This window comes from Euleptes europaea, chromosome 10 (genome assembly GCF_029931775.1).
Source record: "Euleptes europaea isolate rEulEur1 chromosome 10, rEulEur1.hap1, whole genome shotgun sequence".
Lineage (NCBI taxonomy): Eukaryota > Metazoa > Chordata > Lepidosauria > Squamata > Sphaerodactylidae > Euleptes > Euleptes europaea.
The window spans coordinates 19,741,835-19,813,923 of record NC_079321.1 but is presented as its reverse complement, the minus strand read 5'-3'; the positions used below and the strand labels follow the sequence as shown (position 1 = coordinate 19,813,923).

Here is a 72,089-nt window from a genome sequence, read left to right as displayed (position 1 = left end):
ATAGCAGGAGATCTCCAGCTACTACCTGGAGGCTGGCAACCCTAGGTTCTTCTGATATGGAATATAAGGATAAATGGCAACCCTTGCTATAAGGATCACCTATAGTGTCAGAAATATAACAAGCATTTCTCATAGCATGCTAGTTTTACTGTTGCCTCTACTGGTTTATTTATTTCATTTATAGGCCTCTTTTCTTCCCAATGAGGACCCAAAGTGGCTTGACGTTCTACCTTCTCCATTTTATCCACACAACCACCCTGTGAGGTAGGATAGGTTGATGCTGTGACGGGTCCAAATTCCCCAGCAAGCTTTCATGGCAGAGTGGGGATTCGAACCTGGGTCTCCCAGATCCTGGTCTGACCCTCGGACTACTATAATTCACTGGTTCTCAAGATCAAAGCTAACAGTCTTGTTTTATTTCAGTTTAAGTGTCAGAATTATCAAAAGAAAGGAGAAAGCAAACCTTCTTGGGAAATGTTAACATATTATATTTGAGAAAAATGTGATGTCAGTGTGTTAGGTATTGGATGTAAGAATCAGTGTGATAATGTGTATGCTATGGTATTTGATTTGTTGTATTTGTAATTTGTGAAGGGTTTTTTATTAGAATTGTAACTACGGCCAAGGAGCCCCGTGGCGCAGAGTGGTAAGCTGCAGTATTGCAGTCCAAGCTCTGCTCACGATCTGGGTTCAATCCCGACAGAAGTCGGTTTCAGGTAGCCGGCTCGAGGATGACTCAGCCTTCCATCCTTCCGAGGTCAGTGAAACGAGTACCCAGCTTGCTGGGGGTAAAGGGAAGATGACTGGGGAAGGCAATGGCAAACCACCCCGTAAACAAAGTCTGCCTAGTAAACGTTGGGATGTGACGTTACCCCATGGGACAGGAATGACCCGGTGCTTGCACAGGGAACTACCTTTACCTTTAACTATTGCCGGTGGAGTTCCACTCATGGAGCCAAACTTTTCTTTTCCCCCTTTCAGTCTCCAGTTTCCCTTCACTGTCTTGCCAACCGTCTGGAAGAAATCAATGACCTGTCCATTTAGGGCTGCCAACCTCCAAGAGGGGGATAGAGATCTCCTGGAATTTCAACTGTTCTCTAGAATACATAAATCACTTATTTATTTATTATTTATTGAAAACATTTATTCCACCTCACCTAGAGAAAATGGCTGGAAGGTGGCCTGCAGGGCATTATACCCTACCAAGGTCCCTCCCCTCCGTAATCCCCACAGTCCCAGACTCCACCCTCAAATCTCCAGGCATTTCTGAACCCCGGGGTTGGCAAGCCTACGTCCATTTAATAGAGGCCTAATTTATTAGGTGATGTTATTTATCTTCCTACATGAAAAAGCTTTGGCTGTCCCTTTCCACACACTGAACTTCTACTAAAGGGACAGGAGAGATCCAGCACTGTGTAGGGATTAAGAGCCGTGGGCTCTAATCTGGAGAACCGGGTTTGATTTCCTACTCCTCCACGTGAAGCCTGCAGGGTGACCTTGGGCCAGTCACAGTTCTCTCAGAACTCCCTCAGGCCACGCAGAGGCAGGCAATGGCAAACGAAAACCCCACAGGATCGCCATAAATCAGCTGTGACTTGACAGCACACACACACACACACACAAAAAAGGACAGGATATGTTTTCCCCCCCTCTAGGCTGGTTGGCAACCCTAGCCATGATCTTTGCATGCAAATTAGATCAATGGGGTCAGCATCAGCAAGATCAGTAGTGGAGCTGGTTGTAATTCTTTATACTGTTCCTCCTTTAAGATGGACACCGGGTATCTGACTTTGTTTCAGCTTCTCTCTGCACAGGATTTGCATCTCTCAAAGCATCATGCATTCCGTACAGTACTATTTAAGAGGCTACAATCCATTCTGGTTCTTCTGATGCCAGTAATTTACACATGTGAACACACCCTTTACTGATTATTACTTTGCTATAGACTGGAGGAGCCCCGTGGTGCAGAGTGTTAAGCTGCAGTACTGCAGTCCAAAGCTCTGCTCACGACCTGAGTTCGATCCCGACGGAAGTTGGTTTCAGGTAGCCGGCTCAAGATCGACTCAGCCTTCCATCCTTCCGAGGTCGATGAAATGAGTACCCAGCTTGCTGGGGGTAAAGGGAAGACGACTGGGGAAGGCACTGGCAAACCACCCCGCAAACAAAGTCTGCCTTGGAAACGTCGGGATGTGACGTCACCCCATGGGTCAGGAATGACCCAGTGCTTGCACAGGGGACCTTTACCTTACCTTTATAGACTGGTGCTACAGATTTGCTTAAAAAAAAAATTCTGTTAACCTACACGCTGCTCGTTATAAAGCCAGCAACTTCTGAAATTAGTCAGGTTTGCTCTTTTTTAACTGCTAGTTTCTGTTTGCATTTGCATGTTGGAAAGGAAGTCAGGCCGGTAATTGCTTAGGGCGCAATTTTATCAAACCAGACGTTTAAATAGTGGTTCAGAATTTCAGGGAAGGACAGGCTACGTTTACTGCTGAGCTCTGACGATGTGGTTAGAAAAAACTTGCAGATATAGCAAATGTTTGTGATGTCTCCTTTTTGTACCGACTGAATTAAACAAAGTCAGGAGAAAATTAGGCCGCACCAGTGGGCAGGAAAAGACAAAGGAGAGCAAGGTAAAAGGTTGAGTGTTTATTTGGCTCTTTTAGATCCCTACACGTTTTGCAATTTGCTTCATCAGGGGATCTTCTATAGAAATTTCTCCTCTCCCACCTTAGGGTTGCCAACCTCCAGGTTCTAGCTGGAGCGCTCCTGCTATTACAACTGATCTCCAGCCGATATAAATCAGTTCACCTGGAGAAAATGACTGCTTTGGCAATTGGACTCTATGGCATAGAAGTCCCTCCTCTCCCCAAACCCTGCCCTCCTCAGGTGCTGCCCCAAAAACCTCCCACCTGTGATGAAGAGGGACCTGGAAACCCTATCCCACCTGGATCCCCTGACAAAGCACACCGCAAAATGTGTAGGGATCTAGAAGGGCCAAATAAACTTTCAACCTTGCTCTCCACTGTATTTTCCTGAATTAAATAGAAAGCATGCATCAGGTAAGGACTGCTGCATAAAAATATATTCTATCAACATATGAAAATTGGTTTGACTACTGAAATTGAACCTTTATGAGAAAGGTTTTTATGTTACCCTAAAGGAAGATTTGAGAGCCCTGTGGCACAGAGTGGTAAGCTGCAGTACTGCAGTTAAAAGCTCTGCTCACGACCTGAGTTCAATCCCGACGGGAGTCAGTTTCAGGTAGCCGTCTCAAGGATGACTCAGCCTTCCATCCTTCCAAGATTGGTAAAATGAGTACCCAGCTTGCTGGGGGTAAAGTGTAGATGACTGGGGAAGGCACTGGCAAACCACCCCGTAAACATAGTCTGCCTAGTAAACGTCGGGATGTGACGTCACCCCATGACCCGGTGCTTGCACAGGGGAATACCTTTAGAGGAAGATTTGAAATGAGATTCCAGCTCTCACTGGTGCTGGCAAAAGAAAAAGTTTACTGCAAACTGAAATAATTTATATTTTTTACAATGGTCACTTGCTGTCTTACAACCATCCAAGGTACAGAGCAGTGCTTTCCCAGTTATGCTAGTCACAGCCCCTAGGGTTTCACCAGCATATCGCAGGTATACTGTTTTTTGGGTGTGTGGGGGTGTTACATAAGGACCCTGTGCACATGAGTTGATTCTGCAACATGATTCTGCTAATATTATAGCAAGGATACTAGAGGCATGGAGGGGACAGAAGTAGGAAAACTGAAATACCAATTTCAAGCCTTTGGAGAATCTTATTAGTACCAATTGGCTACACGTCAGGTTGGAATGGAGCAAATCCAATGGATTTGTCATGCCAATCTGATTACAATTTGTAAGGTTTTTGTTAAGGAAGAACATGTACACAGACCAAATAGGTTTTTCTCATCGGCACATTTTCAACCTGTCATTAATACAATTTAATTGTATGGTATTACATGTCTAAATTACAATGGATTGTCTCCTCCTGCGGCTCAGCTGAGCAAAGCGTCAGGATTAGGGTTGCCAACCTCCAGGTACTAGCTGGAGATCTCCCACTATTACAACTGATCTCCAGCCAATAGCGATCAGTTCACCTGGAGAAAATGGCCACTTTGGCAATTGGACTCTATGGCACTGAAGTCCCTCCCCTCCCCAAACCCCGCCCTCCTCAGGCTCCACCCCAAAAACCTCTGCCGGTGGCCAAGAGGGACCTGGCAACCCTACCTGTCATCATCCAAACCATCATGAATGAGACCAATATATAAATACAAGCTTCTCTCAGTATGGTTCAGTGGACAGGATGGGACTTACACAAGGTTTCAAATTGCCTTTTTGGGCATGTCGGTCTTTCTTGGCCTCAACTCTCCCTCGGTTAACTGATTTCAAGAGGTTTAGGCATGCCTAACTGTATAATTGGCTGTGAAATTAGGTAACGTTATTTGAGGACTGGATTTAAGAGAGGCCATAACTCTCAATAAATATGAAGTTGCTGTGATTTAAGGTTAGCCAAGTGTGCCTCTCTTCCAATATGATCCAGGTGCTTTCAAAAAACAAAGTTTGGTTGGTAGCAAGCCTGTACCTATTGTCATCTTCCCTGTGGCCCAGGGCCCTGCTGAGTTGCCAGCATGGCAGGGCTGCTTGGCGTAGCTTGCTCCAGGGCTATGTGAAGTGCAAATCCAAGCAGAATTAGAAGGGCAAACGTCCACTGAAATCAGGGGGGCTTAGAAGGCTGTAATTTGTTTTAGGATCATACTGCTGGAGAGCAATCCTAAGCAGGTCTGGTGGTGGTTGAAAGTGCTATCAAGTCGCAGCTGACTTATGGCGACCCTGTAGGGTTTTCAAGGCAAGAGATGATGAACAGGTATGGGTTAGCCGTTGCCTACATCTGTGTAGCAACCTCGGACTTCTTTGGTGGTCTCCCATCCAAATACTAAAGAGGGCTGACCCTGCTTAGCTTCTGAGATCTGATGAGCCTGATCAGGTTTAAGAAGGTCTACTCGGAAAGAAGCTGTATTTTATTCAATCGGCCTTACTTCCAGGAAAGAGTTCTTAGGAGTGTAGCCTTAAATTTTCCAATCCACATCTGGTAAGTACAGATGTTTCCTGTGGTGGTTCTATTTGTTCAGAACAAACTTCAACCATTGTACTTTATTTACTTCATTTATATCCCACTTTTCTCCCCAACGGGGACTAAGGTTGCCAGGTCCCTCTTCGCCACCAGTGGGAGGTTTTTGGGGCAGAGCCTGAGGAGGGGAAGGACTTCAATGCCATAGAGTCCAATTGCCAAAGAGGCCATTTTCTCCAGGTGAACTGATCTCTATTGGCTAGAGATCAGTTGTAATAGCAGGAGAGCTCCAGCTAGTACCTGGAGGTTGGCAACCCTAACGGGGACCCAAAGCGGCTTACAACAATCTCCCTTTTTCCATTCTATCATCACAACAGCCCTGCCAAGTAGCTTAGGCTGAGAGTGTATGAGTGGCCCAAGGTCATCCAACAAGCTTCTATGACAAAGTAGGGATTCAGACTAGAGTGAAACCCACGACACAACACTACTGCTAAAGTATGAAGCCAATCATCTTCTGGAAGTAACATAAAACTTACTTTGTGTGGGTTTTGATATTTTTGATTAAGCCACTGGGAGGTTATTATAATTACCACATATTTACATTATACATCTTTATTTTTAACTGTTTTAAACTAAGTTGCTATTGATTTTGATCCTTTTGAAAAAGAGTGGGATATATATTTAATTACAATATACGATGACTTTATATACCGGCTTTTCCACATGTTGTTGAAAATAGGAAGAAAACATTAATGGAGATTTTTTTAAAGCTTTGTAAGGCCTCGTATTGAATTATGGCTGCAAATCCCCTTTGTGAAATGGACAGAAATGATTGGGGTTCTTCAAACAGAAGGACTTAATGGCATATAATGTAACTGTTTGCCCTGTGTGGTTCAAATATTACTTTTCAAAAATTTACCAAAGCTACTACACACGGCGAGGCTCTTTCGCCTTCCAGCGTGACCCAACAGAAAAACAAATAGTGGGATGATGCTGTAGTGGCTCACCTGAACAACAGAACAGCAACACGACACCTTGGAAAATGCATATGCTATTCATGTGGTGTTTATTCTCAGGCACACTGGCCTTTGCAAAAGGGTGAACCGCCTGATGCGACCAAATCTGAAACCCGATAAACTCTTTACCTCATGTGACTATGCGAGGCACCTCTGAAGCGGATGAACCAGGACTTCTAAATAAGTTCTATTTTATTCACAGATAAAATGTCACACCGCTTTTTGGTCAAAAGACAGCCCAAGCATAAATCAGTTACTTGTTGGACGACGATTTTAAGAAAAAGTCCCCGAACGGTATTTTAGCAGCATTTTTAGAAAGGTGTCTTTGGGTGTTTTGACACTGTGTCCAGATGGCAACGGCTTATAGCGTAGTTGACTTGATAGGGGGGGAAGGAGGGGGACAAAAACGCCTGTGACGAATCGAGATGTGCTATGAATCTCTGCAACAAGGTTGCGAACCTCTTCGATGTTTTTTTTAATTTAAAGCTGTTAATGAATGAGGCATTTGGTATTCAAATGCATTATTCAATGTGGTCGATGTTGTATGCCAGTTTGACACTGGGGAGAGATAATTACTATATGCAGAGGGTCAAAGAAGTCATGTTAGCGATACTTCTTTCTGATTTTGGTTAACTGCTCGAGCAGTTCTGTGCCACGCTTGTGTGTTCAAATGTAAAAGCCACCCGAGGTGCCAGTAATGCCAACTTTGTAACATAAGACGAGAGTGGTTGACAGTCTCTGTACCATATCATTAAGGCCAGATACTGATGGACTATGAAGCAGACCTTGATTAGAAAGGGATGCCATGAACACATAAAGCTGAATCAGACCCTCGGTCCATCGAAGTCAGTCTTGTCTACTCAGACCGGCAGTGGCTCTCCAGGGTCTCAGGCAGAGGTCTTTCACATCACCTACTTGCCTAGTCCCTTTAACTGGAGAAGCCGGGGATTGAACCTGGGACCTTCTGCATGCCAAGCAGATGCTCTACCACTGAGCCACTGCCCCTCCCATATAGCTCAACAGACTGAAATCTTTTAAGTACGCAGGCTTAACTGCATTTAGAAAATAGCTTTCAATTAAAGAAGAAAATAGCTATAAGATGGCTCAAGTTTGCAAAAGGTTTTTAACGTCATGCTCAGTGAGTGCTGGCCTTCTGTTGTGGTAGGGTTGCCAACCTCCAGGTACTAACTGGAGATCTGCTGTTACAACTGATCTCCAGCCGATAGAGATCAGTTCACCTGAAGAAAATGGACTCTATGGCAATGAAGTCCCTCCCCTCCCCAAACCTCGCTTTCCTCAAGCTCCGCCCCAAAAACCTCACGCCGGTGGCAAAGAGGGACCTGGCAACCCTATCTTGTGGATAAACTCTGAAGGCCTGTTGTGCACCCAGAGAGAGGCAAAATGTTTCAGGGCCAAAGTACTGTATGCAATGTGGAAAACCGACGATTGGCAGTGCAATCCTAAACGGAGTCACACCCTTCTGAAGTCAGTGGGCTCAGAAGGGTGTAACTCTGCTTACCGTTAAAATCTCTCAACGCTTTTTGGAACTTTCAAAAAGGCCCAGTCTGGATTTCCCTTGATAAGCAGCCCTGGGGAAGGAACTGTTCTCCCCAGCCACATTTTCCCTATATAAATCACTCCCCCTGAAGCTGATATTCATTCCCCGGCGTGGGAGGGGAGGATACATGTACAGTTGTTCCCTGATCCCTTGCACTCCATCTGCTATTGTTTGCCCTTTATGTTTGGTCAACGTCTAAAATAGGGGTGGTCAAACATTCAGCTAGGGTTGCCAGGTCCCTCTTCGCCACCGGCGGGAGGTTCTTGGGGTGGAGCCTGAGGAAGGTGGGGTTTGGGGAGGAACTTCAATGCCATAGAGTCCAATTGCCAAAGCGGCCACTTTCTCCAGGGGAACAGATCTCTCTCAGCTGGAGATCAGTTTGTAACAGGAGATCTCCAGCTAGTACCTAAAGGTTGGCAACCCTACATACGGCCCGCTGGCCAGATCTGACCCCTTGAGAGCTCTTATCCGGCCTGTGAGCCAGCCAAGGCAACCCCACCCCCCTGGCTCCGGACTGATGAGGCATGGTCCGGGCCGTCCAAGTGACACTTATGTCATATCTGGCCCTTGTAACAAATGAGTTCGACACTCCTGGTCTAAAAGATCCTCTTGTAGGTATTCATCAGCTCTACTTCCCCCCATGCCCTTCTTGCATATTGCTGTCTTCTTTTCAGCATGAGTTGCTTCTGCTTACAGTGAGAGCCAGGCAGTCTCCTAGCCTGTTCAACGCTCCTATCCTTCTCCCTGTGAATGCCACCCAGTCTTAGGTGCCGACCCTAAATATTTCTTTTTACCCAGGCTTTTAATTACGAGTTTTTCCTGAAGCTGTTTTATGGTCTGCTTCTGACCTGAGGTCTGTTTTACTGATTTTTTTTTTAAAGGTGCTCATTGGTTATTTTATGCTGTTTTTATGTCCTTGGCTTGTCTTTAACCGCTTGTTTGGTTTTTCTGTGTCGGCCATCTATAATGTTTCATAGTATTGTTTTTACTCACAAGCTCCCTCAAAGAGTATAAATACAACAAATCAATCTCTGCACCCTTTCTGTTCTGAATTTTGCCTCATACACCTCCCCTCCCCTCCCTCAGTGTCCCATTTCTCAGTAGGGTGCCTCCATATCGCAACCATCCAGCCTGTAGGTTAGGGATGGGGAACCTCAGGCCCGGGGGCCGTATGCGGCCCCTGAGGACATTTTTTGTGGCCCTCGGGAGGTCCGGGGCCCCGCCGTAGAGGCGCAGCACAGGGCGGCCCTCCCTGAGGGTGTTCCTGGGGCCACGGCTTGCAGGGGCGCTGCTGCGCCCTTTGGACCTCCTCTCGCCGCCTGACGGCTGTTGGTCAGCAAGAGGAGGAGGAGGGACGCTTCCCCCAAGACTGCCCCCTATCGCCGCAGAGTGCAGGAACGCTGGGGCAAACTGTAAGCCCCTCTTGCTGCCTGTCGGCTGTTGAGCAGCGAGAGGAAGGGGGGAAAGAGGCCCATGGCTCCTGGCGGAAGAGCATGTGCGCAGGAGCCAATTGGGCTTCGGGGGGCCTTTTGTGGACTCTGGGGGTGGGAAGGCAAGAAGCCTGGGGCCAGGTCGCGTGGGGCCAGCAGGTGTGTGTGTGAGTGTGTGTGTGGGGGGGAAAGGCTTTTCTCTCTCTCTCTTTCTGTCTCTTTCTTTGTCTGTCTCCCTCCGTCCTTTTCTTTCTCCCCCTCTTTCCATTTCTTTCTCCCTCTCTCCCTTTTCCTCTTTCTCTGTTTTCCTTCCTTCCTCCCTTGCTGATCAACTGGGGGCTGCACCCCCCTGGTGCCTCGTATGCTCGGGCTTCCCGCTGGCTGCCCTCCCGCCTGGAGGGGAGTGGGGGCGCCCTCCAGGCCTTCTCTGCGTGGCCTCCCCTGGGGTTGCCAACCTCCAGGTGGTGGCCGGAGACCTGGCAACCCTAGCCTCTCCCCCCCGCCACCGGGAGATCTACACCTGGTATGGCCCCCGAATGATGTTATAAATGTGCAAATGGCCCTTGGCAGGAAAAAGGTTCCCCACCCCTGCTCTAGGTTCTTCCCCCGTAGTTTCTCTACCTCCTGGGACCTCCTCCCACGGAGATTTCCAGTCATCGCTTTCCCTGTTTTGCCCATGTAACTCCCTCCTGTCCTTAAGCCTGCGTATTTCCCCCCTCAAACACCGACCATTCGCTTCAGTGCACAAATACCACAAACCTTCTAAGCCTGACAAGTATTCTCAGTAGATAGAACATGAATGCAGGTTTCATATCAGTCAAAAGGAGACATCTGCTTCATCACCAGAACAACGGCCACAGCCGTTGCTTTGGCAATATCTGCCACAAAATCACCTTTCACCTTTAGTTGTTTATTGACTTCATTTCTACTCCGTCTCTTTCCACGGTGGGGACCCAAAAAGGCGTACATCCTTCTTCCTTCCTCCATTTTATCCTCACAACAACCCTGCGGTGTAGGTTAGTCTGAGGGTGCGTGACTGGCCCACAGTCATCCTGCAAGCTTCCATGGCAGAGGGGGGGATTTGAACCTGGGCCTATCGGATCCTAGTCTGACGCTTTAACCGCTACCCCACGCTGGCTCTCACATTGCAATATAACCAGTAAGAATGATCAGAACCAGACACTAACCAATTAACCGCGGACATACATAAACATGGAAACTGTCTCTAATATAAACGACAAGCATCAAAAACAGCACTGACCACAGAAACAGCATTGCAGATTTAGGGTGGCTTCCGAAATTCACATAACCATGACCCAAGTCTGATGTTTTTCACATGCACAGTCTCTCCACCAAACAAACAAATTCAAACCCTAAGAGCTCACTTCCAGTAACAAGTCCTCACTAAGGCCTTTTACGCAGGGGCGTTTCCCCGCGATCACCCCCGCCGACTGCGTTGGGGCTTCCTTTTGATTATGCATGCCTTTTCCGCCAGTCAAAGGTCGCCTCACTCTCCCCACACATTTTGCCCACTTTTTCCAGAGTCTGGCTAAAGCATCATCTGGAAAAATGGGCAAAACACCCAGAGACAGCGAGGCGACCTCTGACAGGCAGAAAAGGCATACATAATCAAAAGGAAGCCCCAAAGCAGTCAGCTGGAGGAGACCGCGGGGAAACGTCCCTGCATAAAAGGCCCCAGTCTTGAAAGAGCAGCATTGACTTCTGGTTTGTTCACAAGACAATTCAAAGTGCTGCTGCTTATTTTAAATGCCTTTAACAGACAGGGACTTGGTCTGGGTAAGGACTTTCTTCTTCTTTCTGGAAAAGCTCTTCAACCAAGATCTGCTTTGGGGGCCCTATTGTGTTTTCTGTTTAGAAGAAGAGTTGGTTTTTATATGCCGACTTTCTCTACCACTTAAGGGAGACTCAAACCGGCTTACAATCACCTTCCCTTCCCCTCCCCACAACAGACAGGTAGGTGTGAGGTAGGTGGGGCTGAGAGAGCTGTGACTAGCCCAAGGTCACCCAGCTGGCTTCATGTGGAGGATTGGGGAAACAAATCCAGTTCACCAGATCAGAGTCCACCGCTCCAAACCACTGCTCTTAACCACTACACCACGCTGGCATGAAAGGTGGTGGATACGAAGGACAGGTCTTAAACTGTGCTGACAACTCATCTATAAACTAATGGAGTATGTTCTTTGCTAAGTTTTAGGCACCAGGTCAAAATGCTCTTATTCTCTCAGCTTTGGAATATTAGTGGGTTGATTTTTTTTAATGTACCCATGGCTGGATACACCAGGATAGCCAGAACTTGGAAGCTAAGCAGGGTCAGCCCTGGTTAGTATTTGGATGGGAGCATCAAGGAATACCAAGGTCGCTAAGCAGAGCCAGGTAGTGGCAAACCACAACTGAACATCTCTTGCCTTGAAAACCCTACAGGTTTTCATAAGTTGGTTGCAATTTGACGACAAAAAGCTAAAAAGGAAAAATGGCTGGCTAAAGTAAATCATGTGCTTTTGATCTGGTTAGTTTTATGTGCTAAGAAATCAAACTTCTAAATATTTGAATTGCTCTTTTGGTATGGTTAGAATATATAGTTGTTTGATGTGTGTATATGTGTGTGGATAGATAGATAGATTTTTGATGTGTATATATATATATGTGTGTGTTTATTGTTTTTGTCTTTGTGCATTGCCTCAAGTGTCTGATGGCTTTTAAATGTCAGCAATCTCCCTCAAAAATAAGAGTGAACAGTTTCTGACTCCAATACATGTGCTAACCTAGATAACTCATAAAAATAAAATTTAAGGCAAAAAACAAATAAGTATCGGGCAAAATTATACAAAATTTTCGGAAGATTTCTTAAATGTTGGAATTAGAGGAATTTATGGAAAAGACTAAATAAAAATAAGCACAAGCTGGCAAAAGATCAGGGATAGAATTAAACAACATTTTATTTAGGCGTGAATATCTTGAATTTGCATTGTTTAAATATCAAGACTATATGAATGACAGGTTGGACCTTCCCTTCCCCTATGTTATCAACTATTGTATGTATTGTGTATGTTTACCCCATTTTTTCTGTTCTAAATATGAATAAAAAGAACTTAAAAAAAAAGTGTCTGACGGTTTTGAGAAGGTACATAACAGCCCAATACTAAGAATACTTTTCTAGGAGTAATCCTCACTGAAAAGACCTGAGCAGGATTCTAAGTAGACCTGCTTAGAATTGCTTCCTTAAGAACTTTAATAAACGGTCCTTCTGGTTTCTTGCACTCCATTCTGGGCTAAGAAGTCAATTCCAGATGAAGCACAAGATACCACAAGTGCCATGGTCTTCATATAGGCCATCCTGAGAACTAAATCTAGTTTTTCATAGATCTTTGCCTCAAGTCCAGCACCACTATATTTAATTACCAACTGATCTCTGACTTCAGTGGGGCTGAATTGCCTCCCTCTTTGTTCTCGTGATCCGCGGACTTATCTATTTTTCTGGAGAATGGAGAGTTTGCCCTATTATGTTTTAATTCACTTCTGACTATGGGTTGCATCAACCGTACCTTTATAGGTCACAGCTCTAGCAGGGTTCTGAAAAAAAAAACTTTGAGAGCTGGGCTTTGAGAAGCTGGAGGCCTCCACACCAGTCATATAAGTCAAGTTTCCTGTCTTGTACCAGCCACTTCAGTGGGAACAATTGCATCTAAGATGAATACCGCGTAGGTGGTGTAAAGGTCTGTTGCAGTACATCACAGCACACTCACCTAACTCTGACTTTTCTCCGAATGAAAGAACTTTGGAAGAAATTAGGGATCTCATTACAAAGGATGTTATCCTTCCTTCATCTGTGATCAAGAGTTATTCCAGCAGCATTTTTAATATCTGTTCATTTACAGGAGGCCCAAGAACCACTAGAATTCTGCTTACAAGCAGGTGACATGGAGGTCTACACAAAGAATGTTATGATGTCAGAATTCTTTTAAATGTTGAAATGGGGGGAAGGTTTATTTTAGAAACATCGCTTGTGAATTTCATCTACATCTTGAATAACTTGTAATAACAATTACTATAAAATATGGGGAAACCATTCGTTTTCTCAAAATACTTCTGCAAAGGACCAGTATCGTCCCACTAGCCACCCACAAGATACTCACCAGTCGTGCCGAGGCCCCTGGTGATTGCTGCTAGTCCAAACTATTAATAAGGTTGACACAAGGAGAGCAGCAAATATCAAGCACAACCCGTAACAACTGTTCCAAATCCCCCATGATAAAAGGCACTACTTTTGTGGAGTATTTCCTGTTTTTATTTGGGTTTGAGACTCCCAACTCTAGGGAAATCGACATCTTGAAGCATTCCAAGCAGGCAATATCAGAATGAAACTCATCTGCATCTGTGGCTTCCAGACACAATACCAAATTACATTTAGACTTGCACAGCTAGATGAACACAGTTCTAAAGCAAAAGACTTCAAACAATTCTGCTCCCATTTCCCATTCGCTTTCCCTCTAAAACAAAAACAAAACACAGGAGACCAGAGCTCGAAAAGGCCGTGGGGGCTGATTTTCTCTTTCCCCCCAGACTTTGTCCTTGTAGATACTGGATTTCACCAGACTCCCAGCAGCCACCTCAACCTCTTCCTTTCTCTTGCAGAAGATATCTATCCTAGCTAGCTTGTTTTTATTCTGGCCTCCCTCCAAGGAGCTCAGAGCTGCATACAAGCTTCCCTCTCTTGCAATTTATCTTCATGACAATCCTGTGAGATGGGTCAGCCTGAGAGAGTGTGACTGGCTTAGCAATCTTCTTGGCAGACAGGGATGTGAACCCATCTCTAGATCCTAGAGCAGCACTCTAACCACTATATACACTGGCTCTCACGGAGAAGAACAGATAGAGGTGAAGCAGGAGGGTTGCAAGTAAACAAATTACTCGATTTGACTAAGTGTTCAGAATTCCAAGAAGAGAAATTGTAGCGTGTGGTGTAGTGGTTAAGAGAGGCTGACTCTAACCTGGAGAACCAGATTTGATTCCCTGCTCCTCCACAAAAAAGGACAACACTCATTGTTGACCTAAGAGTGGTAATCCTCAAACAGAAGCTTCAAGAGGGGATCAGAACAAGTGACTGCTGAATCTGAGTTCACTTACAGATTCAGAACATATAGACACCCCCCAGGGCTGAATAGGGAAACAGGACTGTTATCTCACTAGGATTGCTAATGTTCTGCTCCTATGCATTTCTCCCCTGCTCCCATCAATCTTATTGCATTTTGCAGTTTACCTCTACATTCTGACTCCTATCTTTGCAACACCCCTCCCACCTTCTGACTGGGATATAAGGAGGGATCTCCATTCCTACTTTTATCTGACAAAGGGCACTTTGGCTCTCAAAAGCTCATACCCCCAAAATCTTGTTGGTCTCTAAGGTGCTATGGGTCTCAAATCTAGCTCTTGGAATGCCTATGCCTTTTTCTCTAGGTGAAATTTCAGAAGGAACCACCTTTTGATGCCGCAGCAGTAGCGCAATTATGCAGGGTGATAACTGTACTTGCATTAACTCTGTGTGTGTGCGTGAATGCTGTCAAGTCACAGCTGACTTATGGCGACCCCATAGGGTTTTCAAGGCAAGAGACATTTGGAGTTGGTATGCCATTGCCTGCCTCTGTGTGGGCTGAGAGAGTTTGGAGAGAACTCCCAGCAGGCTTCACATGGAGGAGTGGGGAATCGAACCTGGTTCTCCAGACTAGAGTCCACGACTCTTAACCACTGCACCACACTTGGCTCCCTTGCATTAACTCTATCCAATTATATTTAAAATTATGTTTTTTTCCACTCTTTCAATATAATGTGATTAACAGGACTAATGATGGGAACCAAGAAAGTGTTCTGGATTAACAAAGCATTCTACTCAGGATACTGATGAACAGACTTTAAGATCATAGTTTTGTCAGTGTGGAGTTGCTCCATTTTAAGTCCACTGACATCTATGTTCTTAGACTGGCTAACACTGCATAGGATTGCACTGTTGAATGCTCATTTCTTCTCCCTGGTTCTTTTGTTTAAATTCCAGCCTGATGAAGAGCCCTAGAGAACTTGAAAGCTTGCACACTGTGTTATTACATTTTGGTTGGACTTAATAAGAGGAACTGCATACTGTTTGTTTTTGGATTTTGCTAAGGACCAACAGGGTCCCCTAATTTTCGTTGTTTGGATTCGCTGGTATGGTTCCCATCCCAACAGTTTAGAGTTTATGCCAGTACAACCTGCTGCATATGTAGCCCTCCCCCAGCCCCCGTTCAATAGGTAGGGTTTCCAGCTCCAGGTTGGGAAATTCCTGGAGATTTTCAGGGTGGAGCTTGAACAGGGTGGGGTTTAGGGAGGTACCTCAGTGGGGTACAGTGCCATAGAATCTACCTTCCAAAACAGCCATTTTCTCCAGGTGAACTAATCCCTATCGGCTGGAGATCAGTTGTAACAGCGGGAGATCTCCAGGTGGTACCTGGAGGTTGGAAACCCTATCAATGGGATTTACACCAAGTATGCATCCAGTAGCCTTACATGTCTAAGGCTGAATTTAATAGTGAAGCTCTCTCTCACACACACCTGCCTAAGTAGAAAAGAGCAAGAGTCCAGTAGCACCTTAAAGACTAACAAAAATATTTTCTGGCAGGGTAGGAGCTTTCTCTGAAGAAGTGAGCTGTGGCTCACGAAAGCTCATACCCTGCCAGAAAATATTTTTGTCAGTCTTTAAGGTGCTACTGGACTCTTGCTCTTTTCTACTACTGCAGACAGACTAACACGGCTACCCACTGTGAATTAACACCTGCCTAAGAAAGCACATAATAACAAATTTAAAATATGTTCATCTAAACTAGAAAAAAAAAAGTATAATTTAACAGAATAAAAACCAGTCTTTGCGGTCTGGCCAAACCAGTGAGGCGCAAGCACGCTTTCAACACGGATGCCTCTCTCAAAATGACATTCCCCTCCACCAGCGCAGCCCTAGAGAGTTACGCTCTCCTAAAGCCGTTGAAGTCAACAGGCTGAAGCAAGGCATGAGTCCGCTCAGGGCTGCACCGTCAGCCTCGCTCCCGTCCACGCTTTCCGCTCCACCTGCACATCCTGCCTGCCGAAGCCGCCACGCCCGGAACCTGACTTCCGCGCGCCTCTTTCCACGCACGCTCGCCTTTCTCCTCGCGCGAACCAGAAGCGTGGCCTATGTCGCCGTTTATGCAGGGGAGGTTTTGCCTTGGATTCGCCGCTCTTTAGATGCACCTTTTCTCCCCATCCAGATTCTCAAAACTCAACAATAAGCCTCCCCAGGCAGAGTTTTGAGAATTCGGATGGGGAGAAAAGGTGCATCTCCTGAACGGGTATGATCCAGAAACTACAGAAATAGTAGCCATGTTTTTGAAGCAAGCTCTAATGATAAAAATCAAACAAAAAATATAATAGCTGCTGTTCCTTTTCACTTGTTTTCTGTATATACCTTCTATTCACTGTACTCCGGCATACCTCATTTTATTCATATCTATTGCTACAGATTTCGATATTGATGTTTTTTACCATTTGTCAAATTCTGGAATACCTTGTACGATTTGTTATGCCAATAAAGGTTTTTGAATTGAATTTGGATTGCATCCAGAGAGCTGCAAATCCAAGGCAAAACCTCCCGTGCATCAATGGCCGAGGAGTAAGATTGCCAGGCCCTCTTCACCAGCGGCGGGAGGTTTTTGGGATGGAGCCTGAGGAGGGCCCTGACCTGGATGGCCCAGGCTAGCCTGATCTCGTCAGATCTCAGAAGCTAAGCGGGGTCGGCCCTGGTTAGTATTTGGATGGGAGACCACCAAGGAAGTCCAGGGTTGCTGTGCAGAGGAAGGCACTGGCAAACCACCTCTGTTTGTCTCTTGCCATGAAAACCCCAAAAGGGGTCACCATAGGTCGGCTGCGTCTTGACGGCACTTTACACACACGTGCACACACACTGAGGAGGTTGGGGGTGGGAAGAGGGACTTCAATGCCATAGAGTCCAATTGCCACAGAGGCCCTTTTCTCCTGGTGGACTGATCTCTATCGGCCGCAGATCAGTTGTAATGGCAGGAGGTCTCCAGCTAGCACCTGGCGGTTATAATAAATGGCAGCACGTGGCTTCAAAGACAATACAACGTGAAATAGACCAACTGGAAAAGAAAACAATATTATAGAATATAATAATTCCATTTTTTGGAAAATCCAAAACACAACAAGAAAGAGAATTATAGAATATAATAATTCCGTTGTTTTGGAAAATCCGAAACACAACAAAAAAGAGAATTATAGAATATAATAATTCTGTTTTTTTGGAAAATCCAAAACACAACAAGAAAGAGAATTATAGAATATAACAATTCTATTTTTTGGGAAAATCCAAAACACAACAAGAAAGAGAATTATACAATATAATAATTCTATTTTTTTAAAAAAATCCAAAACACAACAAGAAAGAGAATTACAGAATATAATAATTCTATTTAAAAAAAAAAATCCAAAACACAACAAAAAGAATTATAGAATATAATAATTCTATTTTTTTTTTGGAAAATCCAAAACACAACAAAAAAGTGAATTATAGAATATAATTCTTTTTTTTTTTTTGAAAATCCGAAGCAACAAAAAAGAGAATTGTTATATTCTATAATATTGTTTTCTTTTCCAGCTGGTCTATTTCCCGTTGTATTGTCTTTGAAGCCACGTGCTGCCATTTATTATAGTTTCTACTGTTTCCAGCACAGGGCTTCTCTTCTTCCAGCACCTGGCCGGTTGGCAACCCTCCCGAGGAGGCCCAGCGGCAGAAGCGCGGCGCCTTCTTGTCCCCTCCGGCGGGTCTGGGGCCCAGGAGCGGGGCCCGAGGGCGCGTTCCTCTCCCTGGCCGCTAGGGGAGCCGGAGAGGCGGCCGCCTCGAGTCGAGGCCGCCCCCAGGGGGCGTTCCCGGGGACGACCGTTGGGCGGCCGTTGGCCGCCCAACGCCCGTCCCCAGGAACGCCCCCTGGGGGCGGCCTCGACTCGAGGCGGCCGCCTCTCCGGCTCCCTCAGCGGCCGCTCCGGCGCAGGGAGACCTGTTGTGTCAGCGCCTCTGCCCGGCAGTCAGGCGGGCCGTCGGTGAAGGAAGGAGAGCGGCCGGCCGGCGGGCGGAGCCACTCGACTTTTCGCCTCGCTCAGCAGGAGGCTGAGGCCGCTGCCCGGACAGAGAGAGAGAGACGCTTCTTCTCCCCCCCCCTCCCTCCCTCCGCCCGCCATGGCCGAGGCGCCTCCGCCCGTCGAGACCGACCCCGACTTCCAGCCGCTGGCCCGGCCCCGCTCCTGCACTTGGCCGCTGCCCCGGCCGGAGCTGGCCCCGTCCAGCCCGGGCCAGACGCCCACCCCCACCCCGGCCAGGGCCGCCTCGCCGTCCCGCGGCGGGCGGGTCGCGGCCCTGTGCGCCGCCTCGCCCGGCGGGGACCTCCTCAGCTTGCTGGAGGGCGGAGGCGAGGGCTTCGAGGGCGGCGAGCTCGGGACCCCGGGCGGTTGCCCCTGCGGGGACTTCCCTTGCCTCCAGCACCCTCCGCAGCAGCCGCCGCCGCCGGCGTCGTCGTCGGGGGCCTTGGCCTCGTCGGGGGCCGGGCCCCGCAAGAGCACCTCGTCCCGCCGCAACGCCTGGGGGAACTTGTCCTACGCCGACCTCATCACCAAGGCCATCGAGAGCGCCCCGGACAAGCGGCTCACCCTCTCCCAGATCTACGAGTGGATGGTCAAGAACGTGCCTTACTTCAAGGACAAGGGGGACAGCAACAGCTCCGCCGGGTGGAAGGTCAGCAAGGGGGACTTTGGGGGGGGGGTAGGGGGAGGAAAGGGGAAAAAAAGCTTTTGCGTCCCCAACACTTTGCAGAAGTCTACTTCAAACGCTTAGGGAAGCCGCCTTTCCCCCCGGAAACGGGGACCCGAGGCCGGTAACAACAAAATCAATGCATTGTAAAGAGGGAATAAAACGACCATTAAAATAAGACTGCAACAGCGCGCTTAAAGTTTAGATAACAAAGTTTTGCTTTGGCGTGGCACGCAAAAAAGGACCCGGAAAACGGGGGCTCAGGTTCGGTAGACACAACCGGACCTGTGCATCAGTTAATATGAAATAAAACCGTCTGCAAGAGCACACTTAAAAGTTTAGATAACAAAGTTTTGCTTTAGCGTGGCACAAAAAAATGGACCCGGAAAACTGGGACTCAAGTTGGGTAGACACAACCGGACCAATGCATCGTTTAAAATGAAATAAAGTAGCCTGCAATAACACACTTAAAGTTTAGATGACAAAGTTTGCTTTAGCATGGCACGCACGCACAAAAGGGACCCGGAAAACTGGGACTCAAGTTGGGTAGACACAACTGAACCAATGCAGCATTTAAAAAAATAAATGTAGCTGACAATAACACATTTAAACAGGGTTTAAATGGCAAACTTTGCTTTGGCATGCAGCAAAAAGTTGGAATGGCACAATTGTGCTCCACGATCTGTGTTGGTAAAATAAGGCCAGTGCAGAGGGGAGGGGGAGGTGAAAATGGAGGAATACTGGTAAATCAACATATATAGGGTAAAAAGGGCAGGGGTAATTGTTTTCTCTGTCTGGCCACATTGCATTAATTTTCCTCTTGCTTTGCGCCACTTGCATGCTGACCCTGGGGCACGCGGAGGGGGGGGAGGGTTATTTGAGGCTTGTTCTCTTGTGTTTGCATTTTTGGCCTGTGGTGTTCGGAACCGAGGTTCAGTGTCACAGGTGAAGGTTTAGGAGTTCAAGCCGGGGAAATTAGTCCCCGGAGAGTTTTGGGTGTCTTCCTGTCTTTGTTGAAGTTGCTGAGGCTGGACGAATAACTCGGTAGGCAGCTGGCTGCAAGTAGGAGTTGTGTCACTTCCTCTGGCAGGTCTGAGAGGCCTTTCAAGAGTGTAGGAGAATCAGCCCCTGCTTAAGGCACTGAGATGGGAAAGCCTCTTGCAGAGTTTGAGACCAGGTGGTTGCTTCCTTTGTGAGGCTTGTGGTGGTGATGGCGCACTGAGTCTGCCACAGGTTGTCTCTGAAGCTGGCGTGTACTGTGTTGCTCTCACGCGATCTGGTTCCAGAGTGGATCCCCTGTGCTCTTTGCCAGTAAGTCAGGAGGTAAATGCACAATATTTTCCAACAGCATTCTGCTGTAGGCTGTTGCCACTATGCAAATTAAGGGACAACCTGTTTATTTTCATTGAATTATAAGGATTTCATTTCTCAAAAAATATGACCTTTCTGCTTGACTGGATAGAGTTGTCACTCACCCGTTTTCCGATAATGTAACTACATACAAATGCTCCTTTTCTCTTGCAGGGGTGTTGTTGTGAATATAAAGTGGAGGAGGAGAGAATGGGTTAATTGAGCTTCGTTTTTCTTTAGGGTGGGTGTGAAATGCAGAAATGTGCATGGTACCAGTTTTAGGGCTCAGTGGCTTTTGATGGATTGTAAGCTACCCTTAGGCTTCATAGAAAGCACAGGATTCAGTGTACAATGGGAAAAATGGTTTTTCCCGGGGAACAGGTAATTACCAATCTTTCTGATATTTACTGGCAAATAGGAAAGATTAAATGACAAATTTCACAAGGAAATCTGTGCCATTTGGCAACAGCATTCCAGTGATAATATGCAATAGTTCTTCACTTGTTAACCTGTGTTCTAAGGCCTGATTAAATCCTGCCCTGTGGATTATGCCCTGAGATCCTCTTGCTTTTCCTCCAGATGGGCAAGAGAGGTGTGAGTGAGTTGCATCCTCAACAGTGGGATTTGGCAACAGGCCATTTTGGGAGAGGAAGGCAGGGCTTTGACCCTACTACCCACTGACCCCCTTATCAAAGCAATCATCCCGAAAAAAAACTAGTTGCTGACCAGGGTGCTGTTTATCTGGGTATCACTAACGGAACTCATATGAGGGCCAAAATACACATGATAATGGAGTTCTGTGGCTGGAACTCCGGATGTGTGTTTTGACCCTACGATGTGACTTCTGCACCGATGATATTGACTGGATCCGCTGTGGTTTCTTATCTTTGTTATCCTCCCCCACCCCCCAATACTATGGGAATCCACAGGGCATTTTCAGTTGAGGAAATGGTACCAGGAGAAGAGTAAATCCCAAATCTTTCCTTTCCACAGTGTCATGGTCCTAGTTTATTTCTGAAACTGCTTTTAGGACCAAACAACGTCATGAAAAATCCAGTGTCATGTGTGGTTTGGCCTTGTTCATGTATTTAGCAATGTGTTCGCTAAGCAAACAAAGAAGGGAAATTTCCAGATTCAGAAATTTAAGATGTGTTTCCATTCAGTATAAAATAAACAATCTGATTGCAGTTTATGTAGTTCTTTGATTCTTGGCCTGTCTGGTTGGCCTGCAACCTCAGCAGCTAAACATAACAAATATGTTAAAGATTTTTCACTTTCATGGGGCTGTATTCTACCCTTTCCTGAATCTGTACAATTGTAACTAGAACGTGTAACTAAAACGGGACTAACCCACATCAATGTTCTGTGTACTGATGGAGTATTAAAATAGGTAGTGCTAACTGGTGCTCATAAGCTTTCACAAGTGCAAAAAAACTGGTTTATCCTGGTGATTTTCACTCTCAGATGTGAAGCATGTCTTGGACAAATCATAGTAGCATACCTACTTAGAAATAATAAACTGTGAATTGTAACTTTCTCTGTCAAACATTTTTTTCAGCTTTTGAGGGCTTGAAATAATTTATTTTGATGAAAGCTGAAAGTTTTAGGAAAATGATAGGACCATCCAGTGCGGATACTCTGCACAGGATCATACTGAAACTTCAGAGGTGTGATAAACCAGTACTTCAAATATTGTTCATTCTTTTAATTTCTTCAGTAGCCCACTGCAGTGAAATACTACGGGAAGAGTTAGCCCTGCGCAGATGTATGCTAACAGTTCTTGATACTTGTAACTAAACTGGGTGCATATGAGTTCTGCTCTGAGATACACAACTAACTTGTTGAGATACACAACTAACTTGTTGAGATACACAACTAACTACAGAGTACGAATTTCTTTTTTTAAAAAATCTGATTTCTTTGCAGCCTCAACAACCTGAAGTTTGATTGCATGTGTTAAAATCCAGTGCAAATTGTGTGGAATTGCCTTAGAAGCCGTTCTAACCACTTCATCTGTAGCTAGCAGAGCATATTCAGTTGTTCTCCTGATTCTGCTCCGATATTTTCTGTAATAGTGTTTGTTCTAATGCAGGTGCTTTATAACCATCTTTACAGTATTTGCCTTACATCTTCACTATGTGAAATTGTTTAAAATGTTCATATCTTAAGTTTGCATTTGCTTGTACATTGGTTACCCAGGATTCCTGTACTTCTTTTGGTCAGCTTTTCAATCTGTTGTTTAAACTGAGAGAGAGGAGGTGGCAAGAAGGTCCCTGTGTTAACAGGGAACATCTATATGACACTGGCTCCTTTTTGAGCAAGATACTTTCAGTTCTGATGGCATTTACTTTTAAGGTGGACATGTTTTTCTTCAGATCATAGGGGAATCTACGGAGTGGCTGCAGAGGAGTTACCATGTGGGCACTCCCTCTGTCACTATGGGGATGGGGTGGAGCTAAGGTGTCCTTTCAAAATGGCGTGTGGTAGTTCATCACCCCCCCAAGCCCTTTAAAGGTTCACCCCCCCTTTCCATGTCCAGCATCATTGTAGTGATGGGAAGGGGCTGTGGCTCAGTGGTAGAGCATCTGTTTGGCATGCAGAAGGTCCCAGGTTCAATCCCTGGCATCTCCAGTTAAAGGGACTAGGCAAGTAGGTGATGTGAAAGACCTCTGCCTGAGACCCTGGAAAGCCACTGCCGGTCTGAGTAGACAATATTGACTTTGATGGACCAAGGGTCTGATTCAGTATAAGGCAGTTTCATGTGTCCATACAGCACAGCTCAGTTAGGGGCATGGGGCGGTTCCCCCGCACAATCACCAACCTGCCTTCTCTTTTGTGCATACATAACAGTGAAGAATGAGAGGGTGGGTGGGAACAGCTGTGAATAGCACTGGAATATGTGTGCGTGTAGACAGCATCTCTGTGCTGTTTTCTACTGATGAGGTGTCTCTTCAAACCCTATCTGGAAGCAGCGATGCATATGTATCCAAGAAATGTCCAATGAAAAAGTCAATTGGAATTAGACTGTGGTTTAGAATGCCAGTTACTGGAAAAGAACAGACCTAAATTAGTTTGCAGCACTGAACTGTAGGTACTGTGACAAGCTGGGAGTTCGGTCGAAGGGTTCTTAAACAGTGGAGTCTTTGATTGTGCCTTTGCACACAAGAGGGGAGTTGGGAGGGAGTCCTTGAGCCAGAGTCTTGTTCACATTATGGACAAACTGTGGTTTAAATAACCAGGAGCCTAATGGAACTTTGAAGATGCACAAGATTGTATTCCAGCATAAATGTTTGTGGGCTAGAGCCCTCTGCAGGTACTGAATTCATTTAATGCAGGCATAAAAAAAACAGTAATATTTGTTGCGGGGGAAAAACAGGGTCAAGGGGGCATGAAGAACATCATGGTTTGTTCATGGTACCTGAATGCAACCATTGAGTCCTGTGGTACCTTAAATGCTAACCGATTTATTGTGGACAAGGTTTTTTTCAAACAGAACTCTTCATGATGTGGCTCCGGCCCATGAAAACTGGTGCGGGAATAAATTTGTTGCTGTCTGAGTTGCCGCAATTTTCCTTGTCTGCATTCAGATATCTCGGCAAACTGGGGGTTGTGCAGGAACATAGCCTGCTGTTCGTGGAGCTAAACAAATTCCGGTGTACCTGGACGGCTGCATCTATAAGTCCTGGGGAAGTTTGTTTCAAACTCAGACTTTTAAATCACATTCCACACAAGAAAGGAGGGAGGAGTGAAATGCAAGCTTGTGATCATTGACAATCTTTGCTTAATTGATGTCTTAATGTAACTTTTCTTCCCTCCCCCCCCCCATATTTTTGCTGCAACAGGCTAACTGTTACTGCTATGGAATTTGTCCCTATAAGAACTGTTCACTTCTGCTTGCTCATAAAGTATCAGCATCAATCTTGTAATATTAAGAAAAAATGATCAGTTTGTTTAATGTGAGCAAACTGTGTGAAATCTGCTTGTATATTTAAATTTCCATACCAGTCTTGAGTAATCTTACAAAATGTAGTCCTAGGGGCAATCTGACATTTACTGTACATTTTTGGGAAGACTTTGGCCTTGGTGTGCCGCACAGCCAATATGTATTGTCTTCCGTGAGACCTCTAATGCTGGTTTATCCAGCCAAACCTCTGATAGTAGTTACCTCCATCAAACACAGTTTTAGTAGGGAAAAGCTGGTTTGCCGTGGTAGTGCCCAGTGAAGAGTCTCTGGTGATGGGATCTGGATCAGTATTTTGGCTGCATGGTGGTCATTGTGATCACACGAAGTACAGATTCTAAGATAAATTTAAGCGGAACCTGGGTATACAATTTTTCAAAAATGCCTCTTGATTCCTAGAGGTATTTATATGAATTCTGGTTAAGGAAATCCTGATCACCTAGCTTTACTTACTTTGTGGACTGAAATAATGAGGCAGGATTTACAACTGGTTGCCAGAACAAAGTATTGGCATATGAATGTGAATCTGAGCTATCTTAAGATTTGGAATGGGTCGAGGAGAAGTTGTACAATTAAAGCACAATTGTTAATGTTTTGTTCTGTGGGACCCTGGCATTTTGCCTTAAGGAAGCAATTCTGCTGCTCAGGTATTGCCATTATAGCACTTTTTTTAAAAAAGAAAAGAAAATATTATTCTTATGTGGGGAAAATGGGAGGCAGCATGGTGTAGTGGTTAAGAGAGGTGGATTCTAATCTGGAGAACCGGGTTTGATTCCTCACTCCTCCACATGAAGCCTGCTGGGTGACCTTGGGCCAGTCACAGTTCTCTAAGTAAGAACTCTCTCAGCCCATGTGGAGGCAGTCAGTGGTGAACCACCTATGAACGTCTCTTGCCTTGAAAACCCTACGGGGTTGCCATAAGTCAGCTGTGACTTGATGGCACTTTCCTCCACCACATGTGGGGAAAATATGTTTTTTCTTACTATTATTTTTAATTTTTAGATACTCCTCAGTTCACACTCCTTTTGTCAAGATAAGATAAACTGTCCAATATTACTATTTCCATATTGCTGGGGAGGAGTGGAGGAGAGATTATGCTCATTTGGCAGGTTAGGCCTAGGGCTAACCTATCATATTGCAGGGGGTTGGAACTGGGACTGCAAGAGGGTGATTTATAGCAACCCTGTAATGACCCTCAAATTGCAGCCTGGGGTTGATACAATCCCAGAGGAGAGCTAAGGTTAATAATGGCGTGTAACACCCTTTTTTCTTCTAATAATGCCTTGTTACCTGCTCAGTCTTTATTGGTGAAAGACATAAAAAATATAAGTGGTCTCTGCAGTAACAGGCACATGTCATCAGGTTGCAGCTAGAAAGCAGAAACATTACAGAATATAATATTTCAGGGGAAACTCATTTCGCTCTGAATCCAGTTTTAAGTGGAGTTAACACCCTTCTAATCCCATGGAAGTCAATGGGTTTAGAAGGGTGTAACTCTGCTTATTAATCAGCAGAAGTGATTTGAGTTCCTGGTGTGGGAGACAGGCAGTGTTAAAATATTCAAGTAAATCTTAACAAGCTGCACAGCCAAAGAGATCATACACAAAAAAACCCCAAATCATATTGCAGCAAAGATAATATAGTCATCTCCGTTACAATTCCCCCCCCTGGCTCAACTTATTGCATTTGTTTGTGGCTCTTACTCAAATCAAATTGCGAACATGTTACTCTAGTCTTTCTAGCTAAAGAGCCTGGTGGAAGGTGTGAGGCTGGTGACCCTCATCAGGGCGGGGTTTCCATGCTTCAAAGTCGAGCGTGAGGATAGCGCTTCAGAGAAAATTCCGGTTTTGTTTTGGGGGTTTTGTGCCCTAAGACCAGAAGCTCAGTGAACTAAAGTCTCTTAAAAACGTTGGCGGTGAATTGCTGAGCTCTGAATAAGCTGCTGTGCAGAGGAAATTCTAGGGTGTGGTCTACTGATTCAAAGCCCACAGATGTGCGGTGTCAAACATACCGAGGCTTTTGCAAGTAAAGTACTTGATACATTCAGAGTCTCTTGTTCATGCTTGCAAGTAAACAAGTGGATTCTTATATCCCTTAAGCAGGTGGAATATCTGAGGCTTTATCCAAAGGATTAGGACGAATAAGTGATGCTTCAGTAGATATCCAGGTTCTTTCTACATGTGCAAAGGCAAAAGCATCAAAAAGTTAACTTGCGGAGTTTCATTGTACACCTCTGGGATGTACCAAGAGCACAGGATATAGACTGCTAGCTTTTCCTCTTTTGTGATGTTTATTTCTTATTTCATTCGTATGTTCTTTTTCTTCCTTTTAATCATGTGTGTTTATTCCTCTTCAGTTCAGTTGCCAAGCCAAAGAGCCCTTGAATTTTTTTTGATCGATCGATTGATAGATAGATAATCTTTATTACAGTCAATGACCAGCACAGTTTCCCCCCCTTATACACATTGTAGTTTTGCTGTGGAAGAAGAAGTCTCATAAGGAGACTTTGTTCAGGATAATATCATATCCCTTTTATCTAGAAATCATGTGTGAGGGTGCTAATTAGGATGTGATTCAGGCCCCTGTCTGTGCACAGTTTGAATGGCTGCAATGCCAATAGTTTTCAGTCCATGTCATACTGGGCAGAATTGAAGTCTACAACACAGACTAGCCCTAAATTAGGGATATTTTAGGGTTGTTCTTTTTTAAAGCAGGCATTCTGACAGGGAATGCATCTCTACTACCTTCTTTCCATGTTTATTTCCCAAATTCTTTTCCAAATTGTGGGGAAAATCTTGAATCAAGCCATGGTGCTTTTTCCTTCTCTTGATGGCCCTGAATATTATTCCTGCATCTCTGATGATATGTTGTTATATATTCCCCATGCTACAGAAGTGGGTGGCCTTCAGCAACTCATTGTCTGCACTTTTATCCTGCCCTTTTATCCTCTGGGTGGTATGCAGAATTCTCTCCCTTCCTCAGTTTTATGCTCACAACAGCCCTGTGTGGCAGGTGAGCCTGAGAGAGTGAGTGTCATTGGCTAAGTTCATCCAGTGAGTTTCATGGCAAACAACGGGATTTTGAACCCGGATCTCCCAGGTCCTACTTCAGCACCCTTACTACCACGCCACATAAATGCAGGCAGGGATTGAGAGTATTTTAGTATTTATGAAAAAAAGTGCCCATGTTCGACTTAAATGTATATTAGCACTTCTATTTCATGTGCACAATGTGCCCCTATGAGAAAAAAATACTGACACCTGTTGATAAATAAAAAACAAAAGTTGCTAGAGTGGTGGACTGAACTGTCTTCTACTCAGTGATCTAAAGCAGGGGCCCCCAACCTTTTTGAGCCTTTGGGCACCTTTGGAATTCTGAAAAAGGGTGGTGGGAGCAACCCCAAAATGGCTGCTGTGGGAGGTGGAACCATACACACACCCAGAGGATATCCAGGAAAGACAGGTGATTTTAAGATTGCACTGGGAAAGTAAATCCAAAGTATGGCCATTCAGCTTTCCTGGTATGAATGATTGAATTTAGAGCATGGGTGCCAAAAATATAGAGTCTCAGTTCAGTCTCTTCTATCTTTCCATGTGTGGATGGATGCGCCTCTGGAAGCACGGGTTCTGATTTTCCTTAGGGTTAGGATTTTACATGCAGATCTTCTATTAACCTTTTTTTAGTGGGGAGATGGATGGAAATAGAAATCTTTTCACACCTTATTTCTGGCAGGTTGAATTTGTTGATGCTTAAGTTTTCAAGTAATTAGGAGGTTGGTTCTTGTGGGTTATCCGGGCTGTGTAACCGTGGTCTTGGTATCCCAAGACCACGGTTACACAGCCCGGATAACCCACAAGAACCAATGAACTCTGACCGTGAAAGCCTTCGACAATAATTAGGACGTTATTTATGTTCTGAGTGAATTTTGTGCATGGGGGTATTGATTATGTTCTTTCCCTTCTGGATTAGCCTTGGTGTATGGCATGGCCTGTGCTATTTTCTTTGGCCATGCTCTTGAGGCTTCTCATTGGTTTGGGCATATGTAGCTTTTCATAGGGTGGCTAAGACAAATACTGTGCATGTTGGTCTGCACTGTAAACTGAAAACTTTTTTTGTGCATGAGAGTTAATGGAGGAATCCCCCCTCACCCATATTTTGTTCATGCGTCTATAACTTATCTGCACTAATGTAGCATGAGTTTAATGTTGCTGTACCTTGTATGCACTGAACTCCCATGTAACCATTCACAGGATCTGAAAATCAACAGTATGCTCTGTTATGCTGATAAAAACCTTGCAGATAATTTTTGAAGGAGTGCTTGCCCGCCCCTGTCCCATTGGTCAATTCTCCCCAGTCCACCAGCTTCTGTAGTTATGCTACTTTATGTTCCTATTCCAGCACCCTAAATAGGCCTCAAGGTCATATCACCATGCTTTTGGTGAGCAGCAACTTGCACAGCTGCTAAAATTAGTGTTCTCGTTGAAGAAGGGCAAATTTTCTTCCTTCAGGGTACACCATCAAGGAAATCCTGTCAGTCAGGGCCAAATCAGAGCCAGTGTGGTACAGTAGTTAGAGTGTCAGACTAGGATCTGAGAGACCCAGGTTGGGATCCTGGAAGCTTACTGGGTGACTTCGGGCCAGTTACTCTCACCCTAACCTACCTTACAGGGTTGTTGTAAGGATAAAATGGAAGAGAGGAGAACAAGGTAAGCCGTTTTGGTTTCCCATTGGGGAGAAAGGCAGGGTATAAATGAAGCAAATAAGTAAAAAGTAAATTTAAAAAACAAACTAAATGAGACATGGGAGAGCTGTTGCTGTGGGACCAATTCATATTAAGGAAAGAGTTAATCCCCTTCTCCCTGCATCAAGGCCCTGATCCTGATTGTGCACCTGCAGCTATTACGGGAACTCCAGAGAGATGGAAGATCTGATCCTGGGTCACCAACATCTCATCTAGCTTGGCCCTTGGATAGCATAACTGTTTCTGCACAGAACCTGCTTTTCTTGCCCTTTTGTTTCCTTGACCTCACTTCCTGCTTCCAGAGATATGTGTTTTTATGTGGTTTCCGCATTCACTAGATGAACCTCAGTAGCCTGGGTAATGATAAGTGATATAACTAATACAAAATATTATTAATTTGCAAGCCATGTGAAATTATTATTTGTAAGTGTGCTATTCTCTACTGAGAATATTAAAAATATTACTAAGAGGATGAAACAGACCAAATCATGCTAACAAGTCCATACAGGCCACCCAGTTGTCTCGGGAGAGCTCAGGATGAGTAAACACAGGGTTCACTTCTGATACAGGAACTCCAGAAGGAGTAGACAACCAAATATAATAAATGCAGACAAAATAAAATTAAGTTAATATGCTGTGAAGATACCATTTAATGAAGCTTCAGTTAAAGATTGTACACGGTGGTGTTATGAACTGGAGTTATGAACTCCACGGTCTTGACTACTGTGAATGGAACTGTCACATGGCATATAATAGGTGGTAAGGATCTTAACAGGAATATGATATTAATTACAGTTTGGAGAATAAGCAAAAAAGCAATTAGAAGCTGTATTGATTTTTGGAGTCTGAGCTGGGACCAGGAGTTATGACATCATTTTATTTATTTATTTGAATTTATAACCCACCCTCTGTCCCGGCCGAAGCTGGCTCAGGGCGGCTAATATAAAATAAAAACATAATACAATAAAATATACAGGAAAGATTAAATCCTGGTTAAAACCACAGGCATCGAAATTAAAACAAGTAGGCGCTCATTATCTGCACACAGGGCCGCAACTGGCCTGGGAGAAGCAGTCGGGGTCCCCTGTAAAAAATTGGCTGGAACGAAGCCAGCTGGGTGACTTTGGGCAAGTTACAGCTCTGTTAGAGCTCTCTCAGCCTCACCTACCTCACAGGGTGTCTGTTGTGGGGAGGGGAAGGGGATTGTAAGCCGGTTTGAGTCTCCCTTAAGTGGTAGAGAAAGTCTGCATATAAAAACCAACTCTTCTTCTTCTTCAAAAAGGATGGAGAGGAAGAGAGGCCAGCTATGATGGAAACCATCCCTGCCCTCAACCATAGGCCTGGCAGAACATTTCGGTCTTACAGGCCCTGCTGAACTGAGTTAAATTTTGCAGGGCCCTGATCTCATTAGAGAGGTAGTTCCACCAGGCCAGGGCCCTGGTTGAGGACAGCCGGACACTTCTCAGGCCAGGGACAACCAGTAAGTTGGTGTTTGCCAAACACAACACTCTGGGGAGCGTACAGTCCTGCAGATACAATGGCCATTTAGAGCATCCCCTTATCGCCATAATACTTATTCATTCTTAAAGGTAAATGTAGTCCCCTGTGCCAAGCACCGGGTCATTACTGACCCATGCAGTGACGGCACATCATGACGTTTACTAGGCAGACTTTGTTTACAGGGTGGTTTGCCATTGCCTTCCTCAGTCGTCTGCACTTTACCCCCAGCAAGCTGGGTACTCATTTAACCCACCTTGGAAGGATGGAAGGCTGAGTCAACTTTGAGCCGGCTACCTGAAACCGACTTTCATCAGGATCAAACTCATGTCGTGAGCAGAGCTTCGACTGCAGCACTGCAGTTTAATGCTCCGCGCCACGGGGCCCTGTTATTCGTTCTTACACAAATGTAAAATTTCAGTTCAGGTGACAAATTGAAGTACATACTGTTCTGTGCATGTTCGTTCCAAACAACAATCCACTTGCAAAATGTTACTCATGCTTTCCTGTTGAGGAAGTAGGAAAAATGGGGAGTATAGATTAAGGCGATGAATGTACTTGCCTGCCCACCTGTTCCTGCCATAAGTGGTCTTCCTCTTAGACTACTGTAACTTAGCGAAGATAGAATGATTCATATAAAAATCTTGGCTTGACTTTGCTTTGGGGGAGGAGTTATAGGCTGTAGAAGCTTGCTTCTACATTCGAAGTGAGTGTGTGTTTTCTTCTGAAGTATTCCCAAGATTCGCTATAGATAATAGAATATATGCAAACGTAAAGTTCCAAAAACCTCCTAATCTGAAGAAACATCTCCTTAGGACTGTTTTTCATAGTGCAGGTGTATTCTTTCAGGGCACACAATATCTGTAAACGATGGAGCGCCTCTGCTGGCTCCTACCTGTTGCAGTGTGAAGGTGTTCTAAAACACTTGTGTATGGAGGAAGGAGTTGCAATCTCAGTATGGATTTTTTTTCTGAGCAAGCCACATAATTCCTGCCTTTTTTCCATGCTCCAACTCTTATACACAAACCTCACAGGTTTTTCCTCCCTCACTGTACACTACTTCCATAATTCAGTCTGACTGCTGTATTTCAAAACTTGGAGCATTTTTGCCAATGCTTTGGATGATAGAGGGCAGAAAGAAGGAAAGTACTAAGAGGAGGAGTAAGAAGCTATGCTTGGTTCAGATGTCCCATCTCTTCTTCAGGCTTCATTTTGCTTTCTGGGTCTTCAGCAGCCATTGCTTACACAATGTCTTAAAATTAGAAACAAAATCCAAAGCTGTTTATGATTTGGGCACATCCCCACCAAGATTTCTTTTCCTTTGTTTGGTGGAGGGAAGTAGGAGGGTGTAGGGTGATTGCTGCTGATTTTGCACTGGAGGGATTTCAAGATTCTTCCCCTGCTCTTTCTCTCGTTCTTTTCCCCCTGACAAAGTTAAGGACATCTGTGTGAGTATGTAAATTAACTCAATAACAGGAATCATCCACAGTCCTGTGAGAGAATTTATGTACATGCAACATATTAAAAACCAGTACTGAGACATGAAAAGACAAGAAAATGTGGTTCTTATCTCTTAGTTTATGTCAAGATATGTCGGTACAGCTATACTGTTTGGCAGGAGAGACACTTGCCTACTGTAGAAAAGCAACCAGTATTACTTTCTCCTCTCTGGCAGGGGTGGTTTGGGAAGATAAACACCCCTGGGGGAAAGTAGCATCAGAGTGTGCCCATCTGCCACACAGAAATCAGGTTAGAATCATAGAGTTGGAAGGGACCAGCAGGGTCATCTAGTCCAACCCCCTGCACAATGCAGGAAGTTCCAAACTACACCCCCATGCCCAGAAGATGGCCAAGGTGCCTTCCCTGACATGATCTGCCTAAGTTCATAGAATTAGCATTGCTGACAGATGACCATCTAGCCTCTTCTTAAAAACCTCCAGGGAAGGAGAGCTTACCATCTCCTGAGGAAGCCTGCTCCACTGAGGAACCGCTCTAACTGTTAGAAAATTCTTCCTAATGTCTAGATGGAAACACTTTTGATTTAATTTCAACCCCTTGCTTCTGGTCCGACCTTCTGGAGCAACAGAAAACAACTCGGCACCCTCCTCCATATGACAGCCCTTCAAGTACTTGAAGATGGTTATCATATCCCCTCTTAGTCTTCTCCTCTTCAGGCTAAACATATCCAGCTCCTTCAACCTTTCCTCATAGGACTTGGTCTCCAGACCCCTCACCATCTTTGTTGCCCTCCTCTGGACATGTTCCAGCTTGTCTACATCTTTCTTAAATTGTGGTGCCCAAGACTGAACACAGGTGAGATGTAACCAGAGCAAAGTAAAGCGATACCATCACTTTGTGTGATCTGGTTGAAGGGCAGAGTGTAGCTGACCAAAATCACAGAATTGTGCAAGGTGCCAGTGCCGGATCCTGGCCCCCTGGCAGAAGAAATTTTTGGAATGACTTTATTTGAAAACCCTTAAGCAAAAGGTGGTTTGAAATTTAAAGCCCCCCTTGTTTTAGATATTAACATGTTGGTCACAGTATTGAACAACCAAGATACAGATAAGGAAAATGACAGCCCCTGAAAAAACTGGCACAAAATTTGATGTTATTCAGTACCCACAGAACAAGAATGATGGGCAGTTTGTAGAACTGAGGTGGAACCAAGAACTGGCTGGGCTGAACGTCACTAGCTTGAACTTCTGGAATATTTGGGCTCCAGACACGGATGCACAACCTTTTTACCTTGTAAAGGTAATGGTACCCTGTGCAAGCACCGGGTCATTCTTGACCCATGGGGTGACGTCCCATCCCTACGTTTACTAGGCAGACTTTGTTTACGGGGTGGTTTCCCATTGCCTTCCCCAGTCATCTTCCCTTTACCCCCAGCAAGCTGGGTACTCATTTTACCGACCTCAGAAGGATGGAAGGCTGAGCCAACCTTGAGCCAGCTACCTGAAACCGACTTCTGTTGGGATCGAACTCAGGTCGTGAGCAGAGTTTTGACTGCAGTACTGCAGCTTACCACTCTGCGCCACGGGGCTCCTACTTGACTCTTTGATAAAAGCTGCAAAAAAGCATCAGATGAAATACTTAGGAGCAATACATATCTTTCAGACACATTCAGTGTCCACTTCCAGCATCTGATTAAATATAGTCCATGAAAATAATCACAATAAATCTGATAGACTTTAAGGTGCCACAGAATATTCTTTTTTGTTGCAAGAAATGTGTAGTGGCAATTTTGCAGCTCCATCACTTAGCATTCAGTCATGGCCTGTAATTAAAGTATAAATTATGATTTGTTAGCCAGGTATTTAACTAGAGTTGCCAACCTCCAGGTGATCCCCAAGAGAAAATAGGTGCTTTGGAAGGTAGACTCTATGGTATTATACCCCGTCGTGGTTCCTCCCATTCCCAAACACCCCCTTCCCCAGGCAGCACCCCTAAAATTCCAAGAATTTCCCAACCCAGAGTTGGCCACTCTAGGTCAAGATTCTAGGTTTGACATAGTAGTTGCTATGTTTTACCAGGTTAAAAACCGGGTTTTATTATTCCGGGGGAAATAGTTTTGTCTCAGGCATTTAATATTGTATGTTATCATATCATAAGGCTGCAAATGGATTAGTTTCCGTTTTATTTTCAGATTACTTGAGAGTACTATATTGCCACATTCTTTTCAATGCCCAAATACTTTCAGTATTTTCTGATATTGTAAAGAACATCTTACAAGATGGTCCAGTTTTTACTAGAAAAGTCAGCATAATAGTCTTAACTTGTATGAAGAGAAGATCTGATCAGAACTCAAAGGCATGCAAAACATTCTGTAACCGGAGAGGAATTTTGATGTAGAGGCTAGGGCTGCAATTGTATTCACTGCAGAGTAAAATCCCATTGAGTTCAGTAGTACTTACTTCAGAGTAAACATGCTTAGAAAAGCATTGGATGATCCTTCCCAGATTTGACTGCGCAGTCCAATTGTGCTACAGGAGTTCAAACACCTTTCCTTTGAAGATAATTTCACGTGGGTAGTGGTGTTGGTCTGTAGTGGTAGAACAAAATTTGAGCCCTGTAGCACCTTAAAGAAAGCAAAATTTTCCAGAATATAAGCTTTCATGAGTCAAAGCTCACTTCATCAAATACAGGTAGAATGAAGCTCCATCAGTCCTTACGTCCAGGACAGAAGGTGGGAGGGGTGTTACAAAGAATTGCTGGTTGATGTCAGGATACAGATGTAGCAATGCAAAATGTAGTCAGCTTGATTAGACTAGGAGATATGCGCTTCCTATCTCCAGGTATATCTCTTATCTCTAATCAAGCTGATTATATTTTGCATTGTAACTCTGCATCTTGACTCCAGCTGGCCCTTCTTTGTAATGCCCCTCCCACCTTCCAACCTGGATGTAAGGGGCTGATGGAGCTTCATACTATTTCTGTCTGTGACTCATGACACCTAGAGACATCTGGTGGTCTTTCAAGGCGCTATTGAAGTTGAATTTGGTTCTACATTTCATTTGTGCCGGACCCTACAGCCTTCTAACAGCTGATATGTCCAGTTCCCTCGCATTCACTTTTTTCTTAGAGTTGCCAACCTCCAGGTACTAGCTGGAGATCTCCTGCTATTACAACTGATCTCCAGATGATAGAGATCGGCTCACCTGGAGAAAATGGCCGCTTTGGCAATTGCAGTCTATGGCATTGAAGTCCCTCCCCAGACCTCGCCCTCCTCAGGCTCCACCCCCAAAACCTCCTGCCAGTGGTGAAGAGGGACCTGGCAACCCTGCTAGTCTTGTGGATAGGGTGCTGGAGTATAATCACCATACTTCCAGGAGCCCTTAGACTTTCGCAGGGGTGCTTCTCCGTTCAGCAGCATCAATAGCTCCCTCATGGTCAGGTCCTCCCCTGCTCCATTGTCATTCCAGTGTTCATCACCCACCGACCCACCCCCAATTTCCAGTATTCAGGATAGGGTGTAGTTGAAAGTATGGAAGAAGGAGGAGGGTTGGTTTTTATGTGCCGACTTTCTCTGCCACTTAAGGGAGACTCAAGCCGGCTTACCTTCCCTTCCCCTCCCCACTACAGACACCCTGTGAGGTAAGTGGGGCCGAGAGAGTGTGACTCACCCAAGGTCACCCAGCTGGCTTCATGTGTGGGAGCTGGGAAACAAACCCAGTTCACCAGATTAGTGTCCACCGCTCATGTGGAGAAGTGGGGAATCGAACCCAGTTCTCCAGATCAGACTCTACCGCTCCAAACCACTGCTCTTAACCACTACACCACACTGGCTCTAGGGAGCTGCAGCTGCACAGAGTAAGAACCTTTGCGAAGACAGAAACATCTGATGAAGCGGGCTCTAACACACACACACACACACAAGCTTACGCTGGAATAAATTTTGTCAGTCTTTATTCCACTAGAAGGCAAGAGTTTGGGTGCAGGGAGAGTAGTCCAGCAATTTCAAATGGTGATATATCATTTTAGAGAATCAAATGCTTTGAAAGCTTTGGGACTTGTATTTCTGCCTAAGTTCCAACCTTATTTCTCAGATGTTCATGCCCGATCCAGTATGAGAAATAAGAGTTAATATTCTCGTCAGAAAATCTGCAGATAAACTGTGAAGCAGATAGAATGACTATTAATGCATTACCTTTGCACCCCCTAGTTTTATGAGAAATCATGTCATTATTATTGCTGCACATGAATTCTTGATAGGAAGCTAACATTTTCCTGGCTAGGCAACGTTTGCTGAAGCCTTTTTTACTATTCTTCAGTGGGACTTTAACCATTTAGTCTTCAATAATCTCACTGTAGTTGGTAGGATCAGTAATGGTGGTTTCCCGCATATGAACCTCATAAGGGAGGTTTTTCAGTGGAGTATGCAAACAGGATGTCAAACAAACACATTAATGTGTTGGTTGATGTAGTATTTGTATTATTAGAATTGTTCTAATGTTAAGAAGCATTGGCTTATAGTAGCTGATTTATCCAGCCTTAGTAAACTAAGGTTTTGCCAGAGTTTCTTCCTTTTAAAAAAAATACTTGGCGTGTCTGTTTTCCCCCTTTTAAACTATTGCTTCCCTTTAAATTCATTGACCGTGTTGAAAACATGCTTTTTCTTTCCCTGATCTCGATTGTAGTAAGGGGCTTTCTTTGAGTAAATGGAACGAGGCAAACTGATTTGGTTATTTTTACACTTTCCTGTAAAAACAAGCATCTGTGAGCGACCCACAATGGGTTGTGATGTATTTCCTCTACCAGGATGGAAAATAAGCCATTTATTATTTCAGCTCTGAGTTGCTATGAACCTTCTGACCCTTGGGTCTTTTAAATCAAATTCATAAGGGACAGTGAAACAGCAACTTGGGTGTAAAGCCAAGGGTTACCTGCTTGTTACAGGGATCTACAAACAGGATGCTTCTGATTTTCTAAAAGACCGTTCTGAGTGCTGTACAAAACACCTCTTTTTGCAGGTTTATTTTTAAGTAGTGGCAATTCATACATTCATTAAAATAGCTGCAGAAAAAAGTTTTCAGGGTGTTATGCCAAAAATAGTAAAGAGAAAGTGGTCAGGCTGGGGTTGGGTTGTTGGTGATGGAACTAATTACTTTTGAGGAGGAAGAGAAGGATCCCAGCAGTAGCAGCTCTGCTGGTTTAAACAAGTAGTGGGTAAGGGAGGAGCTGTGGCTCAGTGGTAGAGCATCTGCTTGGCATGCAGAAGATCCCAGGTTCAATCCCTGGCATCTCCAGTTAAGGGACTAGGCAAGTAGGTGATATAAAAGACCTCTGCTTGAGATCCTGGAGAGCCACTGCCGGTCTGAGTAGGCAATACTGACTTTGATGGACCAAGGGTCTGATTCAGTAGAAGGCAGCTTCATGTGTGAAATGGGATTCATTCTTAATTAGTAATCTTAATAGAACAAAAAAGAGGCAGTGAGTCACCGTGGCAGCCGTGACTGCCATGTTCCCAAGAAACCAGCCGCAGGGTCACTGCAGAGCACGTGTGGAAGGGAAAAGACAGGAAGGTGCACAGAAAACCTCCATATGTAGATGTGAGCCTCAGTATTCCCAGCGGTGATTAAAGCAATGCAGAAAGTCATCACCAAGTGGAAGCAGCCTGCATCTGAGGAAATGGAGCAGGATGCCTTAATTCAGACGGAAAGCTAGTCCAGTGGTCATCATAAAAATATACCCCTCTGTACGCATTACATCATTAGAGGTATGCTTTCAGTTTTTGGATTATTCCTGCTTATCCCACTGAAGCTTTGGTTCAGGTCCTAGGTTAACAGACTGATTTCTTCCTGGCATGTTAAGTGACCCTATGTGACTGTCTGGGGAACAAATTATAGTAAAAACAAGAGTATAATGAATATTTTTGTAGATGTTTTGTCTTGCCTTGTATTTGGGGAAACTCCACGAGAAGGCATATTGATAATTCTTCAGCAACAGAAATGGGGAAAGTGGCCTAGAACATTTCCTTTTGCAAACTCCTGTCCTGCACGCACAGCTGTAAGAACAAAGTCCACTTAGTAACTGCAAACTGGTCTGCAAGGACATCCTGTGTAAAGTACACATGCTTTCTGCTGTTTAAGCAAAGCTCTGCATGTGGGATTATAATGAACATGATGGGTAAAAAGCAGTGCATTTGGCCTTATTGCAAAGTAGTTCCTGAGAGCCAGCATGGTGTGTAGTGGTTAAGAGCAGTGGTTTGGAGCGGTGTACCGGGTTTGATTTCCCACTCCTCCACATGAGCGGCAGACACTAATCTGGTGAACTGGATTTGTTTCCCCACTCCTACACACGAAGCCAGCTGGGTGACCTTGGGCTAGTCACACTATCTCAGCCCCACCTACCTCACAGTATGTTGTGGGGGGGAGGGAGGGAAGGTGATTGTAACCCGGTATGATTCTTCCTTAAGTGGTAGAGAAAGTCAGCATATAAAAACCAACTCTTCTTCTTCATCCTGCAGTAATAAATGGGATGGAAGCATTGCTGCACATGCTGTTTCTGCTCAGGAATAGCATTTGCTGGAAAGCCTCATGCTGTAGGAGGGGCTTAGCCAACAAGGAAGAACCACATCTGACAATAAGGGGGAGCATATGGGGACTTCGGTGGCCTTCTGGGTGTGGGCGTGTCACAGAGTTGCACAAAGGAGATGTATTAAGCCAGGAAGGCCCAGCAGCCCATGGGAATAAAATCTTAGAGAGATCTCGTTGCTTTTCAAGTCACAGGGCCCAAGAAGGAGGGACAAACATAATGCAATACAGATGGGGATGCCCAGTGTCTGACTGATGCCTGGGATTTGGTGTGGTCATCCTCTCTGTGGATGTAGTCAACTATAATACTTTCTTGATGATATTTTGAATATTATCGTTACAGAGCTAGAGGAACATTTTGTTCCATCCTTTCAATTTGTTCTCCATGCATTCTTAAAAAGAAAGAGCTGTGATAGTGTTGGTATTTCAGAAGAATATTAGAAAGAACAAGAGCTGGTGGGAGCGGCTTGGGTGGATAGAGCTGGGGGTGGGAATTTAATTACTTCCACTCTTGGTGGGCACCAGCTCCAGCAGATGCGACTCTTAGAGGATGTGCAAACTCTTGCCCAGTGGTAAAATAAGCCACAAATACAAGCATTTATTGATAAATTCTGTTGATTATTGATTTAATAAGAATAGCAGGGAGAAGAGTTGCTATTCAGCAGGAAGAATAGCCAGTCATTTACCACATCCACCCTGTAAGGATTTGGGGGGCGGGATATGCACATGAGCCGCATCTGTAGGGTTGCCAGCTCCAGACTGGGAAATACCTGGAGATTTTGGGGGTGGAGCCTGAGGAGGGCCAGGTCTGGGGAGGGACTTCAATGCCACAGAGTTCAGTTGCCAAAGCAGCCATTTTCTCCAGGGAAACTGATGTCTATCGCCTGGAGATCAGTTATAATAGCAGGAGATCTCCAGCCACTACCTGAAGGTTGGCAACCCTGCGTATGTGATGCACATCTAGATGCCTTAATATGCATGGCTGGGTGTTTAGTGTGCCACTGGAGAACACACAAGAAACCGCTTTTTCGATTGCACATTGTTGACACGGTACATATTGGGGGGGGTGTTGATGTGTGCATGTAGTCATAGGTGCATCTACTACATCTAAGCTGTGAGTTTTTATATCTAAATTTACTCTTATTTTCTGATGGAGAACTTCTGGTGATGGTGCCTTTTTTAAAAAAATCATGCTTTATCACCTTTCCAAAAAAATGTGTGCGTCCTTATCAAAATATTACCATATGCCTAGTATTTAATGCCTAGCATTTGTGTTTGAACAACTGTTAAAGCGTGAATGAACAGCCAGATGACCATATTTGCTAAAGCAGTGTGTTGTCACTGTCTGGTTACTTTTCTGACCCCTCCCCCTCACCTAGGTTTGGAGGAAAACTTGAAAAAGGCTAAAGACGATGATAAATTGACATCTGCCTCAGGCTTTCAGGAAAAAAGCATGCGGTAAGTCCTACAGTTGACATGATTTCAGAATTCTGCTGGCAGAATCCCATGGTTGAAAGCTTTCCCTGTATAAAAAAAATCACTGCATGTGAGAAACTAGGAATGGCAGGAGTGAAGACCTGTTTCCTAACCATGCAGAGTTAGGGGCAGGAACACATACCTCCTGCCCTATAGCACGCTCCTCCCCCCCAGTGTTTCTGCTTTTTCACTGCCCAGTTAAGATTCATGCCTAACCTTTCCTGCTGGCCATATTTAATTATAGACTTAGGAGGAAGTAAGAAGCCGCTGTATACAGTTGTCACAGAGGTGTGGCACAAGGGGCAGTCAGCTAGTTGGAATTCTGCATGGGGGGCATGATGGCTACCTCTGCGCATTGCTAAGGCTTTGTGTTGACATGAAGACTGTGCTGCTATTCTTTATAGCTCTGCCCCTTATGGAGCAGCATTTTGATAAGTCTGCATACATGTGCACTGATCTCCTGATGCTGTATTTGATTGAGCCAGAGCCAGCTACCCAGAATAGAGACCAAACTGCTTGCTCTCTGCTGGATGATTGCCTGCCATCTTCTCATAGTTATTTCTCAAGTGGTGCACATGCTCAGAAGCATTAATCCACAGGTGCCAGACACTATTAACAAAAGATGACAACCCTGGACAGGCCACAAGTGCCCAGGAGTCAGGGCTGCTGTGAAGTCTGATACATTTGCTGTAAGGACAAAAGCTTCGTGCAATATGGCCAGATAAGAGTTCTGTAAAGCTTTTGGGAAGGACTAGACTCTGGAGTCTTCTAGAAGACTAATTTTTTTTCTAATTAGTGTAAAATTATTTTGTTCCAGTAAATTAATGCTCTAAATAATTAAAAACCTGACTAAAGTAACATTATTTAGCTAGCGAAATGCCTAGATCTGCTATACTTTTCCCCTACTTAAATCTTTGGCTGGTTCACACACTATGTAGAGGTAATGATTACGTACAGAAGGAAGTGTATTCATTATCTTATTTGTATTCTTTCTGATATGAGTAATCTGGTTCGCGTTACCCAAGTGCAAAATACAGACAAGAAATGTAGTGGATGATCAGTGATTCAACTAATCACTCTACTTTAAAAGTAGAATAAACTACACCGCGTGAAAGAAGTTGGCTTCTGTAAGAGAACAAAGCCCCATACTATAAAGGACGTTGGCCCCTAATTTGTTTGCAATGCACATGCAAGAGGGGTGTACATGGTTGACTGGATAAGGTGAACGTTAATGTTGTAACATGTAACAGGAAGCAGATGGACGCTTATTAAGTGGCCCGTTTAAAGGGTGAATGAGTTTGGGACACCTGCTTTCCTAATTTTAAACTTATTTATTTAAATCTGCTTCGTACAGATTGCCGCAGATTCACTGTTGCTTTAAGTCTGCAAGAAGTAGCGTGGAGGGAGGCAGCAAAGATGATTTGCTGTGAAGAGTTACTGGCATATTTTATCTGGATTAAATAGTCAAAAGGGTTAAGTAAACAAGCCCCCCAAAACTGTATATAAACGAAAAGCAAAACTAAAAGTGAGTTTTAAATCATCCATTAATTACAATAAAATAGTAACCAGTAGACCACATAAACAATAAAAAATTGCTGTACTGTACATAAATACCTTTACCAATATGGCAGATAAATCATTAAACTACTTCATACAGAGCAGTCACCCAATAACACATATTCATTTGGTCAAAAAATGATAAAACAAAAACACCACCAAAGGCGTTTTGGCTAGTGGCTTCCTCAGTGTGCAGTAAGTATAGTGAAACTTGTATCTGTTTTATCTGGAACCTATAGTATTAGTAGAAACAGGGACTCAGACAGCATCTGATTCTCAAAACAGGAGGGTAATCTCCTCAGAAGGAGGAGGCCATTTCTAGTGCTGGTATTTCTTGGTCCACTGTGGTCTTGATCACATTACTTCAACACAAGCTGTCACCAAAAAGTCCAGCCCCATATGGAGGAAAAGAGGAATGTCTCTTGGCTAGGGTATCATTATCTATTTAGAGCAAACAAACAAACAAAGAGAGCTAGTGTGTCCTACCCTTAAATTGATTATCTGTGTGGAGTAGTCATAGCAACTCTCTGGATTATCTATGCTGAGAAGGGTTGCCAACTGCTTGGATGACAAATGCCATGGCCCTTTAATAGAGGCTTAATGGGAGGTTATTGACTAGGTTATTGACCTCCAGCGCCACACTCTGAGACTTGCCATAGAGGTAGGACTGAAACCACTGCACAACAGTGCTTCCCAGTCCCAACCCAGAAAGATGGCCCAGAAGGCTAACATGATTGATGGTATCAAAAGCCCACTGAGAGATCCAGGAGAATTAGCAGGGTTGCACTCTTCCATGCACATCCTCCACCAGGGTGGCCAAGGCCATTTCAGTCCCATAACTAGCCGTGGATTCACATTGAAACTGATCCAAAACAACTTGCTTCATTCAGGAAACCCTGAAGTTGCCTAGCCCACTGCTCATTCAATCACCTTGCTCAAGAACTCTTTGTTTGAGACTGGGGGGGGGGGCAGTTTTTCAACTCTCCTGGGTCCAGAGTAGGTTTCTTTAGAAGTGGACACAGCACTGCCCTCTTCGAGGAAGGCATTTACTGTCTCCTGGACCCAGTCTGTCAACCTCCCGGTCCCAGCAGATTTAAGCAGCCAGGAGGGGCAAGGGTCATACCAGCAGGTGGCGGGTCTCAAACTTCCAAGAATCCTGTCTACATCCTTAGACTGGACAAGCTGAAAGGTATCCCTCATAACTAGACAAATCAGCACCCTGATACCCTCCGACACGGTCACTGCTAAGTACTTTGCAAAATGATTGCCAATATTAACAGTATAGGATTTTTTTTTCTCCCAGGCCTCTTGACAACCGTAATGCTGAGGATCAGTGGAGATAACCCTCTTGTCTAGTGATCCTTTGTGGACTCTTTCAGGGACTTTAAAGGGTGGTGTGTGTCCAAACAATCCTACTTCTTTCTTACTTCATGTGCCCCTAGCTAACCTGAAGGCAAAAGCAATTTCTGGCTAGGAAGATATGTTGTGCGTGTCTTAATTATGGGTTGGAATGTTTTAGAAAGTTTCATCTTGACTTGAGGAATGTCCTCCACAACAGTGTCTTAGGATCTCTTGTTTTGGTTAACATTTCAGCGCACTGTACCCTTTAGGGAGGTGCAAATAACCTCAAGGGTTAGGCAACTGTTGAGTAGTATTATTGTGGTGAGTGAATATGGAACGTTCCTCCTCTTACTTGCCCTGTGGGACAGCTGATGGGAACCTACAGGAACGGAGAAATTGGTTTTTTTTCCTCTTCTGAAGAGGAATGAGGATTTACTGAGTAAGAATACTGACATCTTTAATGTTTGAATAGACAAATTGGTTTCCTAGCAAAATAGTACCTCCCCAGTAAGATGGGCGGGCTGACCTCGGTCTTAACATGGTCTGCTTTATTTGTTTGTTAATTAGAATCTTTCATTAGAATCTCAATTTTCTACTGATGTTTGTTAGAAGCCAGGCAACATAAGATGTTGGTGAGCTGTTACTGGAAGACCCTATTGCTGTTCTCTGGGATCTCATGTTTCTGTAAGCCCTGACAAGGAAGAAGTGTTTCGAGAGGATACCAGTAAAGTATCTGTCTCTTTTTCAGTACCAGCATAATAACAGATCGGGGGAGGGGAGTAATTTTTATAAAGGAATTGGAGAGATGACGCATGAAAAAACCTTTTTTTCCTTCTGCGCAGCCTCAGTTCAAGTTCCCCATCCCCCCCACAGCTGATAGAAATCCTCATTATCCAAACCCTTCCTTTCCCTACTGGGGAAACAGTGTGTGTGGAGGCAGAAGGGTTAAGGCTTTTGCTCCATACCATGGTCACAATCCAAAACTGCTGTCCTCTGTAGCTGGTTTTTAAAGTTTAAAGGTCCCCAACATAGCATGCAGTTTCGCAAAGCACTTGCTTCCCGTTACGTCATGTAACTGTTCTGTGTTAAGTAATCATATAGTTGGAAGGGACCGCCAGGGCCATCTAGTCCAAGCCCCTGCACAACACAGGAAACTCACAACTACCTCGCACCCCTAAACACCCCCAGTGACCCCCACTCCATGCCCAGAAGATGGCCAAGGTGCCCTCCCTCTCATGATCTTCCTAAGGTAAGCATTGCTGACAGATGGCCATCTAGCCTCTGCTTAAAAACCTCCAGGGAAGGAGTGCTGACCACCTCTTGAGGAAGCCTGTTCCACCGAGGAACCGCTCTGACTGTTAGAAAGTTCTTCCTAATGTCTAGACGGGGGTCTCCTCACACAGTGCGTTGAAATGAAGGACCCTCTCCTCCCATGTGTCCCTGTGTGGTAACTGCAGTGAGATGGCCATGCGTTGGCTCTCCCACCACTTAGGGTGACCCGCCTGGCATCACCTAAACCCGGATTTTTCCCATCGTACTTCTGGCTCTGGGGGATGGGCTTCCTGAAGAGGTGAGCCCCCTCCCATTCTGAGGTTTTCAGGAGGAGCTGCGAGGCCTGCCTGTTTGCCAGGCCTTTTGAGGAGGTTTGAATTATGGATCTTTTAAGGGAGGAGGGGGAAAACATTTGGGGTTGGCTATTTTATTTTGGTTTTAGCTGGAGATGTTTTTAACGATTATTGTAAGCTGCCTTGAGCCATACGAAAAGGCAGGATATGAATGTTATAATAAATAGATGTGAACCAGTTTGGGGGGGTTCCAATTTCATATCTCACCCGGAATAATTTTTTAAAAAGGGAAGGCTTCCCTGCCTTCCACCCCTGGACACCTTTGGCAGAAAAAGGCTTCAGGGTAGGGTTGCCAACCTCCTGGTGGGGCCTGTAGATTTACAGCTGATCTCCCAGTGACACAGATCAGTTCCCCTGGTGAAAATGGCTACTTTGGAGGATTGACTCAATGGTGTTATATCCTGCTGAGGTCCCTCCCTTCCCCAAACCCCACCCTCCCCAGGCTGCACCCCAAAATCTCAAACCTAGTGCCAACAGCCCTACCGTGGGGGTGCTGCCTGTCTACGGAGCAGGCCTCTGGAACTGGCAGCAAGACAAACAGTCTTCCCCCACAGTAGGGTCACATGTTAAATATGATTCAGGTTGGGGGAATCCCCAACCCAACATACTATTGATATATCATGTATAATGAGACTCTACATGGGCATTTTGTTGAAGAGCAAGGTCTACCTGGCCTAATACTCTTTTTATCTGGGATCCCAGGAAGTGCACGGATAACCACAGTCTACCCCCTGCTCACCTCTGCCCTAGTCTACCTCAGTGGATAAACACTTGATATTGCTTCCTTCCTTCTGGCTGCTTAGAAGAGCCTCAAAAGTAGACAACGTAAAAAAAAAAAAAAAAGGTAAATATTTTGCAACCGTGAAAATATTGTCTGCCAAACTCTTTAAAAACAATAAAACAGGGTAATAATGCCGGAAAACTGGACAAACGTTTATTTAAATGAGCAGGCTGTGGAGAGTTTAAGGAACTTCGAAACTCTCCCCAAGTTTTGAGGTGTGTGTCGGGGCTTTTTGCAGTAAGCAGGATAAAAGTTGCTAAGCGCTGCCGTTGCCAGTAAGTGAAATAATTCGGGCGTGCTGAATAAACACAGAGCTATGGCACATAGTTTTATAGACCTTGATAAATCCTTCCCGGCAGTTTCCTTCAAAGAAAAAAAAAAAACCTTGTAGCTGCCTATCCCATTCATGTTCTTCGAGCCCGTTCTTGTAGGGCAGGAAGCCTGGGCCGGACTCCTTGGGGGATGGGTGGGTTACGAATCTGAGAGGCGTTTTTGTCTTTCCCCTCAGAGTCCTGTGTGGTATGTGCTTCCCTTCGGTGTTTTGTAGTACAGTACTGGAATTTCTGAGGGAAAACTCGCCCTGGGAGGGAGGGACAGAGGGAGCCGTTGCCTGGCCCAGTTCCCCTTCCAGTGTCATTTCCACCGTGCCTTGCCAATTCTTGTGTGCCTCCATTGAAAACAATGGAGGTTCTTGGCCCCCCGCCCATCAGCAAAGGATTGCTGCATTCCTTTTTTTCTCCCCCCAACGTCCTGAGGTGGCAGGAAATGTAAAATAGGAATAAAGCCTGAGCTACAGTTGTTTAAGATGTTTTATTTATCAGCCTCAGATGGCTTTTTAAAATGGACACACGTGTGTTTAGTGTAGAAACTGGTGCTGTGATGAGCTTCTGGGAACATGATGCATACTCCTCGGGATACATTTGTCTCTGACTATATTCCAGGGGCTATGTTAAGGTTTGACCTCTGAAGTCCTTGATGGCTTGGGTCATACATAGGTTGAAGAAAAAGGGTGTATCTATTCTTATTTGTGGTGGGGGGGGGGATAGCCGCGCTAGTCTGTTATTGCAAAATAAAACTGAAGTCCAGTGGCACCTTAAAGATTAAAACTTTATTTCAACTTCAGCTGTTGTGAGGCAGAGCTTCACTAATAGCAATCTCACAAAGTCAACAAAATATATAAAAATCACTTAATATATTAGAATAAAACAAAGGACAAATATGTTTCTGTAAGGTTTTTTTGCGTGGTCCATTATCACAAGGTAACCATAAGACAAATTTACGAAGAATGTGTTTATGCACACACATGGGTGATCTTGAAGAAGAAGAGTTGGTTTTTACCACTTAAGGCAGAATCAAACCAGCTTACAATCGCCTTCCCTTCCCCTCCCCACAACAAACACCCTGTGAGGTAGGTGAGGCTGAGAGAGCGTGACTAGCCCAAGGTCACCCAGTTGGCTTCATGTGTAGGAGTGGGGAAACAAATCCAGTTCACCAGATTAGCCTCCGCCACGCATGTGGAGGAGTGGGGAATCAAACCCAGTTCTCCACATCAGACTCCACCTCTCCACCGCTCTTAGCCACTACACCACACTGGCTCTCGAAGCCTCAATCACTCCTTAAAAGCAATACCTACAAAATTAAATAGTTGAAGGAACTACTAATTCTTCAACTTCAGGGAGGCAGAGAATTTCACATAGCCTCAACAGTATAACACAAATATCTGTTCTATGATTATTTCAGACACACTTGTTTTTTAAAGGATTTGTCTCTCAATAGTAATCAGTATTTAGTAGTAATAATCATTATATTTGGCAGAGAGCAGGCATGTCAAACTCCACTCTGACAGAGATCTCCCCTAATGTTGGTGTTATCCCTAGATATGCTTCATTGGAAATTTTTCTTATTTGAGATGATGGCAAACCACTTTTCCTTCTAGCTGTCCATTAGAAAATTTGAACACTTGAAAAATTTGTTCAGTGGGTTATTTAGCCCTGTAGCAGTCCCAAGTAAATTTACATCTTTTTATAACTGTTGCAATAAATAGGCCTAGAAGGATGTAACTGTTTGGAGTTGCACTGTTAATCATGCCTCATAACCAACTGGCACAAAAATCTGCCTTCTTCCAATGAGATGTGGGATCAGGCAAAGTGCATTTGAACTTCTCACTTGTGCCATTAGACAATACCAAGCATTCTGATAAAAAGTCAAATTGGGCCATTATGCTAATGCCCTGCTATTTTTAGCAAACAGTACCCTGCAACAGATATTATCCGAGAGAATGAATCTAATAGATCAGTTTGAAAATGTTTCAGGATATAAAATAAACAGTATTAAATTGGAAACCATGTTTACTGGAGATGTCCTGATAGAGATGCATCTAGCTAACTAGGCTTTCTGTTTGTTTCTGTGGATTTAGGAGCCCTGCAACAGTGATCCATCTAGTCCAGGATCCTGTTTCACACAGAGGCCAGCCAGTTGCCTAGGAGGGCCAACAAACAGGGCATAGAGTTCAAGGCCTTCCTGTGGCAGTGAATTCCACAATTTAATAACCCATTGGAGATGTGAGGTGCTCTCTCTGTGTTTTTAAATTCCCTTTAGTCCCCCCAAATATGAGGGGTGCTGATATGATTTGGACACATTGATTATGGCTGCTGGTGGGTTCTGACTTCAAGCCTATAGAGCAGTGGTTCTCAACCTTTTTCAAGTCGCGATCCCCTTTTACAATTGCCAAGTAACCTGTGACCCTCGTCACATTTGCATAAATTTGCATAAATGACATTTTCAATAGGATAAAGAAAACACTTTTTTTTGGCAGTCCAGGGTATCCATATATATAATTACTTTAAATTTTAAAGTTTAAAATAAACAAGCAAACGGTACTACCACCTGTTGCGCAGCGGCTGTGACTATGTGGCGCGGCAACCTTTCCTGGCACGGAGGAAAGAGTGCCTCTGAGCATGCACTGCATTCCTTGTCCTCCCCTCTCTCCCCAAAAACTCTTCCAAGCAGGCCGGGGCTCTCGCGAGGAAACCCCCTCTCTTTTGACTGGGACACTGTTTGTGCACAGAACTGCAGTTATCCCTCAAAGCTGAGCTCCGTTTAATCACCTCACAAGAGCGAAGGGCCAGGAAAGAGCCGAGGGCCGCTTATCCCGCTCGGACTTTTCGTGCCTTTTTCTCCCCTCCGCCAGTCACCACTCCTTCTGCGCCTCACCGAACCTGAGCGCTTGAGGGGGAAATCCCGAACTGCGCATGCACCTCGACTCTCTCCCCCTTGGCCTTGACAGAGCGGAACTGATGACTCAGGGCAGAAAAGCGAAGCCACACTACAGACATGCGCACTTGGATTCCAGGCTGAAGTTCCCGCCCCACCCGAGCGCGGCTAAAAGTAAAAACAACATGGCTGTAGCAGCCTCAAGGGGGACCGCCCTCTTCTCCTCTGAGACCTGAACTGGCCAAGCCAGGGGAGCTTCCTCGGCCTCCCACACATCCTGCCGCATCATCCGCCCGGTGCAGGTGCGCCCGTGCCCAGGGCTGGCCCCCCCGCCTCTCAGCTGGGCAGCGGGGCTACAGCTGGTGTGCGGCGGCACGCCGGCGCGTCTCTGCAGCCCGGCTCCTTCTGGCTGTCGGTCGGACAGTTCCTCACCTCTCTGCTTGGGGTCTTCCCTGCCCTCACGGACGGATCAGGGTTACAGGGCATCTGGGTTAGTCCTGGACAGCCCAGGATGGGGGCTGTCCCAGGACAGTGGCGGTGACCTCCCAGAAAACACTTCGCGACCCCCTTGGGGGTCCCGACCCCCAGGTTGAGAACCACTGCTATAGAGCAAAGTACATGTCTTGAAAATGCATGCCATACCACTTATCAAATGTAATAGCAACTTTGAACACCTGCATGGAAAGATAGGGAACCATAATTTAAAAAAATATGGATTGCCTGTCTCCTTCACCTTGCATTATATTTAAAAGATTGTCCTATCTAGATCTTTCCTCTGTGTCTCCGGACAAATCCCACAGACTAGAGCACATGTTGCCCCATGTGAACCTTGATGCCAACATCCACTGTAATTCCCACCAGTTTCAGTTAGTGCAGAACGTTTTGGTGGGGGGGGTCTACCCACGTGGATGTGCATTAAACTAAGTTCGGGTATGATACTAAACTATGGTTTATTTTAGCTACAGTTAGTCTGTCTGCAAGCTGAATCCCTCTTTCACAATCATACGATGCAGGTTTGTCTTGACAAACACTGGTTTCATCACCTTTGCTATGACGTGGAGCAAAGTGGATAAACACAGAGCACAGTGACTTCACTGTCATATTTACTTTTGTAGTCTCTCTTCCATTATAGAAGTCACGGCTGTATGTATAAGGTTCCCAGGAGATCTCCTCTTCAGGCACTGACTAAGGCCCACACTTCAGCAAGTTTGCTTTATCATGTGCCATGCCCCGGGATCGTACAACTTTGCTTGAACTGTATGTTTATGTCAATTGGGGGTGACCACCATTAAGTATGAAGAAAGAATCATAGAGTTGGAAGGAACCTCCAGAGCCATCTAGTCCAACCCCCTGCACAATGCAGGAAATTCACAACTACCTCCCCCCACACGTCCCCAATGACCACTACTCCATGCCCAGAAGATGGACAAGATGGTTATGGAAAGGTTAGGCTGAGTGTTTCCTTTGCCTGTTATGCAGACTGCCCTCTGAGCCACATAAGGCATTATTCATTGTCAAGATAAATGCACTTAAATGCCACTAAAAGGAGTTCACTTTTTCTTGGATTTAACCACATGCTCTCTGCTGTGTTCGATGGGAAATATTGGAATATTCCTTATGATTTATGGCTTTATTCCTGAGGAAGTGGAGAATGTTACGTGTTGCTGGTTTAGCTGTTTCATTTAGCTGCATGTTTACAGAACAAGTCTCTCCCTCAGATGTTGAAAGGTAGTGGTAATTGGCTGGGGTATTGTCACGATGGAAAAAGGTGCAGAAAAGAGACACAAAAATGATCAGGAGACTAGAGCAACTGCCCTGTGAGGAGCGGTTAAAATGCTTAGGGCTGTTTAGCTTGGAAAGAAGGTGGTTATGGGGAGATATGATAGAGGTCTATAAAATTATGCATGGTATGGAGAGAGTGGACAGGGAGAAGCTTTTCCCCTTCTCTCAGAATACTAAAACGTGGGGTCAACTGCTGAAACTGGAGGGTGAGAGATTCAAAACAGATAAAAGAAAGTATTTCTTCACACAACGCACAGTTACATTGTGGAACTCCCTGCCCAAGGATGTGATTGCTGCCAACTTGGAAGGCTTTAAGAGGGGAGTGGACATGTTCATAGAGGAGAGGGCTATTCATGGCTACTAGTCAAAATGGATGCTAGTCATGATGCGTGCCTATTCTCTCCAGGATCAGAGGACATATTAGATGCTTTGGAACACAGGCAGGACAATGCTGCTGCAGTTGTCTTGTTTGTGGGCTTCCTAGAGGCACCTGGTTGGCCTCTGTGTGAACAATCTGCTGGATTTGATGGACCTTGGTCTGATCCAGCAGGGCCTTTCTTATGTTCTCTTTATGTTATCTGAAGACTAAAATAAAATTACAGTGAAAAAAGCGGTATAGAAATTTACATTACTCATATATGTGTATATGTCTGTTAATATACTGGTCCATGTTCGGTGAACAAAATTAAGTGAACAAATTGTATCTGGTTGTCAGCATACACTTGCCTTATCTGCATTCTTTATTCCGAACCATTTTTTTAAAAGGTTATTTAGGAAGGTGCGTGGGTGGGTGGGTAGGGTGACATGCTTGCCTGAGGATGGAAGGTGCAGTGGCTGTACCACTTGAAGCCTGGAGCAAAACAGAAATACATGCCTGGGCATGCAAAAAAAAATCTAGACTGATTCTTACAAAGTTAAGAGTCACAGGGTGGCTTTGGTAGAGCCTTTCCTTGACATGAAGAAGGTCCCAGGTTCAATCCCTGGCATCTCCAGTTAAAGGGACTAGGCAAGGAGGTGATGTGAGAGACCTCTGCCTGAGACCCTGGAGAGCCGCTGCCGGTCTGAGTAGACAATACCGACTTTGATGGACCAAGGGCCTGATTCAGTATAAGGCAGCTTCACAAGTTCGTGTGTACAATTAGAAATGGCAACAAAATGTTGTGGACCGAAGTTGCAGTCAAGTATTGAAAGGAATCGACAAACAGAACCAGCCCAGAATATCTAACTCTGAAACTTTTATAGTGAATCTCCTTTCCAAATAATTGTAAAATTTGGCATTTTCAGCCTATTTCAAGGCCTGTCTGGGAATGCAGCGCCTCTCTCAACGAAGGCCTCCCACAACATCCTGCAACTGCACTGGCTTACTCCGTTTCCAAGTTCCAGTGCTTGAAACTATGCCTATTATCAGGTCACATCTGCATTTGGCAAAGCTTTGTAGACACAACATCATTAACCGCGCTACATATTTTTTTGCAATATTTACCCCTTTCCACGCTTTTTTTCCAAGGTAGTAAATCACAGTCTCTTTAATCTCCTCCTGGCTGAGTGGAAAAACAGGAATTTATGTAACAGGCACTCTGCTGCAAACCTTTTCCTGTTTGGAACTTTTGTTGTCCTTGGCAAACTATGGAGATGGCTTAGCCACTCCACGAGTGACCTTGAATGTCCTTAACACAAGAATATGAGATTATAGCTTTCTGATGACTAAGGCAGTTTGTAGCTTCTGTATAACACTAAACACTTCCATGTGTAGATGGAATGAAAGTGAATTCTTCATTTGCTGAGGGAGGGAGCGAAGGGGAAGGGAGAACTTGTTTCCATCATAAACACTAAAGCTATAGCGTGACAGGATCTTTACAAAACACAGCTCTAAAACATTACCAGTTTGTTTTGTTTTTTTTATTCAACAAGTTTCACCTACACTTTCTTGTGAATTCCCCCCCTATAGAATAGTATTGGTCTTTATATTGAGCATGCAGCCAGGAGCGCCAATTTTTTCTGAGTATTCCAGAGAGTTCGTAGTATCCAACTCGGGAGCATTGATCAGCTAATGTTAACAGTGAAATACCAAAGTTTTCCAATGGTGCAAAACTCTTCTGCAGGCTAGATTTTTGTAAAACGTGTGAATGGCATTTCTGAATGTGGGGTTCGTGTCAAGTTCTTGTTGGGCACTTTCACACATGCTGAATATTTCACTTTCAGTCCTCTTTCAATGCACTTTAACAATCAACCAAGTGGATTTTGCCATTTCACACAGTTAAATCCAGCTCCAAAGTGCATTGAAAGTGGATTGACAGTGCAGTATTCAGCATGTGTGAAAGTGCCCAAGTTGAGACTTATACTTCATGATGGGAATGAGAAAAGCTCTTGCACACTTAGAGCCCAACAAGGTATGACAGGTAAGAGCTGTGCAACTATTCACACGTCTGCCCATGAAGCTCTCTGTGTGTGCATTTGTGTGTGTGTTTGTGTGTGTGTGAGAGAGAGATAACGTCAGTTTTAAAAATATACACAAAAAAGAGTGAAATCCTCTACTCCGCCTTACCTCTGTTGTTTTAGCACTTTTCTTTCTATCCCACATCTGGTATGGGAACTGGAATGAAAAGTGCTTAACGCAACATAGTGCCGTAGCTCCCCTTATCCCCAATGCTTCTTTTTTGTGGGGGGAAAAAGAAAATGCAACGCCTAGGATCTGCCCCCCTCTTGGTTGTGGGTTCCATCTGCCCCATGCTCAGCTGTTGCTACTCCTTATTACTATTTTTATTTGGCTCACCTGACTTCAAGTAGAAAGTCTCCTTTTGGAAACATTGGATTCTTGTCTGCTTGGCTGGGAGGGGAGTTAATGCTAGTTTACACTTCGAACGGATCATTCTGTGACCGAATGCTGATGGGGTGTGTGTGTCCGTGGGTGTTTCTACCATGGCCTCCAGCAGCTCGTTCACCTCTCCTCAAGTTGAGATTTGTCTAGCCTGCTTCCGGAGTGGTTTTGCCTTTCAGCAAATGGGGTTTTCTAGCACTTATTGGAGGGACAAGTGATGATAGATACCCATCTCTCTGTATGTGCAATTATGTGCATCTTGGAAGAACGAGTGTATGAGTAATCTGCACCAGCAGGTTGTCCTCGGCCTGTGTGCCTATAAGGAGGAGAGCATTTGGTCACTAGTATCTGTGGGTGGTGTGCTCTGTGCCATGGCTGCCTGTGGTAGAGGCTTGTTTGTATGTTATTATATACATCCCCCCCCCTCATTGTATTTGGTGTTTACTGACAGAGTTTTGTTCCTTGAGAAAGCTATTGATGTTGATGTGAGGTTGCAGCTCCTAATTGCTGAGCAGATGTTAAGCATCCAGAAGCCCTCCATGTCCTCTTGCATATCCCAATGGGCAGGTGGGGGGTTGCCATTGGCATTCAGACACCCAGATAAGAAGTGCTTATTCTTGATCTGAGTAGTTGAACCTTCACCTTATCACTCCCAGTAGGGCTGTTGAATTTTAAAAAATTCGGTATAGTTCGGATTCGGCTGAATTCAGCCCGTTTAGATTTGGGATATGCCGAAGTCCGAACTCCCCCACTTCGGGTCCGTTCAATTCGGCGGGAATTCAAAGTTCGGGAAAACAATTCGGCCGAATAAAGCCATTAAAAACACAATAGCGCCTTTCTGCGGCTCTGGGGGGGCATTTTTGGGGTTAGAGGTCCCAAACTTTCAGCAGAGCTTCAAAGGACGTTTATTGAAAGACTCCCCAAGTTTTGTAAAGATTGGGTCTGGGGGGGCTGAGATATGGGCCCTGAAAGGGGTCCCCCCCACCCTTAATGTGCATCTCTCAGCAGAGCTTGCCGCCCACGCACAAAGCTCCCAGCCTCGACAACAGCTGAAAAGTTTGCAAAGCAACTGCAAAGTAAAACAACACCTTTGCAACAGGGAAAACCAGAAGACACACAACTGAAACCTCCCCCCTCGAACCAGGGAGCGAGAGACTCAAGGGGGAACACACACCCCAGGCAGAAGCGACGAAAGCCCCCTTTGGCTTCCCCCCCGACCACAGAAACTGCTCCCTCCCCACACACACACACACTCTGCTTTCCCCCACACACACACACATACACAGGAGAAAAATTATAGATTAAAGCCCCCAAAGGGGTCTTACTGTGGCTGTCTTCTGTTCCATCAGGAGGGGCTGGGGAGGACTTGTAATCCAAGATGATTCCAATTAGGCACGGGACGTTTTTCTCTGGAGATGCACAGGATCGGCTGATCCATTCATCCCAATAGGGGAAAGGGGAAAGGGGAAAAGGGAAAGCCCATATCTCGGGACCCCCTGACCCAATGTTCACAAAACTTGGGTGGTCTCTTAAGAACACTTGTCTGAAACTCCGCTCAAAGTTTGGGATCTGCACCCCCAAAAATGCGCCCCCTGCAGCCACGGAAAGAGAAAAGGGGGGGAGGCGATATTTCTGCCCCCACTGAACCCATCTTTACAAAACTTGGGTGGTATCTTAAGAATGATTGTCTGAAGCTATGCTGAAAGTTTGGGGGCTATATCCCCAAAAAAGCGCCCCCTGCAGCCACATAAATGGAAAAAGGGGGAGAGGGAAAAGGGGGAGAGCCCATATCTCGAGACCCCCTGACCCAATGTTTACAAAACTTGGGGGTATCTTAAGAAGCTTCATCTGAAGCTCCACTGAAAGTTTGGGGTCTGTACCCCCAAAAATGCGCCCCCTGCAGCCATGGAAAGAAAAAGGGGGGAGCCCATATCTCGGGACCCCCTGACCCAATGTTTACAAAACTTGGGGGGTATCTTAAGAAGCTTCATCTGAAGCTCCACTGAAAGTTTTGTGTCTGTACCCCAAAAAATACGCCCCCTGCAGCCACAGAAAGGAGCAAATGTGCACAAGCACAAACACGAGGATTTCGCTCTCTCTCTCTCTCTCTCTCCCTAGCCGGGCCGCACATCAGCTGATTCCTCCAGTACTCAATCCTGACTGATTGGCCAGAAGAAGACCCAGCTTGGCCACCGATTGGCCGGGGGAGGAGAATGCTGCTTACTGACGGTTATGCTTCTTACTGACGGCCCCGAATTTGCCGGATTTATTCCCGAACTCGCTGAATTCGGCTCCCCGGTTGCCCGCCAGTTTTGAGTTCGGTTCCTCCCGAACTAAAAACCACCGAATCAGGGGAAATTTGGCTGATTTTCAGTTTGGGCCGAACCGAATCAACAGCCCTAACTCCCAGTAGACCCCTTCTTTATGTGTTTAAGGCTGTTTTTGTTTGTTTAGCTAATGGATAAAGCTGGTGTTGGAACGTTGTATACATACAGTGAGGGAAAAAATATTTGATCCCCTGCTGAATTTGCCCGTTTGCCCTCTGACGAAGAAATTACCAGTCTATAATTTTAATGGTAGGTCTATTGTAGCTGTGAGAGACAGAATAACAACAGGAAAAACCCCAGAAACCCAGAAGACAAAAGTCAGAGATTGATGTGCATTATAATGAGTGAAATAAGTATTTGATCCCGCATCAACCAGCCAGATTTGATCCCCTATCAGCCAGCCAGAAGTCAGGCTACCTGGTATCTTCACTGTATGTAGCTAGCTGAGATTAGAAGCACCTGCTGTAAGGGAGAGGTCTTACCTGTAATCCCAGCTCGTTACAGTACCTGTACAAAATACACCTGTCGACAGAATCAATCCATCAGATTCCAAACTAGCCACCATGACCAAGACCAAAGAGCTGTCCAAGGATGTCAGGGACAAGATTGTAGGCCTGCACAAGGCTGGACTGGGCTACAAGACTATTGCCAAGCAGCTTAGTGAGAAGGTGACAACAGTTGGTGCAATAATTTGCAAATGGAAGAAACACAAAATAACTGTCAACCTCCCTCGGTCTGGGGCTCCATGCAAGATCTCATCTCGTGGAGTTGAAATGATCAGGAGAACGGTGATGAAGCAGCCCAGAACTACACGGGGGGAACTTGTCAATGATCTCAGGGCAGCTGGGACCATAGTCACCATGAAAACAGTTGGTAACACACCACGCCGTGAAGGACTGAGATCTTGCAGAGCCCGCAAGATCCCCTTGCTCAAGACAGCACATGTACAGGCCCGTCTGCAGTTTGCCAATGCACATCTGAATGACCCAGAGGAGAACTGGGTGAAAGTGTGGTCAGATGAGACCAAAATCGAGCTCTTTGGCATCAACTCAACTCGCCGTGCTTGGAGGAGGAGGAATGCTGCCTACGACCCCAAGAACACCATCCCCACCGTCAAACATGGAGCGGGACATATTATGCTTTGGGGGTGTTTTTCTGCTAAGGGGACAGGACACCTTCACCGCATCGAAGGGACGATGGACGGGACCATGTATCGTCAAATCTTGGGTGAGCACCTCCTTCCCTCAGCCAGGGCATTGAAAATGGGTCGAGGATGGGTATTCCAGCATGACAATGACCCAGAACACACGGCCAAGGCAACAAAGGAGTGGCTCAAGAAGAAGCACATTAAGGTCCTGGAGTGGCCTAGCCAGTCTCCAGACCTTAATCCCATCGAAAATCTGTGGAGGGAGCTGAAGGTTCGAGTAGCTACACATCAGCCTCGAAATCTTACTGACTTGGAGAGGATCTGCAAAGAGGAGTGGGACAAAATACCTCCTGAGATGTGTGCAAACCTGGTGGCCACCTACAAGAAACGCCTGACCTCTGTAATTGCCAACAAGGGTTTTGCTACCAAGTACTAAGTCATCTTTTGCAAAGGGATCAACTACTTATTTCACTCATTATAATGCACATCAATCTCTGACTTTTGTCTTCTGGGTTTCTGGGGTTTTTCCTGTTGTTATTCTGTCTCTCACAGCTACAATAGACCTACCATTAAAATTAAGGACTGGTCATTTCTTCGTCAGAGGACAAACGGGCAAATTCAGCAGGGGATCAAATACTTTTTCCCCTCACTGTATAACATAGGGATGCCAGCCTCCAGGTGGACCTGGGGAGCCCCTGGAATTACAGCTCATCTCCAAACTACCGCAATTGGTTCCACTAGAGAAAATAGATTCTTTGGAGGGTGGACTCTATTCATTATGCCCCACTGAGGTCCCTGTCCTCCCCAGGCTCCATCCCCAAGTCTTCAGGAGTTTCCCAACCTGGATCTGGCTACCCAGCCCCCCCCCCCATCTCCTGCAATCCTAATATAACATGTAATTCAGCTCTTAGTACAAATCCCAGTGGCTCACCTCTTGATGTGGGTTGGGGCTCCAGAAGTATGTTACAACTGTGCTCTACCTGTCTTCTGAAGCTATTCAGAGCACAATTTAAATACTTGCTTTAGTCCTGAAAACCTTTAGTGGCTTCGACCAATCGCACCAAATGTGTCCCATTGAATCTCTTAAGATCAACAAGCAACAACCTGTTACTTTAATGGAATAGAGTGAAATTAATATGCCAACACCGTGGCAAATTCACAGGTTAATTACTACAGGTTTCAAGAGAGGAATACCCTTGAAAGCTATAAATTTTTGCATAGTTGAAATTTTAAACAATGCATGTGTGTTTTTTTAAGCACTGGATAACCTGTTGGAGAGAGGGCTCACAATTCAAAATATATCTTTCATACCTTAGGAAACAGGCAGCAAGGGAGGAATCAATGAAATGACCTGTTGATAGATCTCCGGAAGCCAAGCAGGAAGCAACCCCTGTAAATCTCTCAACTGAAAAAAACAAACACAGACCCATGTATTTGAACAATTGGCCAGCAGACAGCCTCCCTCGCCTTCGTGCCCTGGTTTCAGCCTAAATTTGAAACTTACGTATTTGACAGAGAGAAATTAGTTGTCACACAAGGCCTGTGTCACGTGAAGATATACTTAGGAACTTTCTGTAAATAAGAATTCTGTCCTGTTTGAATTCCAGCAGCTCCTAGTATCACCGAGGAGTTCCCAAAATCATATCACAAGAGTCATGCCACATAAAACTCTCTCCTCCAAAAACCGCTCCAGCTGAGCAACCTCAGCAGGATGAGCTACCCTTTAATTAAAAATAAATACACATTTGTAAACCCCCATTTAATCAATCCGAGCAGGATTCTGAGTAGACCTGCTTAGGATTGCTCCCTAAAACTTCATCTCTGTGATTTAGGTCTGGGGGGGGGGGGATTTTAATTGGCAAGAGGAAAGTTTGGCATTCCAAATTAAATAACTTTAGCTCCTGAGGGCTACCGTAAAAGTGAATTAGAGTATTAAAGATCATTTTTTTCTCTTTTATCAATGAGGGACAGTGGTGGTACTGAAATATCTTACACTTGATTCAGTATTTGGATCACTTTTATTTAGGTTCTGTAATGCACAAATTCAATCATTGATAAAGGTAGATTAATGAACTATAATTATTTATTCAGTAGACAGCCGTTGCAGAAAGTGAACTGACTGAAACCAGACATTAAAAAAAAAAAAAAACTAAACTGAGATAAAGCATTGGTCATTTACATTGTGCTTCTTTTCTGTGTATTTGCTTTAACATTCAGCATTGCTTACTTTTATACCGTTGTGCTTCACTGGGAATCATGAAGTAGAGGGATGTGCTTTCTATTAGGCCAATATTAGCAACTTAAACTCTTGCTGACTATAAGCTAATGTCTGACAATTTTTATTCTTCCTGAAGAATATATTAAATGGTTCATATGTCCAAATTTTGTTATTTTGATCACCTAAACTCTTGCTGACTATAAACTAATGACAAACAATTTTATTCCACCTGATGAAGAATATATTTAAATGGTTCATATGTCCAAATTTTGTTATTTTGGTCGCCTAGTTGCTTTGTGATCAGCTATGGGTGACTGAATGTATGTTGTTCATTGCATTCGTTTGTTTGGCTTCATGCAGAGAACTGGTGTCTTTGGAGCTAGATTGCAAGATCTTTAAGGAGAATATAAACAAGTAGAATATAATATCCCTTCTTCTGTCTTGAATTTCATGGGTTTCACAGAAATTTTAAAGCTGGGGGAACATATTGCAATAAGTAGATAAGCATTAGAGTCCCTAGCTGCAGAAACGTCTTGGCGTGCCTTAAAGTGTAAATTGGAAACTTCATTGCTATAGAAATGTAAGAGTCTATTTAGCTAAAATGAGGAGCTTTATATTTTAATGGGAATTGTGATTATTTCTACAGCTATGCATTTGATGGAAGGGCTTTATTAAAGACCGGACTAGAGAGACTCAACACTTTCCTTACTCCCTGTTTTCTTTTTCTTTTTTTGCAGAATTCAATCCGCCACAACCTCTCATTGCACAGCAAGTTTATCAGAGTGCAGAATGAAGGAACAGGAAAAAGCTCGTGGTGGATGCTCAACCCAGAAGGCGGCAAAAGTGGCAAGTCTCCCAGGAGAAGGGCGGCATCCATGGACAACAGCACCAAGTTTGCAAAAAGCAGGGGCCGAGCTGCAAAGAAAAAAGCAGCCCTCCAGGCAGGTCAGGATGGAAATGGGGAGAGTCCAGGCACGCAGTTTTCCAAATGGCCGGCCAGCCCCAGCTCCCATAGTAACGATGACTTCGATAATAACTGGAGTACATTTAGACCTAGAACCAGTTCTAACGCTAGTACAATTAGCGGGAGACTTTCTCCAATCCTGCCAGAACAAGATGGCCTTGGAGAAGGAGACGTGCACTCCATGGTCTACCCTCCGTCAGCAACCAAAATGGCTTCAACTCTGCCCAGCCTTTCTGAGATGAGCAGTTCAGAAACCATGGAGAACCTCTTGGATAACCTCAACCTTTTATCCCCGAACACATCCTTGGCTGGATCAACCCAATCCCCACCTGCTACCATGATGCAGCAACCACCAGGTTATTCATATACTACGTCCAACACAAATATAGGTTCGCCAAATGCAGACTACAGGAAATACCGTTACAGTCAGACTAGCATGAACACACTGTCCCAAATGCCTATGCAAACCATTCAAGACAATAAACAGAGCTATGGAACCATCAGCCAATATAGTTGCCCTGTAGGACTGCTGAAGGAATTGCTAACTTCTGATTCCCCTCCGCACAGTGATATCTTGACATCTGTAGATGCTCGTATCTCCCAGTCTGGTGGCCGAGTGTTGGGACCAAATGTGTTAATGGCCACTAACTCAGCAATGGCACCCTACGCCAGCCAACAGAATCATAACAAAATCGTTGCCCCCAGCACCCACCCACACCAGGGACATGTCCAGCCAACATCAGTAGTCAACAGCCATACCTTCTCTCTCACAGTTAGCACTGCGTCTCACGCGTCAGGTTTAAATCGTTCGTCCCCAGCGAAAACCTCAGTACAAGTGCCTATGAGCCACCCCATGCAGATGAGTAGCATAAACCCTTACACCACTGTGAACAGCTGTAACGGCTATGGAAGAGTGGGAATTGTATCTTTCCATCAGGAGAAGCTCCCTAGTGACTTAGACGATATGCTGATTGAGCGATTGGACTGCGATATGGAGTCAATCATTCGTAATGACCTCATGGATGGGGAAACATTAGATTTTAACTTTGACAATGTGTTGCCTAACCAAGGCTTGTCGTATGGCGTAAAGACGACGACACACAGCTGGGTGCCTGGATAAGACTGGAAGGTTAGTTTCCCGTATTTTATAATTTCTGGGTATGTTGCTACCTATTCCTCACCTGAAGAGGGTGCTTCTGTTGTGTGGTATGGGACAAATGACTTCGTTGAGAGCCAGTGCGGTGTAGTGGTTAAGAGCAGCAGACTCTCATCTGGAGAACGGGGTTCCGATTCCCCATTCCTCCACAGGAGGCCTGCTGGGTGACCTTGGGCTAGTCACAGTTCTCTAAGAACTCTCAGCCCAGGCGGAGGCAGGCAATGGCAAACCACTTCCGAACGTCTCTTGCCTTGAAAACCTTACTGGGTCGCCATAAGTCAGCTGTGACTTGATGGCACATGCCCACACACATTATAATGTTGCAGCAAGCTGCATATACCATACTCTTCCTTTTAGGAGTAGTCTTAAGAAACATAAATGCTTGTCAAATCCAGCGGTTGGAAATGTTGAACTTCGATAGGGAAGTGGACTAAGGCAGCTAGAGAACAAAGTTATTTCATAGTGAAGATCATAAGAAAGTGCAATTCCATATTTTGTTTATATTGTTAGGGAGCAATATCATTAGGACTAGCGGGGAAGGCTAGAATGGCAGCTTTGCTAAATAAATAGGCTTTGAAGAGGGACAAAGATGAAAATGTTGGCTCGTGACAGATGTTCTGGTAGCAACTTCAAGACAAAGGTACAGTGAAAGATTTGGGGAACTTCATTTGAAATAGGAAACCGTTGGTACTTATTTGAGTTGTTGGGACAATAATCTAGGGCAGCACAGTAGAACAGGAGCTCATGGTTAAGTGGAGCAAGAACACAAACAGGCTTGAAACAGACAAAGTACAAAACGTGTGGGGGGAATGAGTAAAATGGGTGCACAACTCAAACTGTTACAATAGGTCATAATGGATCTTGATTGAAGCTAAGTGCCCTCCCATGGTGGCCCCTGGCCCCGTTGTATCCCATGTAACTGTCTGAGTTGAGAAGTTTCCCATGGGGAGGAGTCAGAATTCCACCTCTCTGACCCCCCCTCCCACCATGGAAATGGAAATTTTTCCATTGCATCCTAGAGCCATGCATTTCAGTCAACTGTTATGTGGGGAAATATATCTATAGCAAGCTTGCTGGATGCAGCAGAGAAAGTTCCCATCCTGGGAGTTGGTAAGGTAGTATCCTGACCCCACCCCCCTCCGGCTGGGAAAAGCAAACTTCTTGTCATGTCCCAGGAGAAACTGGTTGTTGCATCCATGCTGGGAGGAGGTTGAAATACAGACTCCCTGGGTCTGTATTCTGCATCCTAATCCCTCCTTCCCGGTTAAACTGCTTCCTGTGTCCCTGCAAGAAGGTGGGGGGGGGGGCGGCGACAGTAGTGTCAGAATGTTATTTCCCTGCCTGGGATTCAGCATGGGCTACACAACATCGCCATGGTATGAATGTCCGCCATAAGCAAAACAGAAGAAAGGGTTTATATAGTCACGTTGATTAGCAATTAGTATCTGTTCCCATATGTAAAAAGAGCTCTTATTAAAGGGAAAAAATTTCTGCCCCGGCCTGGATTAAATATTTGGATTCCAAGATTTACAATTGTGGATTGCTCTTCATTCTGACTTTTTAAAAATTATAAAAATTATATGGTTTTGTATACATTGTGTGCAATTTTGTGTGATTAAAAACTATCATCAAGTTGAACATCTTGGATCAAACCTTCATATAGAAGGGGCCTAGGGCAACAGCTGTCTGGTTAACATGCCAAAGCTGACAGTCCTTCAGAGGACGTCAAATAGTCATCAAATAAAAAACAATTATGCGAACAAATGATCAGGGTGTTGTAGTTAATGTTTTCCATTTTTGTATACTATTGCATGAAGTCCACATTTTTGTACTGAATATTAATCGCCTTTAAGAGAAGTGGAAACCTTTCTCTTTTTTTTCTTCTTCACTTAAATCTGAGAGACACATTGTGGTATATAGGATCCTGAAGTGACTAACTACGTAATATGTAATAAATTAGCCACCTTGGGTTGTGGGCCTCCTTAACAATCCAGTAAAAGATTGAGAAACTTTATAATATACTCTTCTATATGTATTTGCTGATATTTGTAATTGGCTTGAATGGGTAAAAAAAATCGAACCTTTCATTTTGGTTTCTCTTACAGCATAGCCTAAAAGCAAAGTTGCACCCTTCTTAAATCCACTGAAGTTGGTGGGCTTAGAAGGGTGTAACTATAGCTAGGGTTGCGCTATTAGCTACTTAGATGTCATAACAATTCTGTCTTGCATTCTGAATATTTGTGCTTTCCTTCTGTTGTCCTAGACTACAATTTGAAGTGCTTCAGAGATCTCTGACTGCAGGAACTGAGCAAGAGAGTCCAAAGATGTCCTTCAACCTCTGTATAGTCTTTGTAAATTTTCTCTTGTCAGACTTGGCACCAGATAGACTTCTTCTTTTTTTCCTTGCACAGGATTTATGCCAGATACTTACAGGTCATTTGCTGCTGTAGGTAAAGGACGTGCCATTGGAAGTGTGTTTACTTGGGACGTGCCAAACTCACTACAGTGTCAAAAGAAGAAGAACAGTACCTTTTCATCGTGTTTGGTGATGGTGTCCACAGTGTAAGCAGTAGAAGCAACAAAACAAAAAAAAAAGAATCCTAGAGAAAGTTAAAACTTTAATACTGTGGTAGTTTTAAACCTTAACTCGCCTCCGATCCAATTCCTTTTGCATCTGCTGAACTCATGGGGATCTGTGGACAGCTCAGTTAACTGCCTTAAGTGTATTAATATTGCTTTACATTTCCTACAAAAAACACATCGTTGTAAGCGATCTGACCAAAGTCATCGGCCACTCAGACTTCCATGTCCAAGAGCAGATTGAAAACTTTTATCATATTTGTTACTGATTATATAGATTTATTGTGGGGGGGCTAACTTCCGGATCATTTAACTTTATTAATCAACTTGAAATTTTTTGTAATGTGCATATTGATATTTTTCTTACATCTCTACTTTGTTATACAAGCTACTTTAAAAAAATTAAATTCAAAAGGCCTAGCAAACATTCCTAACATTTTATATACAGTATTTTAACTAAAATAAGTTGGGGGGGGGGGTTATATTAGCGCCCTGAAGCATGTGTGCATCTCAAGGTAGGTAACATCTTTGCGGGTTCCCTTGACACTGGAGTTGATCTGTACATATATACAGAACTTCTATCACTATGAACACTGATTACCACCAAGTGTTCATTGTCGCATGGATTTATGTCCAGTGCTTTACATTAGTATTTATTTCATGGAAGTTTCATAAAGTTTTGTATACCCACTGTAGGGACTTGTCAGTTTCATAATGTTTCCATTAATAATCTGTGTTAGTTTTGCTTGTTCTTAACTGGCTTGATGGGTTCTATTACCTCTCTTCCCCCCCCCCCACTGCTTCCTAAAAGGTAAAGGTAGGCCCCTGTGCAAACACCGGGTCATTCCTGACCCATGGGTGGTGTCACATCCCAATGTTTACTAGGCAGACTATGTTTACGGGATGGTTTGCCATTGCCTTCCCCAGTCATCTACACTTTACCTCCAGCAAGATGGGTACTCATTTTACCGACCTCGGAAGGATGGAAGGCTGAGTCAACCTTGAGTCGGCTACCTGAAACTGACCCCAGTTGGGGATCGAACTCAGGGTGTGAGCAGAGCTTTTGACTGCAGTAGTGCAGCTTACCACTCTGCTCCACAGGGCTCTTCCTGCTTCATGCCTAGTTTAAAGACCTTCAAAGAGTTAGAACCTGCTTTATGGTGGTACAAACATACTTTGCGGGAATAAACCACAGTGAACAAGCTGTGGAGAAGTAATTATTTATATAATTGGCGTCATTTGGTTTTAATGATCCTTATACACCTTCAGAATCTTACGCTACAAATAGCCCCAGTCTCTTGGAGAAGTTTATAAGGGTAGGTTTTTTAAAGTGTAGGTGAACAATAGAGAATATAAAATATTGTGTTCTGTCCTCATTGGCTTCTTGGATTGCTATCTTCATCAAGCACCATCCCCCTGTACTGTCCGCATTTTCATATGGGTGCATCCCGCGGTTCACCTGTTGTTAGCCTAGTCATGATAGCAGAAAATCCCTCTGACTATATTAGATATTCAGATAATGTTCTAAAAATGCTGCCCAGCAATCATGGGGGGAAAGTGAAAGATTAATGAAGGGTATTCTTACAAAACAAAAATTGTGTGACTGCTGATGAAACATGCTTTTTTGCATAGACCTTAATTTTTGTAGTACTTGAGTAAAAAAACCACAACCCTGTTGGTCTGTACTCTGTGAAAAGTGTGTCATACGATAGAACTGTTCCTGTACTTTACATTGTAATATATTGTTTCTTCTGTATCATGTATTATTAATTGCATTAATGAGACCTCTGTCTTGGTAAACTGACAAGTTGCTTAAAATGGTAAGCAAAAGTTGCACTGATGAACGCTGACGGTGCAACAGGAACGCTCCTTAAAAGAGGAGAAAAGATAAAAGTGGACCATCTCTTTTAACAGTCTTAAGTTTGGACTTGTTCGACAACTTGGATGGGTGTTGCTTTTTTTTTTTAATTCACATTATGAAATGTTCAGGCTTGTTAATTTATAACTAATTTTAAATGAGAGTATATCTTCTTTTTTTGTATTTTGTAATTACAATAAAAAGCATACCATGGTTCTTGCAAGCAAAGAAATGTAACTCTGCATTAACTTTTATACGGACTTTTGTATGGAAGATGTCGCTCCCCCCACCCTTCTGCCTGACCAGCGCTGTTGCTACACCGACATGGAAATACGTCACATTTCATTTGCTGTAAGAATAGGGTGGCATTTCACTGATGTACCCTGCAGAGTATCTTTTGAATATGTGTAAAAAAAAAAGTGCCTGATGTTTTCTCCCCCAACCTAAAATAAGCCTTTGTATAAAGCCATAAATGTATATATATTGCTTTAATTGCGTTGTCTTTTTCATATGGTGACTTATATGCTGATAAAAATTCTATTTTTTATTATTTGAAATCATTCATATAATCAGGAGAAATTTTTCAGGACCTCAATTTATCAAAATCCTGGGAAGTAGAGTGCAATATAAATTAACTTTGGCCAATTTTGTTGGGACAGTGACCAGTAAGATTTATAAATGAGTATTTCAGTTTTGTAAAAAGGGGACTTGGGGCTATGGTCGCCAGGTCCCTCTTGGCCACTGGCAGTAGGTTTTTGGGAATGAACCTGAGGAGGGCGGGGTTTGGGGAGGGGAGGGACTTCAATGCCATAGAGTCCAATGGCCAAAGCGGCCATTTTCTCCAAGTGAACTGATCTCTGTCAGCTGGAGATCAGTTGTAATAGCAGGAGATCTCCAGCTACTACCTGGAGGTTGGCAACCCTACTTGGGGCTTAATGGGTGACTCCAAAAGCTAAAAACAAAATCCATATAATACCTTTTTTAAAGGAACCAACCTAATTGAAACAAGCCATTGTGCAAACTTTTAAGCTCAGCTGGTATTTAGCCAGTAAGTCCATGAATGGAACAGAGATTTCTGACCACATCTCTCAGTGTAAATGGAGCACTGTATGAGACTGTTTGTCCTCTTTCTTTCAGTGCTTTCCCCAATGCTGACTTTTCCCCTTTCACAACAAAGACTGGGAATATCTAAGCAGTTATACCTTTCAGTGGGCTTAGAGGGCTGTAACTCCTCTTGGGATTGCACTGTACATAGCCAACTTGGAAATCTGCAGAATTCCAGTTCGTACAACTACCATACAATTATGCCACTGTGCATAACCTAAGTAGCACAGTGTATTTCCATGTGTTTTCCAAGTGTGGGATTTCCATTTGTTTTCACTGTGCTTGGAAAACAAACTCATAACGTGAGTGCTGTCGTGGTTAAGAGCAGTGGTTTGGAGCGGTGGACTCTAGAGAACCTTGTTTAATTCCCCGCTCCTCCACATGAGCGTGGACACTAATCTGGTGAACTTGGTTGGTTTCCCCACTCCTACACATAAGGCCAGCTGGGTGACCTTGGGCTAGTCATAGCTTTTACTCTCTCAGCTCCACCTTCCTCACAGGGTGTCTGTTGTGTGGAAGGGAAGGTGATTGTAAGCCAGTTTGATTCTTAAGTGGTAGAGCGGCATATAAAAACCAACTCTTCCCCTTCTTGCTCCGTAGCTTTGAGTTAATGCAGTCATTTTGTAAAAAATGTCCTTAATTCTGGATTCTTTTCTTCATTATAGTCCTATGCCAATGGTCATATAGGAGTCCTTAGAAAATAAAGCTACATCAAAATTCCACGTATATTTCCATCTAAACCCCCTGTGGTTCAAAAGCTTGCCCAACTCAAAAGAGTCTAATATAAATGAAAAGTCTAGTGAAATACTTTCCCCTTCCATCCCAGGCAATGGATGTAGTCTTTCAAACCCATGTGACAAATACAAACCCAAGAAACCCTACATCAAAATGGGAGACACGGTTCAGCTTTTCCTTGATAGGCAGCTTTCTTTAGAGTATCAGGTTTGATAGAGGGTACTTTGCAGTCCTGGCATATCCCACAACACCTCCCCTAAGCCAAGCGCAGCCAGTTCTGGGGAATAAGGTGCCATCGCTATTCTGTGTTCCTTGCTGTTCTACTAAACTAAATAGAAGCAGAGCTAACCATCCCAGTATCACAATATTGTCGAAGGCTTTCACTGTCCTTCAGTGTTACTCCTCTGAAGATGCCGGCCACAGCTCCTGGCGAAACGTCAGGAAAGAAAATACCAAGACCACGGTTACACAGCCCGGATAACCTACGAGAACCAATCCCAGTATCACCTTCACCTGAACTGTCTGCTCAAAGCAATAAACAGTTCTGCAATAAAGGTAAATGGCAGGGAGCTGGTTTGAAGCCTAATGATGCTTGGCCTGGGAGAATTTTACCGTGCTTGTTGGGAAAGTTTAGCTAATGCGAATTCATCCATCCTCAGTTCAGTAGATTTTGGAATGCCTCGGCACACATTCTTCAGCTTAGACATGTTGGATGTCGTAAGCATTGAAAAGACTTTAATGAGGCTCTGATGAATGGAGATATGTCTGTTGCTTGTAGCTGAACTCTGTATCTCTAATGCTCGGGTGGGTAAGAACATACCCCTATTAAACTCACTTTTAAAAGTATCCTCATTTTATAACATCAGAGCTGACAGAAAGAAGCATGTGTCCAAGGCCTCCCAACGAGTTTATTGCTCAACTAAGACTTAATCTCAAGACTTGTCCTACTTGATGTCACAGGAGTAGATACTACCTTTAAAAATCTACCTTGTTTCTATCTTGGAGGACTATAAAGAGCTTGCATATAATTTAACGGGGGGGGGGGGGACAAAGAAGAAGGATTGGTTTTTGTATGCCGACTTTCTCTACCACTCAAGGAAGAATGAAACGATTACAATCACCTTCCCTTCCCCTGCCCACAACAGACACCCTGTGTGGTAGGTGGGGCTGAGAGAGCTCGAAGAGAGCTGTGACTAGCCCAAGGTCACCCACCTGGCTTCATGTGGAGGAGTGGGGAAACCAACACGGTTCATCAGATTAGTGTCTGCTGCTCATGTGGAGGATGGGGAATAAAACCCGGTTCTCCAGATTAGAGTCCGCTGCTCCAAACCACCGCTCTTAACCACTACACCATGCTGGCTCTCTATAGCAGTAACCGCTATAGATATGACCTGAGCCAATGATAGCTGTTGCCATAACTTTTTCCTTCTCTCTCTTTTGCTAGCTGCCATAACTTTTTCCTTCTCTCTCTTTTGCTAGCTACCTCTATTACCAACTAGAGATGCTAGATAGATTTCATAGTTTACCTGTCCTTAACTGGTTTGTGAACTAGCGCAGCTATAATGTAATCTAGTGGCTAGCCTTGACTTCCTCCTGCCCTTTCAAAATGATTGTTTGAAACTTGGTTTTTGCCTTAGTGCTAGCCTTGATCATGGGGTCCCTGTGATAAGAGATGACTCATTTATATTAGTGGTCTGGGAATTGGGTAGGAAAGGCTAGTAGAAAATATTTAGTTAAAATACGTGTATACCCACCTTTCTCCCAAGTACCTTAGAACTTGAGTAACAACACTATTAAAACAATCTAAATTTTTAAAAAAACCAAAATTTAAAACATTTTAATGCTGCCTTTCCACCTGATCAGGATCCCCAAGGCAGTGAACATAAAAAACATTTGAACAATTAAAAACATTTAAAATTATAAATAAAAACATTTAAAATTATAAAACAAAAACATATACAGCACCAGAACCAGGGAGGAGGTCAATAACTGTTATTGAGGATACACCAAATGAAACAAAAAAAGTCTTCGCCCACTGGCAAAAGACAACAATAGAGGGAGACAGAAGAAACCTCTCTGGGGAGGGAGTTCCAAAGATTGGGTGACCTGATTGAGAATGCACTTTCGTAGGCTGCCACCTCCTGTCTAGCCTCAGATGGTGGGGGCAACCAAAGCAGGGCCTTCAAAGATGACTGGAGTGAACAGGTAGGTTCATAGAATCATAGAGTTGGAAGGGACCACCAGGGTCATCTAGTCCAACTCCCTGCCCAATGCATATGGGAGAAGGTGGTCCTTAAGGAATGTAGGCCCCAGGCCAATTAGGGTTTTAAAGGTCAACACCAGCTCCTTGAGTTGAGCCCAGAAGCAAACTGGAAGCCAACGTAGACAGAACAAGACAGGAGTTATATGGTCCCTATGAGCCACTCCGGTCAACGCTGTGGTCCCAGCATTCTATACCAACTGCAGCTTCTGGGGCATTCTTCAAGGGAAGCCCCACATAGAGGACATTGCAGTAATCTAATCTAGATGTTACCAGGGCATGCACTACAGTGGCAAAATCCTGCCCAGGAAGGGCTGCAGCTGGCTGGCACCCCCTTCCGGGGCTGGCCATCTGTTTATCCAATGGGAGGCCCAGCTCCAGGAGCACCCCCAAGCTATGAACCTTCTCCATCCAGAATAGGAGATAACCCATTTTCTGATTCAGACCTTCCCCCCCACCAGGAGCACTTCCATTTTGTCAGGCTTAAGTCATCATCATTTTAACAAGCATTATAACTATAGATAATACTGTACACTAAAATCAGATAAAAAAATTATTTAAGAACAGTTTTTAGCAAACTTAAAAAGGCAAAAATGTGTGGAAATTGTGGGGTTGTGCTGTAGGGGAGAGGGAGACCTTGCTGCTTGAGGTTCACTGCTATTTTGTTAAGGACAGGAAGTGTGTTAAAGCAGGAGGGAAGAGAAGCCATCTCTGGCTCAGTGGTAGAGCATCTGCTTGGCATGCCAGGCTCAGTCCCTGGCATCTCCAGTTAAAGGGACTACCGTAGGTGATGTGAAAGACCCTGGAGAGCTGCTGCTGGTCTGAGTAGACAATACTGACTTTGATGGACCAAAGGTCTGATTCAGTATAAGGCAGCTTCATGTGTTCAACCTGGGACCTTCTATATGCAAAGCAAAGGCTCTTCCACCGAACCACAGTCCCTCCCCCATTTAAGGCTAAAATACATGTTTGCCGGATCCATGTGAGCAGTTTTCCCAAACTTTTCTTTAACCCTAAAAAGCAGCTCTGGGGAGGTAATTTGGATTGGGCCACAGTACTGGGGGATTAACCCTCCCCCTATTAAATCCCCCATAGAAATTGCTCCCTGAAGCTGCTATTAGCTATATTAGGGAGGAAACATATTTCCCCCTTAACGTGTCTAATAGCCACTTAGAGAGGGAATAGCTTGTGGAGATAAGGCATAAAGGATTCATACCTCTCCCGATCCAAATTACTCCGTCTGGGTCACAGACCCTTTTTAATATTAAAGAAAATGTTGGGAGATGTTTGTAAAAGTCTAGCTTGATCTCAGTTGCAAACCATTATGTAATGTCTGGGATCGCCTTTTTGAACATGTTGATCCCGGACTCTCAACTGGTGGATGACTCTCAATGATTTTAGCATAACTGGACGTACTGAACTGTTCTGCCCATTTTAAAAGTTATTTGTTTTTTTTACTGAAACAGGATGGCCTGCCCAGAATCTTCTATAATTGTATTTTGCTAATTCTCCATGGATTTTGATTCCAAACATTTTAAGCAATATTTTATTTCCTGATTTTCCTTTTGAACTTTTTTTGTTTGTTTGCAGTATTACATACTCAGGTTGGACTAGAAGGGACGTCATCTCTACGGTTCATCTTTTTGGAACAGTTTCTGTTAGGGACCTCACTGACTGGAACGGAGGAGAGAGCAACAATTTAAAAGAAAATGTCCTAGTCGGTGTTTTATGCTGGAAATGGATACTTTCCAGAAAGAAAGTATTGCCAGGGTCATACTACTATTACCAGATCAACATATTTGGTACCACAAATAAGTCTAGGAAATATTTAACAGTCAGCCTCTGGAAACTGTTGGTAATTCAGCGGAGCTGAAAAAGTTTTGAGAGACAAATAGCACATTTGGTATCCCAGATGACCATTTGATTTTGCTAGGAGATGAATTGTTCTATAACTGGCAAGTTTAGTATAATACTGTGATGCTGGGGGGAAATCCTCAGATGTGCAAAGCTTCAGTGCCCCCAAAATACAGTTTGTTCATTTTACATTAGGATAGGCTGGTCAAATATATAAGCAGCGTTAGGCAAAGCTGAAAAGAGGGAGGGAAGCATTCCTCACATCGTCTGTGCCTCTTTTGTTCACATTTGGGACACCCGCCAATGTTTAACTATGGAAGACAAATGTAATAGCTGTAGATTTCTCAGTCCCAAAAGGATTCTGATTTATTTCCTCTCTCATCGCCAAAACAAGAGATTAAATGCTGGTGTGGAGTTATCCTCACCATACCTGTCCTCGGAGGTGGATTTGCTAACTAAGAACCTCATTGGCCTAGTAGGAACTGGGAAGACAGTTCTTTTTTGGTCAGATTAGAGCAGCGTGGTCTACATTTGCATATGTTTTAGTCTTTACAGTTTTGGTACTCCAGCCTCACATAATGTGAAAGTGAGCTACCCATGATTCCTTCCAAAGTACTAGTTGCCATTTTGTGTGAACAGGGCATTACATATATTTTCCAGCTTCAGGATACACTAGTGCGTACCCTCAAAAATCTGGAAGCTGAAAAATGCATGCATTACCCTGTTTACACAAAACGGGGACTGCATGTATCAACAGGATCATGTGTAGCTTGAT

At 44.4% G+C, this 72,089-nt stretch overlaps 1 protein-coding gene across 1 annotated transcript; it reads left to right on the top strand.

Annotated features, from left to right (window-relative positions):
• Nucleotides 1–18,369: 18,369 nt before the first annotated feature.
• FOXO1 (forkhead box O1) lies at nt 18,370–63,295 on the top strand. The gene is made up of 3 exons (XM_056856541.1): nt 18,370–18,921; nt 59,541–60,896; nt 63,187–63,295. Exons 1-2 carry the CDS (start codon nt 18,370–18,372, stop codon nt 60,885–60,887), a joined length of 1,899 nt encoding a protein of 632 aa, XP_056712519.1. The 3' UTR covers nt 60,888–60,896; nt 63,187–63,295.
• The last annotated feature ends 8,794 nt before the right edge of the window (nt 63,296–72,089 follow it).

Coding starts and splice junctions, on each gene's coding strand:
- FOXO1 (XM_056856541.1), top strand. CDS start 18,370: ATGGCCGAGGCGCCTCCGCCCGTCGAGACCGACCCCGACTTCCAGCCG. Junction 18,922..59,540: donor ACAGCTCCGCCGGGTGGAAG/GTCAGCAAGGGG, acceptor CTTTTTTTGCAG/AATTCAATCCGCCACAACCT.